At 42.3% G+C, this 72,089-nt stretch overlaps 1 protein-coding gene across 7 annotated transcripts; it reads right to left on the bottom strand.

Annotated features, from left to right (window-relative positions):
• Window positions 1-40,981: 40,981 nt before the first annotated feature.
• Window positions 40,982-71,107, bottom strand: LOC124967595 (monocarboxylate transporter 1-like). 7 transcript variants are annotated; one of them, XM_047530046.1, is made up of 5 exons: window positions 70,563-71,105; window positions 49,106-49,348; window positions 47,634-47,777; window positions 44,887-45,750; window positions 40,982-42,644 (listed from the first exon to the last, which is right to left on the bottom strand). In XM_047530046.1, exons 2-5 carry the CDS (start codon window positions 49,320-49,322, stop codon window positions 42,454-42,456), a joined length of 1,416 nt encoding a protein of 471 aa, XP_047386002.1. In that variant the 5' UTR covers window positions 49,323-49,348; window positions 70,563-71,105; the 3' UTR covers window positions 40,982-42,453. The 7 variants fall into 7 exon arrangements, with proteins under 7 accessions (XP_047386002.1, XP_047386031.1, XP_047386022.1 ...); XM_047530075.1 differs by lacking the exon at window positions 70,563-71,105 and adding an exon at window positions 63,986-64,004; XM_047530066.1 differs by lacking the exon at window positions 70,563-71,105 and adding an exon at window positions 63,826-63,955.
• Window positions 71,108-72,089: the final 982 nt, after the last annotated feature.

Raw genomic sequence — 72,089 nt, 5'->3', positions numbered from 1 at the left:
ACACTCTCCATAGGAAGTAGATAATTAGGTGATACTATCTCCACTTTTTGATATAATTTTGGGTTTTTTGTTTGTTTGTTTGTTTGTTTTTGACCAGGGATTGAAACCAGGGGCACAAGACAAGAAAATTGAACATCAAAAAGTCATATCTGGCTGGGGATGATGGGTCACTCCTGTAATCACAGCAACTCAGGAGATTGAAGCAGGAGGATCACAGGTTTAAAGCCAGCCTCAGCAAATTAGCAAGGCCCTAAGCCACTTAGTGAGATACTGACTCAAAATTTAAAAATAAAATGGCCTGGGGATATTGCTCAGTGGTTAAGTGCCCCTGGGTTCAATCACTGGTACCAAAAAATAAAAGTCATTCTTGGAGGTCATGCTGGGTCTGGCTCCTGACAGTGGGTCAGTCTGCTTCTGTGTTAGTCACTTTTCTATTACTATAACAAAATGCCTGAGATAATTAACTTAAAGAAAGAAGGTTTATTTGGGGATTTAAGTCTATGGTGGCTATCTATTGTTTTGTGGCTGTGGTGAGGAAGCATATCATGGCAGAAGTACATGGCAGAACAAAACTGTTCACCTCATGGTTGGGAAGCAAAAGAGGAAGGGGCCAAGGTCCCACTATCCCCTTTGAGGGTATGTTCCCAAAGTCCTAAAGACCTCCTACTAGGGGGTGGGGGGAAAGGGAAAAAATGGCAGAATGAATCAAACAACATTACCCTATGTAAATTTATGATTACACAAATGATATGCCTTTACGCCATGTACAAACAGAGAAACAACATGTATCCCATTTGTTTACAATAAAAAAAAAAAAACAAAATTTAAGATAAAAAAAAAAAAAGACCTCCTACTAGGCTCACCTCCTAAAGACTCCACTGCTTCCCCAGAGCATCTTACTGAAGACCAATCCTTTAACAGAAACACACGGGTCTCTGAGGCACACTTAGTCAAATTACAGCAACTTCTATCTTTTGGGTCTTGAAAGTTTGGTTTGTTGCTATTGAATTTTTCAATCTTCATTCCCCCCACCCCACCCCACCCTGTTACCATGTAAAGCATGCTTACTGAAAGGCATTTTTAAAATACGGAAAGGAACAAAGAAGTACATAAAAATCATTTGTAATCTTTAGTAATTTCTATTTTCTTCTTTATACCATAATAGTTATTATGGATAGATGGTGTTAGGAATGCTTTCAACTGAAATAAATAAGTAACTTGACTACCAACACAAAGATAAAAGTTTTATTTATTTATTTATTTATTTATTTTTTTTTTTTTTTTTTAATTTATTGGTACTGGAGTTTGAACCAACGGGCACTTAACCACTGAGCCACATCCCCAACCCTTTTTATCTTTTACTTAGAGACAGGGTCTTGCTAAGTTGCTTAGAGCCTTGCTAAATTGCTTGGGCTGACTTTGAAGCAATCGTCCTAGCTCTGTCTCCCGAGCTGCTGGGATTACAGGTGTGGGCCACCATGCCCAGCAAAAGGTATTTTTAAAATAGAGATTTATTTTTCTTATGTAATATGAAGCCTGGAGGTAGGCAGTTGCTGCTGCTGATTTAGTGGTTTGGGAACAAATCAACTGGTTGAAAATGCTTTTGGTTACTAAATAACTGCTGCAGCAGCTCCAAAAATCATTGCCAGGTTCAAGGGTTGTAAGAAGAGAAGAGGAAGCATTGACATCAATTCTCTTTTTTTCCTTTTTCTTTTTCTTTTTTTGTGGTGATGGTACTTTCCAGACAGACTTTTATTTATAACCTACTGACCATAGTGGATCACAAAGCTACTCATACCTTAAAGTGGATTAGGGATAAGGGGTTAGGAAGGGGAATTGTTAGCCTATCAATGTTGTCTCCCATAGATTGACAGGTCTGGTTCACACCCACCTCTGAAACTGAGTCACATGGAATGAAAATGGTGGAGGAAACTTTGGTACTGTAAGCATAAAAGGAAAACGGATGCAAGGGATGCAAAGATGAAAGATAATGGACATTACGTTTTATATCACATTTACTGCACAACAAATCACTCCCAAGCTCAGTGCTTAAAACAAGCATTTATGATTTCTCACACCTTCGTGGATCCATTAAGCAGTTACTCTGCTCTTGAAAGTGAACTAATAATAGCTACTATTGACTATTGTATTTGTCAGCTTTGTGTTACTAGGATAAATACCTGAGGCAATTAAGTTTATGAAGAGAAAAGGTTTATTTGGCCCACAGTTTCAGAGATTCAGGGTCCAAAGAGCCTAGCACAGTCTTGGTCAGGGATGCTTTTCAGCTTCATCCATCTTATGGCAAGGATGGCAATAGTGGTGAGCGAGTGCTGGAGAAAAACACTCACATTTCCAATAGAAGCAGAGAGAGAGAGAGAAGGGACATGTGGGGTCCCACAGTCCCTTTCCAAGGCACACCCTCAATGACCTAAGAACCTTCGATAAGGGTCCACCTTCCAACAGTGCCACCCTGGGGAACAAGCTTTTAAATATGGACCTTTGGGGGGACAGTCAACCTCCACAGTATAGCAACGGAATACCTGCTAGTTATTAGATAGTAATGTTAGTCCACTTAAATTCTTCCTCATACTTTCCTCCTTTTCCCACTCCCAGAATCTGAGCATGTTTGGAAGGATTTGTATTCTGGGGCATATTTCATTCAGAGGTAAGTAACAATTCTTAGGAGTTCAGCATTAGGTGCTGTACATAGAGGATTTTATAAATTTCACCCCAACCCTGGAAAGTTTGAGGCACATCTGTTTGAAGCCCATTTTTCTCATGACATGATTGCCACCTGTATAACAAGTTAACAAATGATGCATTGTGCAGATATCATATTCTAGATGGTTAACATTTATTGTGAGTGGAGCTTACCTTGTATTAAAATAAAGAATGTGAGCTGTTGTTGGATATTGTTATTCTGTTTCAGAGGAAAATCTCCACTATTATTTGAAATTCCTGGAATTAAGATAGATAATTAAAGAGCATCTTCCATTTGCAAGGTTTATAATACTTCTATGATTTATAATTATTTGTGGAATCAGGATTTTTGTTCTGGGTAACCAAAATAAAATTAATAAATAGGATACATGGGATCACAACTAGTAATCAACATCTCAATTTCAAAGCTTTGTATTTATGAAAGCAACCTCGATTATTATAGTAATTGACTTCAAGATCATATTAGAAATCTTAACTTATAAAATTATTTTTTCATATATACACCATTTTAATCTCTTTTAGACATTGGGGTTCTGCATAAAATTAGATTTTGGAAAAAGTTGTTCTGCCCTCCCATTATCTCACGTGATCTCACAATAATCCTGGGTAGTCAAGATATCATTATTACTCTCATTTTACAAATAAGGATCAGACAGGTTAACTGATTTGTTCAAGATAAAACAAACACAAGCAGGTGGCAATTCTGGAACTTGAAACCAGTTCTTCCAACTGCAAATTCAAACATCTTTCCATCACACCAGGCTGCTCTCATTCTTCTTATTCCCAAGCTCGTGGGATCATGTATACCAACACTGGTCCTCGCCCAAAGAGCTCTCAAGTCAAGTCCACCACTGACGAAATGGTTCCTTTGAGTGGAGGGTGGAAGGATGCAAAGCAGCAGCAGAAGAATAAGCTTCCTGGGCCCTGAGAAACCTCCCTGGGCCCAGCAAGGCTATTTAGGGAGTGTTAACAGGTTTTCTCCCCAACTTACTAAACCCAATACTCCATCCAGGACTCTGGCGGGGCTAACTCAGAAGCATTTCCACTCTGCCAGGAGCAGCCAGGGAGGGAGGGGAACTCGGACCACTCTGCAGTAATTCCGCAAACGCCGCTCATCCTCGCTTTGGCTAAGTGTCTTGAGGCTGCTGGAGAGGAACTAAAGCAGAAACCTCTTTTTCAGGGTGGGGCATTAATACTTCCTTTGGTTTCAGAGGTTTGCGTTGAGGCAGGAAGACAGAACTTCAGTCCTATGAGCTCTTCGAAGTTTGCACACTACTCATCTTGCAGGGTGAAAACCATTAGGTGCGCGACCAGCTTCTCCCACGCACTTTATTTCGTCTAGTCATTGCCAGGGAACCATTTATGGTATTTATTAATGGTTACGTGCTACCCCTGATGATTTCTCTTCCAGAGCCTTGGGCCTCTTGGTAGGAGGAGCGAATGAAGGAGCAGCACCCATAACCCCAGGTCTCCTCTCCCTGGTGATCGCCCAGGTTAGCACTCGTTAAACCTTCGGCTTCACTTCAGCCCCTTCCACTAGGCACCGTGTGTCTGCATCACTCTGCATTTTAATGCCACCTCTTTCCTGGCCCTAAAACACACTGGAGAAGTCGCACTTCTTCTCTAAACCGACTAACTGTCCATTATTACTTTCCTTTCCTTAGACTACCTTCCTCGGAGCATCGCTCCACTGTCCCTCTGAGCGCAGGCTTTCAGCGAAAGCCCAACCGTTTTTGCATAACCACACCCCCTGCCACATGCGATTGGTCCAGAGGGCAGCAGTCCCTGGATGGTTTCCCCCACTGATTGCTACAAAATAGAATACACGCTTGCGCTAGGAAGCGCTGGTATTTACTGACTGTTCTGACACTTCACTGTTATTAATTCGTTATCACAATCATGAATTAGACGCCGTTATTAGCCTAATTTGCAGATTAAAGAAACTGAGGCACACAGAGTTTAAGTAACTTGCACAAGTTATTTAGAGAGTGATAGAGCCAGTATTTAAACCCAGGTTGTCTGTCGTGTACCTTTCTCTCTTCTTTCTCTTCCTTCCCCTAGCCCTTCTCCTCGTCCTCCTCCTCCCTTTTTTTTCCTTCTCCGCTTTCATAAAGTTTTAAACAGCGTAGTATAATGAATTCCCACACACATCACCTCAAGTTAACAACTGTTACTATTTTGCCATATTTTCTTCATCTATTTTTTAAAGTCTCTGATAAACAAGGATTAAAAAAAAACAGCATTGCCACAATATCACAATCACAGTCAACTACATAAACAATTTCTTCATATTGCCAACTATTCAGTCCATGTTCTGTTCTTCCTAGTTATATATACAATTCTTATATTTAAGTCGATATGCAAAGTTTACACATTGCCCTTCATTGATGTGTCTCTTAAATCTTTTTTAATCTGTAACACTCCCCTCTCCTCTTTTTTCCCCCCTAAAGCAACTAATTTATGGAAGAAACTTGTTTATCTACATAATAAATGGACACTAATTAGTTTGTTTATTTTTTATGTGGTGCTGAGAACTGAACCCAGTGCCTCACATGGACTAGGCAAGCACTCTACCACTGAGCCACAACTCCAGACCCAAAACTTGGTCTTTTATTCTATAGTATTTCTCACATTCTGAATTTTCCTAATTGTAGTCTTGAGATATTGTTTAATGTTTAATGTAAACTAGCAGTTAGACCTAGAGTGCTGATTTATGTAGCACACACTGCTACATAATATTTAGGTATTCTTCTGGGCATTCATTTTTACAGGCCAAAAGTTGGCATCATGCTGCCAAAGGTTCTTTTTCTCAATGTGAAGCCCACTTACCTGTACTCTGGATAAGTCAGGAAGGCAGGGAAATGAATGTCATCAGAAAGAACAGGTTAAATACTCTATTGATTTTTTCTATTTATTTATCATTTAGAAAAGTGAGTTGGTAACCCAGGAACCTCCAAAAGTAACAAATCATAGTGTTTTTTTTTTTTTTTTTTTAAATAAAATCATTATGCTTTCTTAGAGTTTATACTTTTGACATATTTACTCCATTGCTGTCATTGTTTTTGATGCTGCTTTGTCCCTAGCTTTGGTTAGTGGGAGCCCCATCAAGTTGACTACTGTGTTTTTGTTTTTGTTTTTGTTTGTTTGTTTTTTTTGGTACCAGGGATTGAATCCAGGGGTACTTAATCACTGAGCAACATCCCCAGACCTTTTTGTTTTATTTAGAGACAGGGTCTTGCTGAGTTGCTTACGGCCCTGCTAAGTTGCTAAGACTGGTGTTGAACTCACAATCTCCTGCTTCAGCGCCCTGGTAAACCAGCCACTGGGATTACAGGTATGTGGCACAGTGCCCATCTTGCCGTGTCCTTTTGACGTTACCTCCAAAGGCTTCAAGAGGGAAGGGAAAAAATGGCAGAATGAATCAAACAACATTACCCTATGTAAATTTATGATTACACAAATGGTATGCCTTTACGCCATGTACAGACAGATAAACAACATGTATCCCATTTGTTTACAATAAAAAAAAAAAAAAAAGAACTTGATTTCAGACAAGAAGACCCAGATCTTCTTGAGCATTTCCAGCCCCAGCCTGGAATGAACCATTGCTCATAACAACCCGGGATGTTTGAGAACACAACGTTAACAGTAGCAGTGCTTTCGCTACCAACTCATCACTGCTTCTGGATCTTTTTAGTAATCAGAACTGAGAAATACATATTTCCTAGAAAGAAAAACATATTCTGAGTTCATACTGTTATTTCCAACTCAAAATAAATGGGACAGAATTTGCACTTGGGGATTGGAGCGTAGCTCAGTGATAGAGTGCTTGCCTAGCACAAGTGAGCTCCTGGATTTTTTTCTCCCAGAAATACCAAAAAGGAAAAAAAAAAAAAAGGATTTTTAATTCTTTGGTTTTAATATTTGTATCTTATTTGATTCATATGTCTTATCTCTTATCCTGAAAATTTTAGACGTTAGAAACATGATTATAGTAACTCATGTGCTTTATTCTATTACATATATGTGTGTGCATACATGTGTATATGTATGTATATGTGTGCACATACACACATATGCATAGATACATGTATTAGTGAGGGAGACTGGCTTTAATTATTCACTCTTCTTCAACTATACTCTTTTGCATATATGTTTTTCAGTCTCTCACTTAAAAAGTTCATTTTTTGAGCCTGGGCTGGCCTTGTGCTAAGCTTTGCTCAACAGAATGAAGCAGAATTGATAATGTGCCGGCTCTAAGCCCTGGCTACTTCTATACATACTTCTATATATTCACTTGTACCTCTGTCAAGATCCTGAGACCACACCTGGGTGAACCTATTCTTCAACAGATTCATGTGGAACAGAGCTGAGTAAACTCCCCCCCCCCACCAGTCATTTCAGCATAACTAACCTAGACTACCCATCATCTAGTTGGTTCTTTCATTGTTTAGTATTTAAAACATAAGCAATTATATGTTATGTATTCCTATTTCCCTATTATTTTCCTAGGGTAGACGTAATGAAGTACCACAAACAGGTTGGCTTGAAACAATAGAAATTTATTCTTTCACAATTCTGGAGGCTAAATATCCAAAATATAGGTGTTGGTAGACCATGTTCTCTCAGAAGACTCTCGGGGAAGAATGCCGGCTTGCCTCTTCCTAGCTTCCTAGCTTCTGGTGGCTGCTGGCAATCATCCTGGTTTATAACTGAATTACTCCAATCTCTACCTCCATCATTTCATGGCCTTTGGTATTGCCTCTGTGTCTAAATTTCCCTCTTCTTATAAGGACACAAGTCATTGGATTTAAGGCCCACTCTAATCCAGCTTGACCTCTGTTTCCAAATATGGACTTGAACATATCTTTTTTGGGGACCCAGTTCAGTTCACAACATACACTGCCATTTTTACACAAAATATAGCACATTCTTCTTGCTCTTCAGTGCCTTGCAGAGTCCACATGAATCTGGCATAATCTGGTTTCTGTTTTTCGAGATCTGTTTGGCAGCAATATAGAGGCTGAATTGGAGGGAGCAAGTCAAAGAGGCTATTAGGAAGAAATTTTGCAGTTCCAGGTAAGACATGAGTGTCTGACTTTAAAAAGTTCAGCATCCAGGGGTGGATTGGGAAGAATGAAGGAACTTTGGATTATGCAGAGGGAAGTGAAGGGAGAGGTGGGACGATGGGGATGGGAAATATAGTAGAATGAGACAGACATTATTACCCGGCATACATGTATGATTACATTACTGGTGTGACTCAGCACCATGTACAGCCAGAGGAATGAGAAGTTGTGCTCCATTTGTGTACAGTGTGTCAAAATGCATTCTACTGTCATGTGTAACCAATTAGAACAAATTAAAAAATTTTTTAAAGAAAGTTCAGCATCCAGTCAGGTGTGGTGACGCCCGCCTTTAATCCCAGTGACCAGGAGCCTGATGCAGAAGGATCACAAGTTTGAGACCAGCCTCAATCATTTAGCAATACCCTAAACAACTTAGTGAGACCCTGTCTCAAAATAAAAAAATAAACATGGCTGGGGACTGTTGCTTAGTGGTAAAGTACCCCTGAATTCAACCTGCAGTACAAAAAAAAAAAAAAAAAAATTTCATTCAACATCCATATGGACAACTTTTTCAACACTTCAAAGCTGTCTTCTCAGTCACCTCAGTCACCCACTCACTCCTACAGTCATTCCGTGGACTCTCTCATCCAGTGATGCTCTTCCTTATCTCTGTTTAAAACAAAGCTGCTGATCTTGCCCCCTCAAATGTGCCCTCTTCCCTCCACACCTATGGTCTTGGTGAACAGTACCACAGTTCCTCAGTCAGCCAAAGGCAGAGCCTGAGGTCCTCCTCAGTTCTTCCCCTTCCTCAACCTTACCCATCTAGCGTTCAGTCACAGGAACAGCATTGAGCACATATGTGCTGCACGCACAGTGTTGGGTGCTGGCAATTCAAAGAATAGTCAGGCCCAGCACCTGCCATCAAGGACCTCATAGTCAAGCGGAACGTGATGGCGGAGTGTTACACAGTCCAGCGGCATCACCTCTTCTATTGTTTTCTCCAGTCTATAGCTGGGGAGACCACAAAAGGATCATTTGTCCAAGCTCGGTAAGTGACATGGCGAGGGCTCAAATTCAGGTCTGTGTGATACTATAAAACATATTTTTTCTCCTTCAGCTGGCCAGAAATTCCAGCCCATTTTATTTTCTGCTGTTGAAGACTTCTCCATTGCTGATGTCACTGTCTTAATCATAATCTCATTATCCCTCCCCAGGACCATTACAATTTTCTTCTAACTGACCTCCTTGCCTTGCTGCCTCCAATGCCACCTCTATATCATGGCCAAAATGACCTTGGGAAGCAGAAATCAGGCGATGCCTTTCCCTGTCAAGCAGGATGGACTCCGCACTGCTCAGCTCAGCCTTTCATGGCCTGCCCCCTGCCCACCTTTCAGGCCTTGCCATTTAAAGCACATCCCCACTCTAAACTCCAGTGCCTGTCAATCACCTCAGTTCCCCAAATTGACCTTGGGCATGTTCTTCACTATACTGAGCTCCAAGTTCCTCATCTGTAAAGTGGAGAGAACAATAAAACCTACCACATAGGGCCCTTGTGAGCAATAAATGAAAGAATACGTATATAAAACTCTTAGAACCATATCTGGCATGTTCACAAATTCAATAATGAGGTATGTATCATTTTATTTCTTTCTGTTTTGCTTGTTTTTTTAAAGTTTTTAAAATATATTTTTAGATGTTGACGGACCTTTGTTTTATTTATTTATTTATATGTGGTGCTGAGAATCGAATCCAGTGCCTCACATATGCTCGGCAAGTGCATTACCACTGAGCCACAACCCCAGCCCTATTTGTTTGTTTTTGAGACTGGGTCTCTCTATGTTGCCCAAGCTGGTCTCAAACTCCTGGGCTCAAGGGATCCTCCTGCCTCAGCCTCCCAAGTAACTGGGAGTATAGGTTAGGTCATCGCACCTAGCTTGTATCACTGTTAATTGACTTTGGGATGTCTTTCCTCCTTCTTTGCCTAGCAAATCCTAGCCATCTTTCAAGACTCACCCTCTTACTATAGTCTTTTCAGACATCCCAAAATAAAATCGGCCCTTACCTCTCTATGCCCTCTCTACTCCCTCCCTAATTAACCTATCTCTTCCAGCACTGTAAGTCCTTGGGTTTCAAAAGCTGCATTGACTTTGTTTCCTTGCACTGAATACACTTTTTGATTCCTTGTTGGTTCTTAGAACATGAATGGCCAGTGGATGGATGAATAAGAGGGTCGTTGAGCTTCTCTAAGGGAGTCTGGACAGGGGATTCCCATACCCCTGACCCTGGCCTGGGCTCTTCCCATTGCCTAGAAACTTGTGCTTCCCACTCCTGGAAAAGAGGTTGCTAATCTCCTGTCATTCTTGCTCCCCTTCATCCCCCCTCCCCACAGTCCCAACATCTGGCTCTGCCTGATGAAATGCTGGATTATTGACTCCCATTCAGCATGTCCAGTTAAAACCACTTCTCACAGCTGTTTGAATTTCATCAGAGCCTTTGGCAACCTTTCTCCCCAGCCCCCAAGAACACATTTAGAGGGGAGATTTCAGTCGACGACGTTCGGATCAGCAGCAACTATCTGCATCTTCTTTTCATCCCCCTCTGTCTCCTTATTTCAGGCATGGAGAAAACAGATGGGAGCCATGGTAGGGAGCCAGATGACAAAGGGAACTCAAGGATGCATTATAATCTTTTGGGACAAATTAATTCATGTCTGAGGAAACCTGAGTCAAACTTTGATGGAAGGACTGGAGGCAGTGGAAGGAATTTAATGTGAAAAATGAAGGCCCTCTAAGAAGAAGGTCTACAGTCTTCCAAACTCAGTTATCTTCCTACCTCTGCTGCTTGGGGGCTATTTCCAGGGTGCTCAGAGGACCACCTCTTTCCTTTCCCCTAACATCTTCTGAGTCCCTGCTGGCTTCCTTTCTTCTAATGCCAGTCAGCCCAAGGATTGGTGCAACATTTTTCTCTGTAGAGAGACAATGACTGGGAGTCAGGGTGAGACCTTAGTGTGGACCCTGGCACCACCATGATCTAGTTGTGAGTCTAGACAAATGACTTCTCTTCCCTGAGTCTCAGTTTCCTAATTAATGAAACAGGAAGTGGAATCTCAGTCTGGTCTCCTTCCCATGGCTGTTGTGAGGGTAAAACGTGATGGTGGAGATGATTTCTTTCCTTATCCAACCCTCCCAGACTTGTCGTTCCTGTTCATCATGTGTCCCCAGCTCATAGTAGAGCTTCATAAAAATGCTGGATAAATCACTGTAAAAGTGTCCCATTACCTAGGATTATGTTTTTTTTTTTTTTTTTTTTTTTTTTTCTGTTCAGTCTGATAGGATCCCTCCAACCATGTTGGCTACTTCAGACAAGCTGGAGACCAAGGAAACCCCGCCCTGGACATCCCCATTGCCACTACCATCTTCTTTCCCAACCACAGGGGTAGGGTATGTTCTGTCATGCTCACTCCTCAATCTTTTATATTTCTAAAGAACTTTATATTTTCTTAAGGCTTTCATATTATCATATTTAATCTTAACCAGCTATTGAAGGAATCAGCACAAATGCAGAAGCCAGGGTCCAACATGGTACAAGTGACCTGTTCAGAGACACCTGGGAGAAGCATCTGCAGGGTCCCATCTCTCTGCAGTCTCTCTGCCCTTTTGATCTGTTTGTGCACTATTCACCCTGCTGCAAATTCTGTTCCCTTTACTAACAGTCACTTCAAGACTCATCTCATGTGGCAGCTCTCCAGGGACCCTTTCCTGGCTTTCTTAGCCTGGGTCATGGGCCTCTCCAAGTACTCCATTCCACATATCTTGAGTTGACCTCTCTCCTAGCATGAATCCAGTCTGTGCCTGCCCTCTAGACTGGGAACTTCTAGAAGGCAGGGACTGCGGTTCATGTTTATATCTATGCACCTAGCCCTATACTTGGTACATGGCTATAAAAATCTCTGATAAGGGCTGGGGTGTAACTCAGTGGCAGAGCACTTGCCTAGCATGTTCGAGACCCTGGATTCAATCCCCAGGGAAAAAAAAGTCTGATAAATAAATAGATGGATGGAAATATCAGAACAGTTGAGTAGTTTGCCTAAGGTCACGCAACTAGGAGTGTCAACAGTAAAAACAGATGTTTTTAAAAAGTTGAATAAGGGACTGGAGTTGTGGCTCAGTGGTATAGTGCTTACCCGGCATATATGAGGCCCTGGGTTTGATGCTCAGCACCACATATAAATAAATGGAATAAAAGATGCATTGACAACTAAAAAGTATTTTTTTAAAACAGTTGAATAAATCAACTATGAACTGAGGTTTCCTCTAAGTGTTTTCCAGTGTCTCATGTCAAGTGTTCTGAATTCTATTACTATCTGCTCCCCATTGTCCTCTCTTGAGTGCCTGTCACAGAATGGAAGTTCTGGGAAGTAAGACCCTGGACCTGTCATCTCCAGTCTGATAAGAAAATACCAGTATTTGAGAACTTACCCAGGTAAGCGAATGGTTTCCCTCAGCCCTTTTGCTGAAGTAGACTGATCCAAGGGTCACTTCCTCTTGCATTTCAGATTCCCACACCTAAAAAGGCAAGTAACAGGCATTCCAACTGTAGCCTGTGACCTGTAGCCTCTATGGCTCCTGGAACTTCTCAAGTCCCTCAGCAAGGCAGGGGAAAGGGTGCTGATGGTCTGGGGTCTTGCCCCTAGCCCAGGACTAGCTCTGTACCTCCTGATGAGGGCAGGTCATTCTATCTTGAGTCTACTGTGTAGACACCAGCTGTACCCACCCTACTGAGAGCTCCAGGAAGGCCCGTGTTATTGCTGTCACTGCTGCCACTGTAGGGCAGAAGTTAGGATGCCAGACATTAAAGGGTCTTACCCTGGTTCGGGTTCCTCTGAAACAGACCCTAGATGACAGTGTGAGCGCAGTCTTTGAGAGGTGGTCCCAGTGGGAAAGAGAAAGGTAAGGAAGCAAGCCAATAAAGGGACGTAATTGAGCCAGGTACTAGTGTGGACAACTGGAGCCCCACCCTACTGGGTGACATTAGGAGATGGTGTGAGACATGCTGTGGAATCAGCTGAGGGCAGGATGAGTGCTTATTCCCTTTTGTCATTGGCTGTGGGCTGCTTCTGGGGCTTCCAACTCTTTAGCACATCTGGTTTTCCAGTAGCCTGGGCTATGCCAGAGGTGAATGCCAAAATGATGTGGGTAGGACCTGGGAAGAGCTCGCTGAGGTCTTGTCAGGGTTCCAGCCTGGCTCAGTGTCGTTTGCACTTCCTCTTCCTCTTCCATAAAAGGGAGGTAACAGCCCACCTCTCTGGCTGGGGTGGTGGTGAGGTTAGAGGAGATGAAGGTATGTGACACCACTTGGTAAGGCAAAGGGGAATGACGAAGATTGACAATTAGGACGGATGGCAGCTCCCCATCTCCAGACACATTAGAAAAAGATTCAGAAAACAAATGCCAAAGAGAAAGCTGAGCAGGTCGACTCCAAGGGGAAGTGGCTTTTAGCTTTAGATCTTGATTAAATTGGAGTTGGGTAATGACAGAGGCAAAACCTCCCAAGTCTGCACCCAATTACTGGTCAATTCACACCCAACTCATGCCCAGGTCTCAGAGAGGAAACATTACTTTCAGCTCCAAATTTAGGTTCAATTATTACTCCCCAGGGGACAGAAACTGCTGGGGAAGTGAGACAAAGTTGCTGAGGTAATGAAGGACTGTTTACTGTTCTGCAGGAGGAAGCACTGGGCAATGCGGTCAGTAACAGGCAGAATTTCATCCCATCAGACACAGATCATTGAGTGGATGGCATGTGTGATTTCAGGCTTTCTCCCTTTCAAGAAGTTTCTGAGTAGGAGGGGAAGGGCCTAAGAAAGGGGCAAAGGCCTCTTTTTGTTCTGCTCTTTCCCCATTATCAGCCGCAGTTACTAGCAATAAATTCAGTACATCTATGTGATGCCAATCTTGCTGGAAGAATTGACTGTAATTCAGTTCACTGTGGGAATAATCAGATTTGTGTAAACTTTCACAGTAGCCTGTAGAGGCTTCATATACCTGATGGATATAATCTTCAAAATGACTAGCTCTGAGTTAGGATGGGAGGGGAGAGAAGACAGGGGGCTGGTGGGGGAGTGGTTTCAGGCCTCAAGAGGTGCGCAGACCCCCTGTGTTCTCTGGATCCCCCTGCTCCAGATCGTCACTCCAACCGCCATTCATGACCTGACTCCAAATGTGATTGGGTCCCCTTCATCAAAGGGAAATTGGTCAAGGTTAGCAAGTAGGTATATCTAGGTATATACTCTCCATTCTCCCTAATCTAATTGTCCCATAATCTCTGATCCAATTGAGAGTGTGCCTGGCACATAATCATCAATAAGGGAGGCGTTTTTGTAATTATTATTCAAGATGATGATATATGTAAAGTTGTTAAAGGAGACATTCGTGCATGTTAAAACTGTAAGGGGTGTATTTGAGCAGAGACTCATGAATCAGGAGACACCAAACCACTAGCAGTTTGGTCTCCACCAAGGGGATATCAGGGGAAAACTTTTATAAGGTGTTTGAGAAGCAAGACAAAGAAAATATTTGATTGGTTAAGGCAGAAATTCCCTAGTTAGTGGTCAATTGGTGGTTTCTGTTTGGTAAAGTCTCTAATCAGAAGTTAGTTGGCAGTAATTGGCTAAAGTTTCAGTTTACCATTTACACTGAGTAGATTTCCATTTGCCTGTGCAAGAACCCAAGATGCTGGAGCCATCTTAGTCTAATGGCCTATTATTATTATTATTGCTATCATTATTACTGTGGTACCGGAAATTGAACCAAGGGTCACTCTGCCATTGAGCTACATTCCCAGCCCTTTTCATCTTTTATTTTGAGATAGGGTCTCATTAAGATGCCCAGGCTGACCTTGAACTTGAGATTCTCCCCCATTGTGGGACGCCATCCATGTTTAGCAGAATCAAGCTTGACAGAGCCATGGGATGCAGAGGTCTGATTCCCAGGAACTGGCAGTCATGAGAGACTGTTTCAGATAGCAGGGGTAGGTGACTCTGTACACAGGTGGCTCATGATCTGAGGAAATGTTAGTTCTCTAAGCAAATGGCTTCCCTAACTCCACCCCATCCTGTTCCTCACAGAAGAAGCCCCTCCTGGTCTCCCATTTACCTGTGCGACTATAAATAAAGGAAAGGTGGACTTCTCCGTCTTGTTGAAAGGCCAGATCTTGGCATGGCTCAATCTGTCACACCTCCTCCCATTTGAAAATATCATTGCCTCTTGTGTTTATTTAATTAAATAAGTTTCTTAGTGATTAATCAATAGCCAGCACCATCCTCCAATCAAAACCCTTTCCCTCATCCATGCCAGACGTGGCAGGAATTCCCTTCTTACAATTCCCTTCTTGCTAGGATTACAGGTGGGTGCCACCACACCCAGCTCAATTAGCTTTTTTTTTTTTTTTTTAATAACAAAGTACATAATACTTGTTTTTCATACAGAAAATGCTTTTTAAAAGTGTTAACTGTTACTACAAGGAAAAAGTCCTTTGACCTTAAAAACATCCTAATCTAATGAACATAAAAATAAAAGAATGTGTCAGGAGCTCAGGTGAGCGGGAGGGGACAGGAGAACCTGGGTGGAGCTTGCAGGTGTTGGAGTTGCCATGGAAACAAACAAGGGTGGAAGAGTTAAGTCTTTCCTTAGCAAGGTACAAGCAAGAGGCTAACAGACCCTCATGGAATGGGGCATTAGTCGAGAGTTGGGTGGATCAGCACAACCCTGAGGGGCCTCTCACTGTCGAGAAGACCCTAATAAAAGGTGTCGGTTGTTTTATGGACCTTGGGGCTGGGGCTGGGGCTGGGGAACAAACTAGAAGTGGAAAAGACTTGGGTACTTAGAGTGGAGAGAAGTGTCTTAAAGTTTTCAGCCCTCTCCCCCCACTAAGGAGTCAGGCAGAAGCACCTGAAGAGAACGGTGACTTTATAGAACACACAAGAGCACGAACCAAGGGGCCTGCTCCATCGCCACTCACTTCAGAGACTGGGGTGTATCCCCTGTGCTGGGTCTAATGTGCAAAGAGTGGCTTTCCCATAAAAACTAGGGAGAAGACTTGGTAGTTGCCATGAAACACATTCACTGTACACTGGTCACCCACTTGTCTGAATTCACTGGGAGGGAATACATGCCCCCAACAAGTCACCTGGACAGGTTTATTACTCACAGATGGGCAGCAAGTGACAACAGAAGCCCAGGACTCATTGTGAGCCAGAACCCAAGGCTCAGAAGGTTCCTCTGCACAGGCCCTCACTCATCTACTTGTGCTGTAGATAATAATGGGAACCTTGAGCCAGGCGCAGTGGCACACGCCTGTAATCTCAGTGACTGGGGAGGCTGAGGCAGGAGGATCACAAGTTCGAGGTCAGCCTCAGCAACTTATCGAGACCCTAAGTAACTTAGTGAGACGCTATCTCAAAATACAACATAAATAAAAAGAACTGGGAGTGTGGCTCAGTGGTTAAGTGCCTTGGGTTTGATCCCCAGTACCAAAATAAAAAATAAGATAAAACAAAATAAAATAGAAATGAGGACCTTGAAGAATGGGATCCCACCATCCCAGATTAAAACCCTAGTCTAAAGCTTGTGGGTTTTTGTTTGTTGGCTATTGGCTGCCTGACTGGAAGGCCCCACTCAAGCTTGGACGCCTATACATTCTGTTATTGCCCAGGTTTCCTTGACTACCCTAACACTAGTCAGCCCCAAAGAGTTGTTTTTAACACAAGCAATTATTTTATTTTAAGGAACAAGTACAGGACAAAGTCAGGTTAACAAGCACATTCAACCATCCCATGAGGGAATAAGAAATTAAAATTATACACTTTCAACTGAGTCAGAAAAAGAACAATCAAGAGTGACTTTACCATGAAAGGTTAGTTCATCATCAAAAGAGTGTGAAACTCCTAGACAGAGCTTTAGTACACTCTTTGGGACCCCTCCCATGCTGTGGGAGCTTTCCGTGCTTGCTTCTGATAAATCTGCTATTGAATTCTCACCCTCCATTTTCTGCATACTTTATTCTTTGGGTGTGGGAGACACCAACCCACCAGTGCTCACTTGATCCTATGCTATATGAGTAACTCCAAAAGGCAACCCAGCTACTTTACCCTTGAGGGTAAAGCAACGAAGTGTTCCTGTTCTGGGGGTTCTGACAGAGCAGGCTGCTCTGGTCAGCTCCTTCCTGACCTTACGATGCTTCATTCCCTGAAAATCATGAAGTCATTTTTGAGAGCGACAAGCAAGAAAAGTGGAGAACTAATAGCCTATAGTCAGGACTGAAAAATCTTTTGTAGGGTTATTTTTACGGTGGGGGGGGCAGGGGGAGTACCAGGGATTTCTGAACTCAGGGTCACTTGACCACTGAGCCACATCCCCAGTCCTATTTTGGATTTGATTTAGAAACAGGATTTCACCGAGTTGCTTAGCACCTCACTTTTGCTGAGGCTGGCTTTGAACTTGCGATCCTCCTGCCTCAGCCATTACAGGTGTGCGCCTCTGCACCCAGCATATGTAGGTTTTTAACCAGGAGCCAGACTTCTCAGAAGGTATGTTATAAAGGGTCTTTGGACCTAAATGGTAGGCCAGGCTAGTGAATAAGAGGTTAGGAACAGAAACAGTAAGACATGAATGAGTTAGCCTGTGTTCTGAATTAGGAGCTCTAATCAACTTTGTAGATGAGGATGGTTCAATAACCTTTTTTTTTTTTTTTTTAATTCACCTTGATCCCTTCTCTTTTGGGATCCCAGTTAGTGTTGTAGGGAGGAAAATAAAACTGAAATAATACAACTGTGTTTTCATTCTGAGTGATCACACATGTCCCCAGGCTGGTAGTTATCTGCAAAGCACTGACTGTGAAAAGAATATGCTCACTTTAGTGTGGAGAGGACTCTAGGGCTTCGCACTTTGTAGTGGAACTGGGACAGCTCTGGGGAGTGGGAAAAGGTTTCTCTGCTATGAAAGAGCTGGCACATGAGTTTGCAAGTAAATTTCTCCCCGCCTCTGTCCTTTAACCTAAGGAGATTAGAGAGATGCTTTACTGACAGTTCTTGTAATTTGCATTTCAAAGTAATGTATGCAAAAATAATAGATTAAGGCACACTCCATTAGCATAGTAAAACAAATTGGCTTTGGGTACCCCTGCCATTTAGAGCACTCTCATTCTGACTCCAAGTCAGAGTGCATCTAGGGAGGAAGAGGAGGAAGGATTTGGAGGTAAGGAAGACAGAAGAGACAGTAGAGTAGGGACCTGTAGAGCTGGGGGTATGTTTGAGAGAGAGGGAGAGAGAGACACACAGATAGACACATTGTGTGTTGGGTACAGAGAGATTCCTCTGGAGGACTCTGCCCGATGGAAAACTGCCCCTTAGGATTGGAAATTGGGTGGGTGAACTGATTGATCTGATGAAGTGTTTTTCTCTCTCATCTCTCCCTCTACCCTCTGACCATTGAGGAAGGATGAGAAAAACAGAAGCTAGAGTAAGCAACCTAATGATAATTCCACTTGCCAGTAAAGCAGGGACCACCCAAGGAAGGCTGAAGAGCTCAGGCTGGAGAGTGCTCCAGACCCAACCCAGCGGGACTTAAGACTCCAGACTGGAATGGTTGCTGAGAGATAAATGTGGGAAGATGTTCTGTCCCCCAGGAGAGAGAGACCTTGGGAGATCCTGCCTGCTCACCCCACCATTGCCATTGCCATCCCGTGGTCTTTCCCTGGTTATAATTAGATGATGTGGTTGTCTCTGATGAGGTCTAAAGGAAATGGAGACTGCAGATGAGGGGAAGTTGCAGTATACTTTAAAAAATTTTTTTTCAGATGTTGAAGTGGGTTTCTCCAAGGCTGGGCCTGGGCTTGGGCTAACAGGACAGCAGGGCTGCGTAGGGTCAGGGTGGTACTGGTTGTAGGAACCTCCAGAGCATGGGATGTGTCCAGCCGCAAATGCTTTCTCCCCTTCATAGCAAGTTAGAAAGGGATGTCCTCAGAGACCCCAGTCAGTCTGCCACCAGGACCCAGAGTCCATTACCTCTCTGGTCAAGCCAAGGACATAGATCTGCAGTTGGCAGGTGGCTGACTTTGAATGATTTCTGAACACGTATAGTCTGTCACCTCATCACCTCTTCTTCACAGATTATTCCTTACTCAATAACTGAATACTCAGTAATCAGAGTTAGTAGGTTTCCCACTTTATATCTTTCTCTTTTAAATATTTTCAGGCTCATTTGTGATTTTTTCTTTAGATGAGGGTCTCACATGTTGCTCAGGCTGCACTTAAATCTCCTGGGCTCAAGTGATCCTCCTGCCTCATCCTCCCCGGTAGCTGAGATTATAGGCATTCATGTTATACCACACCAGGTTCTCATTTGAGATTTATTTTCTTTTCTTTGGTGGTTCTGGGGATTGAAGCCAGGGGTACTCTACCACTGAGCTACATCCCAGCTCTTTGTAGTTTTTATCTTGACATAGGGTCTCACTAAGTTGCTGAGGCTGGCCTTGAACTTCTTTTTTTTTTTTTTTAATTGTAAACAAATGGGATACATGTTGTTTCTCTGTTTGTACATGGAGTAAAGGCATACCATTTGTGTAATCATAAATTTACATAGGGTAATGTTGTTTGATTCATTCTGTTATTTTTCCCTTCCCCCCATCCTTCCCACTCCTCTTTTTCCTCTATATAGTCCTTCCTTCCTCCATTCTTGCCCCCCTCCCTAACCCTAACTCTAACCCTAAAACTAACCCCTCCCACCCCCCATTATGTGTCATCATCCACTTATCAGCAAGATCATTCATCCTTTGGTTTTTTGAGATTGGCTTATCTCACTTAGCATGATATTCTCCAATTTCATCCATTTGCCTGCAAATGCCATAATTTTATCATTCTTTATGGCTGAGTAATATTCCATTGTGTGTGTGTGTGTGTGTGTGTGTGTGTGTGTATATATATATATATCTATATCTATATATATATATATATATATCTATATATATATATATATATATCTATATATATATATCTCACAGTTTCTTTATCCATTCATCAACTGAAGGGCTCTAGGTTGGTTCCACAGTCTGGCTATTGTGAATTGAGCAGCTATGAACATTGATGTGGCTGTATCTCTGTAGTATGCTGATTTTAAGTCCTTTGGGTACAGGCCAAGGAGTGGGATAGCTGGGTCAAATGGTGGTTCCATTCCAAGTTTTCTGAGGAATCTCCACACTGCTTTCCAGAGTGGCTGCATTAATTTGCAGCCCCACCAGCAATGTATGAGTGTACCTTTCTCCCCACATCCTCACCCACACCTATTGCTTGCATTCTTGATAATCGCCATTCTAATTGGGGTGAGATGGAATCTTAGGGTGGTTTTGATTTGCATTTCTCTTATTACTAGAGATGTTGAACATTTTTTCATATGTTTGTTGATTGCTTGTAGATCTTCTTCTGTGAAGTGTCTGTTCATTTCCTTAGCCCATTTGTCGATTGGGTTATTTGCATTCTTAGTGTAGAGTTTTTTGAGTTCTTTATAGATTCTGGAGATTAGTGCTCTATCTGAAGTATGAGTGGCAAAGATTTTCTCCCACTCTGTAGGCTCTTTCTTCGCATTGCTGATAGCTTCCTTTGCTGAGAGAAAACTTTTTAGTTTGAATCTATCCCAGTTATTGATTCTTGCTTTTATTTCTTGTGCTATGGGAGTCCTGTTGAGGAACTCTGGTCCTAAGCTGACATGTTGAAGATCTGGACCTACTTTTTCTTCTATAATCTGCAGGGTCTCTGGTCTGATTCCGAGGTCCTTAATCCATTTTGAGTTTAGTTTCGTGCACAGTGAGAGACATAGGTTTAGTTTCATTCTGTTGCATATAGATTTCCAATTCTCCCAGCACCATTTGTTGAAGAGGCTATCTTTTCTCCATTGCATATTTTTGGCACCTTTGTCTAGTATTAGAAAATTGTATGTATTTGGGTTTGTGTCCGTGTCCTCTATTCTGTACCATTGATCTACCTGTCTATTTTGGTACCAATACCATGCCGTTTTTGTTACTATTGCTTTGTAGTAGAGTTGAAGATCTGGTATTGCGATACCCCCTGCTTCGCTCTTTCTGCTAAGGATTGCTTTAGCTATTCTGGGTTTTTTATTCTTCCAGATGAATTTCATGATTGCTTGCTCTATTTCTGTAAGGTACGTCATTGGGATTTTAATTGGAATTGCATTGAATCTGTATAGCACTTTTGGTAGTATAGCCATTTTGACAATATTCATTCTGCCTATCCAAGAACATGGGAGATCTTTCCATCTTCTAAGGTTTTCTTTAATTTCTTTCTTTAGTGTTCTGTAGTTCTCATTGTAGAGGTCTTTCACCTCTTTTGTGAGATTGGTTCCCAAGTATTTTATTTTTTTCGAGGCTATTGTGAATGGGGTAGTTTTCCTAATTATTCTTTCCAAAGATTCATCACTTATGTATAAAAATGCATTAGATTTATGTGCATTGATCTTATATCCCACTACTTTACTGAATTCACTTATGAGTTCTAAAAGTTTTCTGGTGGAATTTCCAGGTTCCTCTAAGTATATAATCATATCATCAGCAAATAGGGATAGTTTGAGTTCTTTTCCTATCCCTTTAATTTCTTTGGTCTGTCTAATTGCTCTGGCCTTGAACTTCTGACCCTCCTGCCTCAGCCTTCTGTGGTTTGCATCACCATGCCCAACTGGAAAATGTTAATCTTTGAGGATAAAAAATTAATGAAAATGAAATAGCATTCAATGCCTCCTAAAGAAAAATACACTTAGGAAGCACTGTCAGACTGATGACGTTGGTTCTGGTGAAACTGGGATAGAGCAGGCACACTCTTAGGGCCATAGCAGCACAAAGGGGTGTAGCTCTTTTGAAAACCAACATGTCCATGTGTATCAAGAGTCACGAACCACTTTGTTCTTTTTCTCTTTGCAGTTTATTCTTTCACCCACTCGATGTAATGCTCTTATTTCTTACTGTCTTTTCCTGTTTATGGCTAGACATAAGTTGTTCTATAAAATAAAAAGACAAATAAAGAGTGCTCCTCTGATGGGACTTCACATTCTAGTATGGGAGTCAAGGTTTTAGACACTGCCCAGAAAAAATCAAAAGCAGTGAAGGATCAGTGGTGTGACCTGGATGATGATCCTGGTAGAGGGGTCAAAAGAAAGCAGAGGGAAAACATTTCTCTAAACGACTAGAGCAGAGCTGCGTAGCCAGGCAGGATGCAACGTACAAGCGAAATTGTCCTTAGAGTAAAGGAGCCCACAGAAAACTCCTAGGAAATTTTGTTCCACTTAAATCCCCCTCATCCATAGGCTTGCAAAGCCATACATTCTTGACAAAAATTTAAAAGATACTATTAAAATGTTTTACATTGTTTTAGTATCAAAATATAGTTGGCCCTCCATATCTCTGGGTTTGGTCCCCATGGATTTTGCCAATGGCAGATCAAAAACATTCAAGGGGGAAAAGTGTGCCTGTACTGAACGTGTATAGATTTTTTTATTATACCCTAAACAGCACAGTGAGAGCAACTATTTACATAGCATTTATATTGTGTTTTGTATTGTATGTAATCTAGAAGTGATTTAAAGCATTTGAGAGGGTGTGTGTAGATTGTATGCAAGTTATACCATTTTGTATGAGGGATTTGAGCTTCCACAGATTTTCTACAGATTGATCCTGTAACCAATCCCCCATTGTTATGATTTGGACATGAAATGTTCCCCAAAAGCTCCTGTGTTAATGCAGGAATATTCTGAGGTGAAATGATTAGATTGTGAGAGCTGTGACCTAATCAGTCCATCATAGTTTGAATGGACTGACTGGGTGGTAACTGTAGGTAGGTGGGTGGCTGGAGGAGGTGGGTTACAGGGGCGTGGCCTGGAAGGCTCCTCTGCCCTCTGTGAAAGGGGCCCTTCCTAATCACCATGGAGTGAACGGCTTTCCTCCACCACATCCTTTGGTCCCGATGTGCTGCCTCACCTTGGGCCCAGAGCCATGCAGCCAGCCATCAATGGACTGAGACCTCTGAAACTGAGAACCCCAAATAAACTTTTCCTCCTCTAAGTTTCTCTTGTCAGGTATTTTGGTTACAGTGATGCAGAGCTGACTAACACACCCATGGATATCAAGGGATGGCTGCAGGTTTCTTTATAGTTTCTTCATTTCCTTAACAGCACATTAATATCAGCAGGACCCTGCAATAAAGATTAGATGAATAGTTCAGGTGAGTCAGTTCTGCATAGTTCCATGAATTAGCCTAGAGTGCACTGTTTCAACTCTTCAAACAATTTTGTAAGCGCTAGATTCTCTGCCTTAAATTTCCTGAAGTTTGAAATAGCTAGAGTGGCTTATTTCCTGCACAGACCTTGACTGATGAATGGATTGGAGGGCACATGCCACAGGGAGCAGCAGCAGAGATTCCACAGGACAAATACATCATGCCAGCAAGGGAGACTAGTGCTGTCAATTGCTATGAACTTCCCTCTCCTATAACCAGACCCTTCCCGTATCAATTAAGCCAACTTATTCCTTTACTACCCTCTGAAGAGAAGAGCTAGATATCAGAGAAGTTAATGTCTGCTAGAAACCTGCCTGGCCCAGCTGCTTTGGGCCTTGGGTATGATAGTGGGACCCCTTCTCACTATAGAAGCTGTTAGATAACACTGGTCCACATCTTCCATCTACTCAAGATTTGCTTTCAAGGGGAAAGTATCTAGGAAGCCAAAAGTCTCCCACTTGTCCCTTGAAGCTATTTCCCTTTGGCTGACACTGTGCAGCAAAATGTATTAATAATACCCATGATGGGCGATCAGCCTTCAATAAATAATGCCGCTGTTCTAATGTACCTGGCATGAAATATTCAGAGGTATTAATGCATTTCTGTTTAAATAGTCACCAGAGCTTTTGTCCAAATTGGTGGTGAGCTTAGGTTCTATTGCCCTTTCTGTGTGTGAGTATACATATTAGATGTGGAGTGCGGCGGAAGTTCCAGGAAGAGGCACCAGGAGATTGATCCTACGCAGAAGGTGGACAGCTATGCTGTGCATGAATATATGATGTGGGGAGTGTCCAGAGCCCTCTCCTGGGGCTAAGGGTTCCTGGGTCCTGTCTCAAGTCTGGTACAAGCTACCCTGAAGGACTCCATGCTCATCTGGTCATGGGAAGCCAGATTGGGACATTGCAGGATGTCTCTCCCAGTCCTCGACTGTAAGCACTTAAAATGCTTCCAGTCTTTGGAGGCCACATAAAGAAACTTAGGATAGTGATCATATAGGGTGGGAGGAAGATTCAAATTACCAAGCACTGGGGCCTCTGCAGGAAACTTCAGACAGCTACAGAGCTGAGAGGGCTGAACTCAGATATGCTGCTGATAGTGAGATGGTTAACATGCCTATAAATCTTGTCTGGGGAGCTGTGGTCCTGATTGGCAGGTGGTGAGTATGGAAAGCATCTGCAGGGTGAGCTGGCAGGAGTGGGTGAATCTGTGCCTAGTGGGGCAGGAGTACTTCCCATTGTCCTTTCCCATCTTCTGTTAATTTTTAGGGCATTGACTCAGAGGAGACTTGCTGGTGTGGGGAACTCTCTTGACAAAAGAATTGCCTAGAATCCCTTATCCCCCAAGTCTCCACACCCTTTTCATATCTCTGATGCTTCCTATCCTGCTCTGCCCCAGATGGAGTCCATTAACAACCTAACCCAAGGGAATTTGCAAAGGAAGGTCATAGTTATTTAGTTCCACTAAGGCCTCAAAGCCTCCTCCCCACTCCTGAGCAGAGACTGGTTGGAAACAGGAAGTATCAGAAGTGGACTCAGTTCTCTGAGTCCCAGCTGAGAACCTAAATATTTTCTCTTCTTTCTTCATAGGGAATGCTGACCTCCCCTCGTTCTTGAGTCTCCTCCCACCCTTCCATCAGCTTACGTCATTCAGTTGCTTCACTATGGGTTTCTTTCACTGCCGGTTCACAGCAGCTCCATCTTAATCTCAGAGCTAATGATCCATCTGCTTTACCCAGCATGGCAGCTCTGCTTCCCCTAATGTTCACTGTACTCAGTCACTTTTTAGCTCTCAGAGGCAGGGAGGTAAATGTGGGAGAAAGTGCCAGCACTTAGACTGGCCTTAGGCGGTATGCAAATACCTCGATAGGTGTGTCAGTTATTCAACTATTGTCTCAGCCTGGAGCCCATCTTTCAGTGCTTGGCCTAGTGATGCTGAGGCAAGAACTTGGAAAGTCACATTTCTGCTTGGGTAGCTGGAGTCCTGTTAGGTTCTGCCAGCAGGGGTCACCAGAGGGCGGCTGGAGGCTGGAGGAGGAAGGGATCCCCTTTTCCTCCTGTTCCTACAGCATTATCCAGACATCCTCCTCCCCTTCGCCCTTCTCCCCCTTCCCCTTCTCCCTCTCCTCCTAGGGACTGGACCCAGGGCCTCACACATTCTAGCCAAGTGAGCTTTTGTTGTACTGGAGGGATGCCCTCTACCAATGAGCCGCACCAGCAGCCCCTCAACCTTTTTTTTTTTTTTTTTTTAAATTCTGAGACAGGGTCTTGCTAAGTTTCCCATACTGGCCTCAAGCTTGCAGTCCTCTTGCCTCCTGAGTCGCTAGGCTCATGGGTGGGCACCCCAGCTGCTCAGCATCACTTCTTCACAGGACAGAGTACTAGCAACAGTTGATTTTAATTTCTAATGACTCCTCCTCTGTTCAATTTCTTCCTCTTTTTCCCCCTTTTTCTTTGAGGTACCAGGGATTGAACCAGGGTCCCTTGCATGCTAGACAAGTGCTCCACCACTGAGTTACAACTCCTGTCCCCTTCTGTTCAACTTCTGGATGTTGATGTGTACCTGGGCCAACACGTAGTCCTGCATGCCTGTCTCTTCCCCATGTACATTCTCCCTGAATTATTTCAATCAGTTTATGAATTTATGTGTCCTATAGTCCCACGGTTCTCAAATCTAACCCTCTAGTGCTGACCCCTCCCTGTACTTCATATTGAAAGTGTTAGACATTTGGGCCCCGCATGATGGCACACACCTGTAATCCCAGCAACTCAGGAGGCTGAGGCATGAGGATCACAAGTTCAAGGCCAGACTCAGCAACTTAACAAGGCCATAAGCAATTTAGCAAAACCCTGTCTCAAAATAAAAAAGCAAAAAGGCCTAGGGAGCAGCTCAGTGGTAAAGTGCTCTTGGGTTAAATTTCTAGTACCAAAAAAATAAAAAAGAAAAAAAGAAAGAAAGAAAGTGTTAGACATTTGGGTCTGCAATAGGCATCTTCAATTTTACAGGGCCAAACACAATTTTATATTTCTCCTCTTTCAAACAGGCTTCTCCTTTTGTTATCTTCATCTTAATAAAGCCACCCTCCATCCAGATGTTCAAGCCAAAAATCCCTGGGTCAGCCTAGATTCATTTTCTCCTCATGATACCCCTCCCCCATCCAATTCATCAGCAAGTCTAACCTGACTTTCCACGGTTTTCTCTGCTTCAGTCACTGGTCGTTGCAACCATCAGCTCATTGAGGTGGGTGAAGAATTAGGGAAGCTCTTTAAGTAAGCCTTCTGGAATACTCAGTTACAAAATCTCAGACACAATGACTTTTCTCCCTCAACAAAAGTAAACTTGGGATAATAAATCTGGTGGGGAAGGAAGCAGAATGAAAGAGAGCTAAAGATAGAAACCAAAAATAGAAAGTTGCCTTTCTCGATGACCCCTGTGTCTTGGAGAAGATGTGTCCTCCCCCATCACTTCTTTACCTGGATGAGACTGTGCTAGGCTAGGGCAACAGCCTCTAACTACTCATAATGACTTCACTGGGTTCAGGCAGGAGCCCAGGCAATTCAAGATAACAGCTTTTCTTCCCCTTTCTTCCTGAGTGTGTTAGCTCCCTGCGTGAACTGAAAAACACTTATTAACACAAGTGCATTTGATAATTAGGTTTGTCTTGGCTTCATTAAACACTGGTAAGGTTCCTGTTTCTGCATCCATATAAGAGAAGGAGCTAGAAAACTGGGTTCTCTTCCAAATGAGTCTCTGGGATGCAGAGAGGGCAAGGGGACCCTTTCCCCTCGTGTCCCTGGGTTGAGCTGAGTGAATGGGGAGGCAGGAGGCAAAGGCAGAAGGCAGGTTCCCACAGGGCACATGAAAGAGGTGTTTTCCATTCATGCCATCTATATGCCATCAATTTTCTTAGCTGATAATTGGGGCTTAGAGCCAGAAAACTATCAGAGCTAAAAGGGAGCTCAGATTTTGATGCTCTTTATTCTGAAATAGAGAAGAGAAGGTGATGGAGGCCCAGAGAGAGGATGGAACTGGCCCAAGATCATGTAGTTTAGTTGTGCCAAATTTACACTCGAAACCCAGGTCTTTTTTAGTTATTCCAGGCTCGATGATCCTTGATGTACCCCACAGATTATCACAGGGACCAAAAGTTGGAAGAGAGAAGAGAAAGTGTGCAAAAAGCGAACAACGCTTCACGAGGCCAGGCAAGGGCTTTCCTGTCTGGCTGTAGCAGTCGTGAGGTCCTGGGCTCCAGGCAGGGGAGCATGGCAGGCTGTTCGGCCCCCTGACTCCATTACCTCCTCTGCTTAACTCACAGGTCCTGGGGAGGTGGGAGGAGGCTTGTGAAGTACCCTGACAAATAAGCTGGTGGAGCTGTGTAAAGGCTGGCTCTGTGCCCACCCCAGGCCCGTCTCCCTCCATCACCACTGCTTTCTCCCGGGAGGCTGGGGTGCAGCTCTGAGGCCAGCCAGGCATGAACCTTGGTCAGCACTGGCAGCAGCTGCCTCTCCATTTGCTTTCTGAATTATTTAGCCCTTCATTCCCCAACCCACCCCCAGATCTTTTACAACAGTAAGTCTTCAGATAGGCCCGGACCTTGGCTTGGGAAACATTCGCTCATCAGCCCTGCCAGAACCTCTTGGAGAAGATACATCTCCAAGGAGATTGATTTCCCCCTTGGCTGTGCCCTGAGGAAATTGACTCTGCCTGAGTCCTAGTTAGGTAATAGCCCAGCCAGGGTGGGGCAGAGGCCCAGCCCTTAGCCCATCCTAGGACTCTGGTCCTAGCTGTGGGTTCTTCCATTTAGCCTTGCTGAGCACTTGCTGAATATTTAATATCTTTTATTTAGCTAGTCAATGGCAGTCTTGGGCTTCCTGGAAGGCTCCCCAGGAGGTCATTTTGTCCCTTCCCCTGTTCCCAGGCTGGAGCACAGTGTGGACAGAAGCAGCCCCTTAACTGCCTGGTAGCTCACCTCCCACCTCAGGGACTTAGGGCCCAGAGGTTTAACACTTGGGTTGTCTTAAGCAGACCTGGAGATCATTTTGTGTGAACCACATAGAAGTTGTTGGTTATTACAGATGCCCCAAGGAACAGTCCAGGGAGAAAGTAGGGAAACTATTATGGGATAGAGGTGGGGGCGTCAGGGGAGGAAAAGTCCTTGGGTGTCGGGACCCAGAGGATGAAATGCTCTGTCATGTGAGGCTCAGGAGGGAGAGTGCAGCTGAGACTAAGGAAATTCTGTCTGCTGCTTTGCAATTCATTTGTACACCTGTTTGGAGGTCCTGTAGTCAGGACAAGCCAATAGTCCTGCCCGTCTTTCTGCTCTCTGCATTGCCTACAGAAAGCTGTAGTCTGGCTCCGTGTAGCTCCTAGAAAGGAGCACTTTCTTCTCTACCCCCTCACCCTCCTCACCCATTTTGCTCCTCTGAACTACTCCAAGTTTTATGAGTTTTATAGTACTTTTCTGTTACTATAATGAAATACCTAAGCCTGGGTACTTTATAAAGAAAAGAGGTTTATTTAGTTCACAGTTTTGGAGGTTGAAAGTCCAAGATTGGGTGGCTCCATCTATTTGGCCTCTGGTGGAAGTTCCTCTTGACTACATTAACATGGTGGTAGCATCATATTGGGAGGGTGAGAGAGAGAGAGATTTCGTGGCAGAAAGTTGAAGAGACTGGGGAGGAGCCAGGCTTTCTCTTTGATAATAACCTTCTTAGAGTCCCATGAGAACTACTTTAATCCCTTCTGAGGGCAGCACCCCTGATGACCCAACAACTTCCTGCTAGGCCTCACCCCTTGAAAGTCCCACCATCTCTTAACACACCACACTGGAGACCAAACTTCCAACATTAAGCCTTTAGAGGCACATCCACACCACAGCACAGCCCTTCTGGCCCCTCAGAATCTCCATCCCCTGCCTGCAGCCCTACACTCTCTCCATAACATAATGGCCAACCTCAACTGGCACCACCAAGCAGGTCCATAGCCACTGCTGCCCACCATGTGCCCCTCCCTCCTTTCCCATCTGAGCTGGAGGTGACACTACAGAGTTGGCCGATGCCTCCAACCTGATTCATTGTCTCCACTCAACCTGGATGTTCTTCCACCTGTCTGACTTGAACCTCTCCTGATACAGCTTAAATTTGCACCTTCCACGAGCTGGATTTTGGAGAAGTGTCTCACATGGAAATGTAATTTCCTTTCTTTTCTCTGAGATTCAGACGGATTAAATGACTTGCTCCAAACTCACCAGGCTGTTCCACAACTGGTGCCCTGGGACCCAGGCCCTCTCACTCCCAGCATAGCCCACCACCCCTCCCAGAAGGAGACCTGGCTCACACACTGCCCAGTGTGTCCTGCTGCCCACGGCACGGGCCTTCATTCATCACTCCATCCTCAGTCAGTCACAAAGTTGGCAAAGCCTCTGATGCAGCAGGAGAGGCGTCCTGGGGCCTGTTCTCCTGCCAGTGGCTCCTGCTGGCCTCCACATGCCCAGCGGCAAGATGGGAGGGTGGCCTCCATCCCTGACGGTTGCAGAAGTTTGGGGTGGGACTCTGAAATTCCACTTGGCCACTTGGCCCAATCCGGGTTGACAAGAACCTGTGCGTCTTGGTCAGAAAGCTGAAGCTCACAGGCTGTGATGCAGTTGGGACTGGACCCCGGGATCGACTTCTTGCCCAGGACTCAGCTCTATAGACAACTGAGCAGTCCCTTGCCCCCCACTCCAAACTCCAGGCCTGATGTGGAGGGACCTTTAGCCTGCAGCTAAAGGGGGGGCATCTTCTTGCTCCCCAACTTCACAGGAGTCCTTCCCATGGCCCCTCCTGGGCCTAGTGAACTCTGGCTGGCCTTCGGACTTCAATGCAGAGGCCACCTTCTCTGGCCTCCTCCTTGCCTCTCTAAGCAGACAGGACAGTCAGTCCAAACCTCTCTCCCTCAGCCTGTATCCTGTGGGGCCCTTTGGGGTACTCCCCAGGGGTGTGAATTTCCATTTACCTTTATCTCCCCTGTTGCCTGCTACCTCCAGGTGGGTAGGAGACAGTGGTGCTCACGGCTGTACCTCAACAAGGCACAGAGGCCTTCAAGTAGGAGTTCAGTATTCGTTTAATGGATGAATAATCCCCCAAGTCCTGGAGGAAGAATGGGTAGTGTCTTCAATGGGCTGTGACCTTTTCCTTGGTAACGGTGTAGGACTGAGGTCCAGGAGTCAATGTGTGGCCTCCGCCTCTGTGTGGTGGGTCCTGCGTGTGCATGGGGTGGGGATTGAGGCGGAAGGTAACCTGACTGGCCAGGCAGGGTCAGGTACCTGGCATGACCGGACAGTGCCATCTAGCTGCAGCTAGAGCCAGAGCAACAACAGGGGCCCAGAGCAGGATTGGTCAACGAGACATCATCCTGGGAGTCCATGGGCTCTGGTTAATTCCTTAGCAAATCCGCAGCTTCTCCTGCTATCCAGGGGGGTGACACAGTCTCAACTTATGGGTCCTCAGCTCAGGGGCCCAGTCCATCATGAGGCACCCAGGGTCAAGCTGGAGAGGCCCTTAGAAAAGCCCCAGGTTGGGAGCCCAATAGTAATTAGGCTGCTTACAGAGGCAGGTTCCATGGCACTGGGTGACTGTCCTACTGTGCACTGATGGCTCCATCCTCCAGGGTGCAGGGCAGAACTTTGACTGTGGGACAAGTGTGTGTCCCCAGGACTGCTGAGGCTGCTGGCAGCCAGGGCCCTGCTCACCTCGTCACTCTGGACCTGGTCTGTCCTGAGGGCAGTGACAGCAACTGCAGCATCCTGCACTCCTCACGGCCTGGCAGTGGCCTGGCGCCTGCACAGAGCCTTGCTCTGCGGCTCTGCCTGGCAGCAGCTGAGCAGTCTGAGAACAGCCTCCAGCTGTCAGAGCCGCCTGGGCTCAAGAAGTCTGCGCCTTGGGAGGACGAGCCCCTCGAGCGTCCAGCTGAGGCCCCGTAGCTGGGTCAGCTGCTGACCTGGGGCTACTGTGCTGGGAGGCCCAGATGCCTTCTGAGGTGCCCTTAACTTTATAACTCTGTGATATATAAACAGCTTGATGTGTATCCCTTCCTTAGCATTTTAACACAGTTCAATTTAAATCTTCATCCCAGGCTGGGCTCCTCAAGAAGTAAACTCTGAGATGGAGATAAGCCTTCAGGACATTTGTTAGGGAGCATCAGTGGGCATCAGCTGGTCACTGCTGGGCAGAGGGAGAAGCTGAGCTGTACTGCAGTTTAAACCACAGCCTCAGACCACCATGCAGGGAGCTCAGGCACTGCAATGACCTTCAGTTTCTTGAACTGGGGTGAGTGAGACTGGCCTTTATACTCCTAAGTTGATTTGTCAGTAGGTACAGGCCAGCCTGGGAAGGGATGTGGCTCAGAGCTGTGCTGGAAGAGTCTGGCAGTACTCTCTGAGGCCAAGGGATGTGTTCTGCATTCCTGGAGGGGTCTGGGTCAGAGTGCATCAGGTCCCCTACCATCCTTCAGGTAGTAACGTTCTAGGCAACAGCGAGCCAGGCAATGAAGATCTTCTTGGGCAGTGGACACTGTCCTGGATTTCCATATCCCTGCACTTGAGTAGCTCCCAAGGGGGTGATGCCAAGAGTCCTAGAGGGGACTTTTCTTCTTCCTCCTCTGAGAGAAGGTTGAGGGGTAGAGCAGGAGACTGCCCAGGGTCCAAACCTCCTCGCTTTAATCACCAAAAATTGGATCTCAGAAAACCCAACTCATTCCTATTCCCACCATACAGGGGCCCTAATTAAACTTAAATTCATGTTTCCTTTTTTCTTTTCAATATTTCCATAGTAGGTAATTAGCTTTTCCTTTCTGTGGGTAAGTCGTTCATTAATGCTCTGTTAATGAAGATGGAGATCAGAGCACAGTGAATTTGCTTGAGAGTTTCTTTCTTTCATTTCCTTCCATTTTTCAAAGACCTGGCCTCACTGGGGAAATAAAGGAAAGATGTGTCAGTGAGCAAATGCTGTGTGCAACAGGCTTCTCTGTTAGGACTCTCTTGAAGTCCTCGCGACATGGAAGCCTTACCATAGGGAAGGCATAAGTGGTTTTTGCTGGACTAACAGAAGCAGCCAGGTTCAAATGTGTACCTCTCCTAGTAGCCTTCCTCAGGAGGGACCAGTGGATGCCTCCCCAGGCACAAATGCTGAGATGGGCTGGGAGCCAGGGACAGGATCCCTCCCACTGCCAGCCTCTGCACCCATCCCTCAGCCTCTGTCCTCTCCCAGGTCCACCCACCAACAACCTTCGCATCACCATACGTACCTCAGGGAGAGGACGCAGATGAACAGGATTTTGTATGGTGGCACTGGAGAGTGTAAGCACTTTAGAAAACAATTTCACATTATCTTGCAAAAGGGAGGTTTGCCTATTCTGGGATCCAGCATCTTATGCTTAGGTAAACATGGAGAAGCTCAGACATGCCTGTACCAGGAGAAACGTACGGAAGGTACTGATCATTGCTGTTCAGTGGAAACCACCCACATGTTCGTGGACAGGAGAGCAATGACTCAAAAAGACTGATGACATCAGATGTAAGAATGGCAGGAAGCAGCTACCCACTCCAGAGTGGGAGAAGCAAAAAGCAAGCATTTAATAGGAGCTTGGGGCTTGAGGAGGGGCCTTTGGGAAGAGACTTGGACCTCTGAGGAGGGGGTCTCTCTCCACTACACAGACACAGCCATTTCTATAAAGATTAAAAAAAAAAAACTAAATAAACATTATTCAGACATATGTAACTATGGGGCAAAACTTCAAAAAGCAAGGGAATTATAAACCACGAGATTGAAGATGGTGATTAACCCTTATGCAGGGAGGCACAGAGAGATAGAAGATACAAGTTGTTAAGTGATGTTTAAATTCTTGTGTAAGTAATAATTCATGGGTTGATCATATTTTATTTTATAACTAACATTTTAAAAATATGCTTTGTGATAGCTCACCTCTAAGGAGGATCCCAATGACCCTGCCTCATGGAATTCATATTCCCTCTCACATCCTACTGGAATTGGCCTGTACAATCAATAGAATATAGTAGAATGATGGTATGTCACGTCCAAGTTTCGGTTTAGAAGACACTGTGACTTCAATTTGGTTTCTCCTGCTCTCTTTCTCTTGACACAATTGCTCTTGGGGAAACTACCTCCCACATCCCTTGTATCTTTATGGGAAGGCCTCAGTATCGAGGAACTCAGAGCTCCTGCCCATAGGTGATGACTTTAGTCCTGGCCAACATCCTGAGACTTCAGGAGACCCTGAGCTGCAGCTGGCCAGGTAAATTGCTTCTGGATTCCTGGTCCATGGAAACCAGGGGAGATGATAGATGTTTGCTAGTTTATGCTGCTAATTTTGTTACATAACTAATATGTAAACTTTGAAACTTTTAAATGTTGAAATACGAGAAAATATTCATGTGTAATAGAAGGAAGGGAATCTTGGTTGGAAGGCAGGCCAGTTAGAAGTAATGGTGTGAAGCTCTGATACATGGTGGGGAGTAGCCCTGGGTGCTGGAGGGGAAGCCAGGGAACTGGGATCCTGGGGGCAAGGCTGCAGGGCTGCTATGGCCCACACGAGGGCGCCCCAAACTGCCACATCCGGGTTCAGAGTAGCAGAATGAAATGGGGAAGAAAGGGCCTTCTGGGGATGGAGGGTGGGAAGGAACAGTCCCCAGTGCCCGCGGACTGGCCGCTCTCCCCAGGCTTCTTGAAGAATGTCAGGGTGGTGTTCCTCTGACCACGGGAAACACCTGGCTTTCAGGTGCCAGAAGTAGGTCAGGGCTGTCTGCCCTGAGAGGTAGTTTGTGTTGTGGTTGATTATGTGCTGTGATCTGTGCTTTTAGGGTGGGAGTGGGGAGCTAGGGACCTGGAAAAGTGTCTTACAGTTGCGCAGTATGGGAGATTGCCCATGGCCTGCAGAGCCTTCCTGCTCAGGGGAGGAGAGAGGACCAGGGTGCAGAGAGACTGTCAACAGCTTTCTTTACCCTTCTTCCCTCCCCACCCTCAACTTCCTACCTATGGAGCTTCTACAGTCTTCCAGTCAGAAAAAATTTCTCATACCATTAGGTATAACTCAGAGAAAACTTCTGGTTTCTGATGCAAAGTTGATGCTTCATAGTTGAGGAATGGAATTGTACAAAGGCCTCAGCACCTTAAGGTGAGGAGCTGGGGGTTTGGCTCAGTGGTAGAGCACTTGCCTAGCATGTGTGAGGCACTGGGTTCGATTCTCAGCACTGCATACAAATAAATAAATAAAGGTTCATCAACACTACTAAAAAAAATATAAAAAAAAAAAAAAAAAAGCCTTAAGATGAGGTGAGGGGACTCAGAACAAAATACCCGCAAGTGTACCTCAGCAGGCTGGGTACTTTACTCTGAAGGACCTTGGAAAGGTCTGTCTCTGACCTTCTTCTCCCCTGAAGCTATTCACAGAAACCAGAATTCCTCTTCCCTAAGGCAGGTCATAAAAACCAGAACCCTGTCCTTCAAAGCAAGCCATCAAATCTTGAAATATATCTCTTCCGTCTCTCTTGAAGACCTCATTCCAGAGTGTCCTGCCCTGTCCCTGGGGAGGAATGCTTCACATATGGACTAAGAAGAATCTGAGCAGACAGGCCTTACTGGGTCCCCCTCAGTCTGTTACCCTCTCCCAACTTTTGCCCACTACATTTCCACATGGCTGTCCACTCCTCATCAAACCTAAGCAAAAAAACATTTCTTCATTTCTGAAGGCACCAGGAGCCACTGTAAAACTGTGATTAAATCTGTTATGCTTTTTCTCTTGCTAACTTAACTTTTCTTAGTACAGGAGTGACAGTCATGGCCCTTGTGATGGTGAAGAAAAGTGTCCCAGCTTTATGCCCCTACAGGAAGCCTGTGGGAGGGTGGGACCTGTCTTGTTGGTTTGCGTCTCCTGGGGCCAGCACAGCGCTGGCATGCAGCAGGCATGGAACAATGACAGCGTATGAACCATAACCACACTTACTCAGCACGTGCTCTTAGTGCCAGGAACCGTTCAGGGCGCCCTCCAGGCATAACATGGGCAACCCTCGCTGGCTGAGGAGCACCCAGGATCCACCCCCACCTGTTTCCTGCCCTTCAGAGGCAGAAAGCTGAACACTGCCTTTCCCGGATCCAGTCCTCCCAGAGGGACGGTGCAGATGGGATCCACCACTTAGACCCCACTTGAGACAGGGAAGGTGAAGGGAGGCAGGGCCGCCTTCCTGCTTGGGCTGGCTCCCCGTGGCAAGCAGGCCTTGCTGTTGCACATTTTTTCCTGCAGCAGCATCTGGTGTCCAGTCAGCACCCTGGGAGCCAGGGTACAGTTGGCAGAGGCAGTGAGGCCCTGCCTGCTCCCTGGCCCACGGCTGTTGGTGCAGCCTGGAACTCAGCAGCCAGCGGCAGCCTCAGGCACCCACCTTCCTTTCCTGCTCACACCCAGCAGCAGACCCTCTAGAGACTCAGCCCTGCCTCCCCCTGTCTCTCCACCGCCACAGTCACCCCACATACACCTAATCCTGTGTCAAATCACTTTCACTTCAACCTCAGGTGGCTGCTTTGTCCTGCATGGAACTCTGCCACACAACTATTATCATCCTCATTTTGCCAGTGAGGAAACTGAGGCACAGAGGCACATGGCCAGCGAGCGGCAGAGCCAGGTTTTGGATCCAGGTCTTTCTGAGTCCCTCATCTACTCTGTCTATTCACTACCTTAGGGAATATGTGACACTGGTACCTGGGGAGGGAGGTGGCTCAGAGAGCTGGGGCACAGTGTCTGGGCTGCCTTCTGTCTGGAGGCAGGTGCCCAAGGAGCTTGTCCTTCTTGAGCAGTTCAGCAGCACAGCTTCCTGAGAAGGTGCAGGGGCTGGGCTGCCCCAGACAGGCTGAGTAGGGCAGGGAGGCTGCCTGGCAGAACCAGGCTGACTGGGCACTACTTCACCTCCCGTGGGGATCAGGATTTGCCAACCCAGATTAGAAGTGTTTGGAGAAACACTTCAGTGATCACTGGAAAAGCCTGAGATATGATGGGGGAGGTGGGGTATCACCAGGCCCAAGGATCAGGAGGCCACCTTGGGTGACACCAGCTTGGTCTCATCAGTATCCCAGGGTTGAATGGAAGCCAGAAGCTTGATAGGCACTGCGTGCCCCCTCCCACATGGCCGCATAGAAGCCCAAGTTGGGGGTTTGCAGGAAGCTTAACAGTCCTCTGGACTGGAGTGCTCGCTCTCCTTCCAGGCAGCCGAATGTAGGTGGGGTAGCAGGGCCATGCTCTGTGGTGAGAAGAGAAAATCAAAGTTGCTGCCTGATGCTTCATATGTCCATGTGCTATCAACCTTGAGCTGACAAGGTCTGAGGATACTGAGCAGGGCAGCCAGGTGGGCCAGTTCCCACCTGCTGGTCAGGTCCCTCTCTGGAGTTTGCAGTCAATCCTTCATTATCTCAAACATTCAACAAGAGTGCCACCACATACCACACCCATGGCTGCCAGCCAGATAGAATATTCAGAGTCTCTGAGGTCCCCGCCTCATGGAACATACTTTCCAGGTTAGAATGCACTTCCCTGTTTCCTTGATGACTAGTTCCCTTCCCACTTCTCAAGCAGATGAATTCCATTTTTTCCCCAATCACTTTAGACACGATCCTCTAGCCTCTGATGGCCCCTTTGATCATCAGTGCCTTAATTCTGGCAGGTTTGGGCTCAGAGAACACAGACATTCATAGCAACTCTAGGAGAGTGTTCTGTTATCATCCCCATCTTGCAGATGTAGAAATTGAGGCTTAGAGAAGTTAAATAACTTGCCCTGGAATCAGGGCTGCACTTCAAGTCAAGATTCATTCTCTGAATAACTACTATACTCTAGTAACAGGAGACAGAAGACTCCAAAGGGGTCACTGAGGGGCAGGGGGTGTAGCTCAGGGGCAGTGAGCATGCTCTGTATGTTTCTATCCCCAGCACCACATTGTTTTTCATTGACTACAGTTTTTTGAATATTCCTTTGAAATTGTACTACTCTGCTGGTTTCATCATGAATGAACTGAATAAATCCTTATCATCTGCCTGCTAGGTATGAGTCATGTTTTTAACTTTTTGATGACTATACTATGATGGTGGACAGATCAGGAAAGAGGATTGAGAAGGAGGGGGGCTGCCATCAGGATCTCTGTGATGTGGTGTGAGGGCCTGGTGAAGGCTGTAGCAGGCGGGGGTGGACAGGAGAAATGTGCAGGAGGAAGGGGTAGGGCAGGTGCCCAGACGGAGGAGCTTCAGGCTCAGAAAACTTACTCTGTAGGACCAAGTCCTCCTTGGCTTGTGCTTATCATTAGCATTTGAGAAAGGAGATGCTAGGATTTTCCCTGTCTTAGGACTGGGGCCACAGTTGTTACAAAATGTCTATATAGCTTCTCATGTGAAAAACATTCAGAATTATACTCAGAAAACAACCAGGCTCTTTGATTAAACAACAAAAAAGCAGAGGTGGGAGGGCACAGAGAACAAAACACAGCAACAGAAAAACACTGAAGGAAACTTCTCCATGGATAGCACACCCAGAGACTTATCTCAGCCCACTTCCTTTCCTGGCTTGCTTTCTCTCTTTCTTTGGATTGAACCCAGCAGCACTTTACCACTGAGCTATATACTCAGCCTTTTTTATTTATTGTTTTGAGACAGAGTCTTGCTAAGCTGCCCAGGCTGGCCTCGAACTTGATATCTTCCTACCTCAGCCTCTCAAATCATTGGGTTTACAGGTGTGTGCCACTGTGCCCAGTTCCCTCCTAGCTTCTTTCCTTTTCGTGTGTGTGGGGTGGGGTCCTGGGGATTGAACTCAGGGGCACTCAACCACTGAGTCACATCCCAGCCCTATTTTGTATTTTATTTAGAGACAGAGTCTCATGGTGTTGCTTAGCGCCTTGCTGTTGCTGAGGCTGGCTTTGGATTTGTGATCCTCCTGCCTCAGCCTCCCGAGAAGCTGGGATTACAGGCATGTGCCACTGCACCTGGAACCTCCTAGTTTCTCAATGACCACTTCCTCTTGGGACCAAAGCTGGAACCAGCTCAGCAAAGGACACTCAGTTCTTGAGACAACAAAACATATTAGGAAAGGAAATCCACAATCCCACTGTGGGAAACCCTAAATCCCTGGGAAAGTCATGTGAATTTATTGGGGATGGGAATCATTAGATGCAGGGCTGGTGATTGGTTTGGCCATTATTCACCTTTGAGGAACTCCCAGAATTCATTCTCTTTGCTTCCAGAGCTTCCATCCAGCACAAACTTCAGCTCCAACCAGTAAACTAGAATGTGCTTGTTTCACACTCTCCTCACTGGAGGGATGCCCTGCTAGGATGGGACCTCCTTGAGGAGTCAGAACTGTGTTTTTTTGTTTGCCCTTTAAAAATTTCTGATTTACAAAAAAGTTGCAAAGACGGTCCAGAGTGTTCCTTAGTACTTTTCACTCAATTTTCTTTCATGTAAATCTTATATGATCATGGCAATTTTATCAAAACTAAGAAATTAACACTGATATAATCCTATTAATTAAACTACAGGTCAGCTTTTCCACTAATGTCCTCTTTCAGTTCCAGGATCCAATCCAGGATACCACATTGCATTTAGAAGGGTCATTGTGTGTGACTGTACCCACCTTCCAGGGTTTGCATGGATTAGATGAAATGGTACCTTAAAGCGTTTTGTAAACTGAAGAATTAAGTAATCAGTTCTAAATTTGTTGTTACTCTGGTTAATAATGAAACTTCTGAATGCTTCCTTCACTGTACTGCCTGATGTGAGCACATTAAAATGTCACTGAAATTACTTGAAAACAAGAGCTGTGAACTTGCACAGTTAATCTTCACAATCATATTGTGCTATTTTATCAATGAAACTCAGAGAAAGAAACTAACTTGCTCAAGATTGTACTAGACCTTTTTAGCTTCCCAAGATTGACTTGACTGACTTTTCACGTGCTGGGGAATCACAGCACTTCTACAGAGTTGCACCTATGAGGCCAGAAGCCATCAGCTCTGAGAACAAATGCTCACTACTACATCCTTCCATCAGATGATGCTCCCCGGGACAGCATCTGGATGAAAGAATGAATAAAGACTAATTCTGTATCTGTTGCTAACCAACCCTTCATTGCTTGTCTTCTTCTACTAGAAGGTGCAGTCCATGCAACACAAACAGGGTTTGCTCGTACTGAATCCTAACTGCCTGGGATTGCACATGGTGTCAATAATATCCATTAATGAATATGTAGAAACATCTGTCAGCCAACACCAGTACATCTTTGTGTGACATTAGTGTATTGTTTTGTTTTGTTTTTGTTTTTATAGTACTAGTGATTGAACTCAGAGGGTCTTAACCACTGAGCCACATTCCCCAGTCCTTCTTATACTTTATTTAAAGACAGGGCCTCACTGAGTTGCTTAGGGCCTCCCTAAATTGCTAAGGCTGGCTTTGAACTCGAGATCCTCCTGCCTCAGCCTCCTGAGCCACTGGGATTAAAGGCATGTGCCATGCCACGGTGCCACGGTACCCTGCTAGTGTATTGTTTTCTGAAGTTGATCTCAGAAAGATAATGCCCCAGAACAACCACAACCAAGTGGGGTGGTGGAATGCTAAACGCCTCTGGCTTCCAAAGTTCAACATTCACTTGCAGTTGAAGCTCAGAAGGGAATGCTGTCTCTAAGACACCTGCCTACAGGAAGGAGCCCTGGCAGGTGGCCCACGTGGCCTGTGACTCTGCATTCCAGTTTTGGTCCAGCCCCCAAAAGACAACTGGAGACCACTGGGCTGGTGACCACGTCACACTAAACCCCTTTGACCAGAGTGCAACCCTTGGGAGAAGCAGAAAGAAATACACAAAACAAAACAAAAAATCCCTGCTTGCGATCATCACCAGCTTCATTTTCTTGGAAGACAACTATCTTTCCAGAATTCTTCTATCTCAAACCTATTCATTTTCCCTCCAATATTAGCGACAAAATAACAGTTATGTTCACATTATGGAAAAAATGGAATATAGGGAAAGAGTCATCATCCCAAAACAAGTATGGGTGGAATTTTGTGTGTATTTCCTTCCCCTTTGCACCCTGAGAATGTATTGTATCTACTGATCTAACTAGTTGGTTTATTTAACATTGTATCATACTTATAAAATAAGGTTCTTTCCTTGCTTTGATGTTTCCTAACCATGTATTTAAATTCATTTCCAAATATGTAAGGATTTTAAAATATATTACTCATTTCACTGTCAGGTATGCCCCCAAAAAGTCACCCAAAGGGTTTGAAAGACAAAAACTCAAGGCACTTAATATCTTAAGGCCCCTTTGAATATTAGCATTAAAAAAAAAAGTCTAACTGAAAATATACAAGTGACAAGCACAATAAAAGTAGTCATCAGGGAGATGTGGCACAGTGGCACAAGCCTTTAACCCCAGCAGCTCTGGAGTGTGAGACAGGAGGATCAAAAGTTCAAAGGCAGCCTCAGGAACTTAGCGAGGCCCTAAGCAACTCAGCAAGACCCTGTATCTAAATAAAATATATAAAAGGGATGGGGATGTGGCTCAGTGGTTAGGTGCCCCTGGGTTCAATAGTGCCAGAAAACAAAAACAAAAACAAACAAACAACAACAACACACACCTACTAGTGTGGTAGAATTAGAAAGACATCTGCTGACAAGAATGTAGAACATTCAGAATTCCATACACTGCCAACTGCTTAGAAAATCATGTTTCTTTACAAGAACATTTTCTCGTAAAGTTAAACATGAATTTGCCATATGACCCAGCAATCCCAATCCCATCATTTACCCAAGAAAATGAAAGTCTGTATCTACACACAGATCTCTTAAATGTTTACAGCAGCTTTAATCACAATGGACAGAAAGTAGAAATAACTCAAATGTTCATAAACTGGTGAATAGATTTACAAATCATGGTATATCCATACAAATGAACACTACTCAGCAATAAAAAGAATGCACTGCTGATACATGGAACCACAAAGATGAATCATACATCCTGATGCTATGGAAAGACACAGTAGGTTACTCTGAATTTTTAGTCACTTCTGACACCATGTTTTAAGTTTGTTCCATAGTGACAGTCACTGCTGCAACTCTGCCGACATCAACTGTGGGTCACAATTCTAATGACAGGAGTTAGTGTCAGACTCCACAGGTTTAAAGGCTCAGTCCCATGAGACTCCCTCACTTAAGATACTATTTGCAAGTCTCAGGCTGTACCTGTAGTTGATCAACTGGTAATAATTTGGGGGTTTCTGTGACCCCCTCTTCAAGCTTGATAATTTTCTGAAACAGTTCACAGGACTCAGAGAAACCCTTTCCTTTTGTTTATTAGTTTATTATAAAGAATATAACTCAGGAAGAGTCAGAAGGAAGAGGTGCATGGGACAAAGTATGGGGAAACTCTCCAGGTGTGCTACCTTCTTGGCACCTCAGTGTGTTCCCCTAGCTGGGACTGTTTAGGGGTTTTTGTGAAGGAGTTGAAAATCCAACCCTCTCATCACTCCTTGGTCTTTCTGAGGACCAGCCCCCATCCTGAAGATTTCCAGAGGTCCCCAGTTACAAATCCTGTCAATAGATGCAAAAGACACTCTTACCACTCCAGGTATATCAAGGGTTTTAGGAGCTGTGTGCCAGGAACTGGAGACAAAGACCAAACATTTATTTTCTGTTATGCCACAGCTACCTATGATGTGATTCCATTAATTCCATTTGGGAAAAGGCAAAACTTAGGGGGCAGAAATCAGGTCAATAGCTGCCAGGGGTTATGGGTAGAGGGAGGGGTAGACAGCAAAAGACAGGAGGGAACTATTTGGGGTCTTTGAAATGTTCTATACTAGGGTCATACTTAGTTGAATAAACATCTTTGACAAAATTCATCAAACTTCATCCTTAAAAAAATTGAACTGTAGGGCTGGGGATGAATGGTGCTTGCCTACCATATGCAAGGCCCTGGATTCAATTCCCAGCACCCCTAAAAATGGTGGGGGTGTTAAATCATATGCAAAGTATACCTTAATCAATCTGACTTCAAATAAAAGCAATTTCCTTCCTTTATCTTTTACAAATCCCTAGATTCTAAAGGATGTGATGTTTATTTTGGGCTGCTGTGAAGGATGAGATAAAGTTTTATCAATAAACACCTGGCAATTTTCACAAAGCTGTCTGTTGTCCACATTCACCATTGCTAGGTGAACATGGTTCAGTAGAATGTTCTCCAGTATCTTTGGTAAAAAGCACCTCTGACTATCCGTGCTTTCAGACTGGATGCTTCCCTTCAGGGCCTTTCTGTTCTATGTAGTAACTTCTCTGGGCTCCTCCTCTTTATCTTCCTTTTTTTGCTTCTCTTCTGCTTTCTCTTCTTTTGCCACAAGTCGATAATTGATGCCCATACCAATGAAGAGAAAAACACCGGCAATAATTAGGATTGCACCACATGACCAGTATGTATATTTGTAGTCTCCATATATGTCATTGAGACGACCTAAGGGTATAAAAAACAAAACACGTGGGTAAAAGTAAGCAGAGATACCCTTTCCAAAGTGTAAGTATTCACTCAGAAAAATGTTGATCCAGCCTTCAACGAGCCCACAAATGACCGATCAGTATAAAAGAGTTGCTAAAAATAACCTGATCTTCTGTTTATGTCATTCTCAATGATTTTAGGTGCCCTTGGTATTCTGTTTCTTCAGCAACATGAAAAATAATCAATTCTTGGCAAATTTGAGTTAGGAAAGACCTGGAAATTACCTACAATCAATTCCGCAATACATAGTGGAAAAAGTGTTGCTCACAAGAGGTCTAGGAGTCTTGTCCAAGGACACACAGCTATTCCAGGTACCCGGGGCCAAGGCTCTTTCCCTATCAGCATTTCCCAGAGTGTCCTGTGCTGGGAACTGAACCAACGGCAATACTTCACCACCAGGCTAAGCACTTAACCTTCATGACAGGCACATTCCGTGGTCATCCGCACCATATAGACACAAAAACTGAAGTACAGAGACAGAAGTAACTTGCCCAAGGTCCCAAAGCTACTAAATGAAACCATTCGTTTGGCTTCAACCCGGGAAATCTGACCCCTGGTCTGTACCTGTAACTACTGCAACAAGGAGTTTAATGTTTCAAAGGTCAAAAGAATTTGGGATGGCATGTCACTTCTTTTTATCTTCTAGGCTTTGTGAAGTCTGGTAGTAAAGAAACCCACTTAACTTTGTGTTTCTAAACGTTTTGTTATGGTTGTAGTTTATTAGTATCTCCAGAAATTAACTCTGGAAAGCCCTACTCTGCACTTAATAGAACCAGGTCAGATGTGGTTCCACGTGGTTTCCTGACTCAGGGCATGGCTCATTCAGCAACTGTCACTGAGAGTCCATCAAAACCCAGGCATTGGCTTCGCTCAGCTCTGCAGATGAGGGTGAGCAAGGGCCTTACCATCCACAGCTGAACGGAGAAGAGATGTTATTCAGATACACAAATGTGACAAGCGCCACAGGGAGGGCTGTGGAAACAGAAAATGGAGGACTGGGACTGGCAGGTGGGGTGAGGAAGTCTTCCTCCCTTGAGACCACTGAGCTGAGACTTGCAGGGGGACAGGGAGCCTCAGAAGTGGGTGAGGAGAGGATCCAGGCAGAAGAGCAAGTGCAAAGGCACAGGGGTAGGAGGAAGCATGGCATGTGAGCGGGGAAGACGGGCTGATACTAAGAAATGAGGCTGGAGAGACAGGTGAGGCCAGGCCAGGCAGAGCCTCGCAAGTCACATTAGGAACTTTTATCCTCACCCTGAGAGCAGTGGGAAGCAACCGAAGAGGTGTAAGACTGCAGGACCACTGGGGCTGGTATAGGAGTACCAGTTATGAGGTTACCATTAGGATCAGCTGGCATAGGAAACAGGAGTTTGGAATAGGGTGTTAGTTGTGATGGAGAAAAATGGGCAGATTAGGAAGATTTGGGAGGTGAAAACTGACAGGACTCATGAAACTCAGAGTAAAGGAAAGAGTAGAAGAGGGGACATTTTGAAGTCAGCCTCTCTGTTGGTGTAGTCTTCCTTACTTTTCAATGCATAATCTCAAAAGCATGAATCAATCCAGAGGAGAGCCAAATTATTCTTGTATTCAATATTAAGTAGTAATTTCTACATGTAAAGAATTTGCCATTCTTATAGAATAATCTATTAAGTTTTATAGTCATTTAGTGAATGTGAGATCTTGAACAGATTATTTCATTTTTAGAAACCTGCATTTCTTCACTTATAAAGTGGGACAGTAACAGTTCTATCTCATAGACTTGTGAAATATGACAGGACATATAAAGTAATGAGGACAGTCTCTGGAACACTGTGAATCCTTGCACATTATTATTATTTTGACTAGTAGTACTGAGATAAATGTCATGATTAAAATGAAAACACTATTAGTATTTTAAGGGTGGAATTGTACATTACACATTTTTCTACAATAAGTGTGTTTGTTTTATGACCAGAAATACTTTGAAAAATACTGAAGCTTGTAATAGTTCTTTATTCTCCTTTCAGCTTGATGGTTCAATCTAGTTTGATTCTGTAAGCATATGAGCAATCACCTGTGCCAAATAATGTGCCAGCACTAAGGGTCCAGAAATGAGAAAGACTTGCTCTTTGCTACCAAACAGTTCACTAATCTCTGCTTTCTATCGCTGTCCCAATCCCGTTTTATGACAGCAGAGCCATAGAGATAGGGAAACATACTGTACCTAACAGTGGTGGCCCCAGGAGGACAGGACAGCATTCCACAATGGTCACCAATCCCATGGCACTGGAGAACCTCTGCGGTCCAACAAGGTCCATCAAAGTTTCAAACAATAAGGAGCTGAGCCACCCAAAGGCAAATCCTAAGAATCCCGCATACACACAGAACCCAATGTAGCTGGTAGAAAAAGGCAGTACCATATGACACACTCCATTTGCAAAAAGAGAAGCAGCAAAGAAATACTGGATTCGAGGTCTTATCCACTTTGTGTTGGCTACCAGTCCCATGGAAGGTCTGGCTATAATATCGACAAAAGACAATATGGAGAGTAGGAAGGCAGCCTTCTCACTAGCGTAATGTTGACTCTTGGCATAACTACTAAGAAAGACTAAAGGTGCAGCCAGTCCAAAGGCCATTATCACATTTCCAGAAAGGTACAGAATGAAGCCTCTGTGGGTAAACAGGGACAAGTCCAGGAACTGGTTAACTATTTGGAAGACTGATCTTTTCTTCTCTTTATCATTCCCATCATTAAATTTTCCTGCATCATCTGCAACTTTTTTTGCATTAGATTTTCCAATTTCCTGAAGGGAATCTTTACCCTTAACTTTCTCTGCCTGTGTTGGTTCGGGTCCTAGAGGTCGCATCAGGGCTCCAGCTACACAGCAGTTTAGTAGGAGGCCTCCAAGAATCAGGAAGCTTCCTTTACAACCAAAGACATCAAAGAGAGTCTGATTGAGGGGGGCCAGGACTGCAAGGAGCACAGGGCTGCCTGCCATAGCCAGTCCATTGGCCAATGGTCGCTTCTTATAGAAATACTTGCTAATCATGGTCAGAGCCGGATTCAAGTTGAAAGCAAGTCCAAGACCTGAGAGGGAGGAAAAAATTACAGTATTATGTACTATAATAAATATCAGAAATATTTGTTATTAATTAACTAGACAAAGAAACTGAATGGAAAGGAGAAAATTGTCATCATTATGAGAGAGGTTATTATAATTAATAGATCATTAGGTCAACTGCTGTCAAATAAATACAGTCCTAAGTGTCTTTAGGTAGCAAATACCAGAGTTAAAACATTAAAATTATTATTTTTACTCTCATGACCAAAAGAATAATAAATGTAGGATCTTGTATTTAGTTTCCATAATATTAGTTTTCTTGAGGAACAGTAGATTGAAAGCAAAAAGGAAAAAAATAAATAATAGAAATTCAGAAAGGAAGACAGTAAATGAAAATATTTTTGGATAGTAAAAATACAACACTGTCAGAGATGCCAGTATTACTGCAATAAATTCATTAACTGAATGCAATTTCTATGAAAATGTCAATGTATTTTATTTTTCAAATGAGGTAAAATGACCATAAAATACACATGGAGAACAAATACATCATAAATATTTGAAAAAGATAAGTAATTTTGGGAACCAATGTAAAAGAATGAATATATTATAGTTATAATAATTAGAACAGTGTAGTATTTATTAAAAAAGAGAGAAACTAATCAATGAAAATAAGCAGAAAGTCCAAGAATGAAACCAAGGGATACTTGTAACCTTTTTTTATTTATTTGTTTTACTATGCAGGGGTTGGGACCCAAATATGCTAAGCCAGTGTTCTACCACTGAGCTACACCCTCAGTCTGATACCAGGTTTTTTAACAATATATCATGCATATGCCCATAGTTCCTCATCTCAGTAAATATAGTTTGACTGATGTTATTTTTCCATTGAATGGATACCACAATTCATTCACCATTCTTTGACTAATGGACATTTAAGTTATTGACACTTTTTTCTATTAATAAACAGTGTATATATATATTCACACACACAAGATATATAGTTAAAATATATATTTATATATAATATATATGATCTTACATATATATATTTTTGGGGGGGTCCCCCAGGTATTGAACCCAGGGGTGCTTAATGACTGAGCCACATACCTAGCCCTTTTTATTTTTTATTTGAAGACAAGTTCTAAGTTCAGACTAGCTTTGAACTTGACATCCTCCTGCTTTGGTATTATATGACAGTTCTCCATGTATCTTCATGAAAATAATTATTAAAAAAGGATGCCTGTAATCCCAGCGACTCAGGAGGCTAAGGCAGGAGGACCTATCTCAAAATAAAAAATAAAAATAAGAAAGGACTGGAGGTGTAGCTCAGTCGTAAGTGCCTCTAGGTTCAATCCAGTACCTAAAAATAAAAATTAAAAAAAAAAGCAGGGGCAAGCAGGTGTGGGGAGGAAGAGTGCCCTTTACTCCTTGAAAATGTACCTGGCTTCTCTACCAGAAAATCTGCTCTTTGTGCCTGGTGTTCTCCCTTAGTCCACTTTGAGCCAATTCCATCTTGGGTAGTCCGGGGTTTGTGGGAATAGCTGATGACTGACTGCTCTTTCAACAATTCAGGGCACCGCACCCTTTACTGCTATCTTCCTTAGATGGAAGAAGGGAAGAGAGGGAGTGAGGGTGGAAAGGAAGAAAGGGAAGGGGGACAGAAATTTTTTAAACTCATTCGTTTAACAAATGATAATGTCAATTAAGTGCTAGACTTTCTTTAAAAGTCTGCTTTCCTGGCACTCTGAAATTAACATATCTAAAGCTCTTAAAAATAACATTCAGTAATTTTTCTAATAAATAAATTTTATTTCTCAAAAGAATTGGCAGATAAATGCTGCCAATAGTCCACCAAAAAAAAAAAAAAAAAAAATGAATGCTTGAAAATGAACCAGTAGCGCCTCACCTCCAATAACTCCAATACATAAGTAAAGTTCCTGTACGGTGTTAGAGAAAGAAGCTGCCATCAAGCCACAGCCAGACAAGCAGCCACCAGCAATCATGATGGGACGACTGCCATATTTATTCACCAGGACACTGCTGATGGGACCTGGGAGAGAACAGGCAACTTAGCAACACGGAGAAGCCCACTCCCGACTTCTGTGTCCACACAAGGCATTACTGACAAGAGAGGGCATCCAGACAAAACCCCCATCCCCACAACAAACAGAGAAAACAGAAGGTCACGTAAAGAACACTGCTTTCTATCATTATTGCAGATTCATTGGTTCGTGTAGTGGAAAAAAAGAGCATTGATTGTACATCTTCTATGCTTCTAGAACATATTAGATGGATTCACCTAAAGTAGAAAAGACCTCACTCAACCTCTCATAAGGTAGAACAGGCGGCACCTTCCCTTATTATAAGTGTCCTGTAGGCTCTTTCATGTATTTAGAACATCATCAACATAACAGTAGCAAGTCTGCTCTGTTCTTAATTTGGAGGTAGACACCTGAAGCACAGATGTATGAAAACAACGTGATGTTGAACAAATCTGATCCAACTTCTGACTTTAGGATATATTTATATACTAGCTAAAGTGTGTTTTGTTTCTCACAGAAAACAACAGTAACAAAACTACAAAACAAGAATGCCTACCATCACTACTTTTCTTCAGCATTATACTGGAAGTCCAAGCCAGCGCAGTAAGACAGGGGAAAAAAGGTATAAGGAAAGGAAGAAACCAAACTATCATTATTTGTGGAAGATACCTTGTATATCCAAATAATTTGACAGACTCTACCAATAAACCAATGGAAACAGCAAAAATTGAGCAAGGTTACAGGATATATGATGCCTTTTTATATATCAGCAAAAGCAGAAAACACTTTTTTCCCTCCCTGTGGTACTGGGGATTGAACCCAGGGTCTCATGCATGCTATGCAAGCACTCTACCACTGAGCTGCCCCCCAACCCAGAAAATGCATATGATTATTATTAATATTACTATTTTGTACTGGGGATTGAACCCAGGGGCACTTTACCACTGAGCTATATTCCTAGACCTTTTTATTTTTTAAATTTTTGGGGGCCTAACTTTCTAAGGCCAACTTAAACTTGCAATGCTCCTGCCTCAGTTTTCTGAGTTGCTGGAATTACAGGCTTATACCACCATGCCCTGCCAGAAAACACATTTAAAAAAAAAAAGTTATCCTTTATAATGACACCAGTTTGGGTCATAAGTAACCTAAGAGAACATATGGTTGCTATATATCCTTTATTGATAAAAAGAAGGAAAAATAATATTCTAATAACATAACTTCAAGAATTAACCTTTCAAATACCTCACTGATAAGGGCATCCAGAGCAGAAAGCACTTACTACAGAGCTTTTACCTGCCTATTGGTAGTTAAAAGAGCAGGTCTCAGTGGTACTCACCGCCCCCATACATGACAGCAAACATGATGGAGGATATCCACGACACTTCACTGGTGCTGGCATCAAATATACCTTCAATTTCTTTGTAAAATACAGAAATAGCTTTGCCAAATGCACAAGAGAAGCCGATAGAAATGAAAGCACCAACAACCACTGCCCACCCCCAGCCTCCATCTGGGGGGGTATATCCAACGGGACCTTCATTTGACGATGACATTGTATATAAAGATGAATTCCAAATACCTGAAGGATATGAAAGGAAAACAGTACATAACAAATAGGTCAATAACAAAGTACCCCCACAAAGCCCCTAAGACTTAGGTTACCAGTAATTAAATTGCTTCTGATATTACTTGTCCCTTGTGAATATAGTAGAGAAACCATCTAAGAGGCATGGTATTGCCCATAAATTTCACAGGCTTTAAGTTAAAAACTTACCCCCATTTGAACTAAACATCAAAATCTTTTTCAATAAATGTAGTACTTTTTCTTCAAGCTTATAATCATAACAGCTTCAATTACTAATTTCAGTACTCTTCTATACTACCACAGAAAACCAAATTACTCCTTTAACTTATCTGTTTGCAAAACTTAACACACATACTATAAAATTACAAAAAGTTAATATTTCCCTTGCAATGTTTTCTCCTTTCCCAGAATTTATCCTCTAATATCTACCTAGCTTTTATTTTCTCTAGGATTAACAGGCTCACCTAAAAATATCAGGAAGGATAGAGTGTTATCTATAACAAGCTAGACATACAGCAATTTACAATATGTGGAGTGGAAAGTTATTCCAGTAAAGTTTGCCTTTCATCCAGCTGTTAAGACTTAAGGTATTTTTTTTTTTCTATTGTGTGAAAGGAAGGATTCTTAAATGATAGCTTAACCTATACAGTTTGAATGGATCAATTTCAGAAGCTGGCAGTTTTAAATCAAAAACTTTTCCTTTTCTTGTTAAGTCACCCAGTTACTAATGAAGAGCAAAGTTAGTAAAGGAAATATACTGTAAGATTTGATTTAGTAGCAGGTGGGAGAGGCTGGGAACAGGTTTACTGGTCTACTTTAAAGAAATTACCCTTTTATTGGTTGTGGTGGTCTACACCTGTTATCCCAGTGACTCTGGAGGCTGAGGCAGGGGAATCCCAAGTTCAAGGTCAGCCTGGGCAAGTTAATGAGATCTGTCTGAACATTTAAAAGATTAAAAAAAAAAAATAGTTCTGTTGAAGAAACTAATAAGAACCTTTATGAGTTTCTGAATATATTTTTTATAGAATTAAAGTTTCCAAAATGTTTTATAAAATTGTGAAATGTTTAGGGTTTATACAACTTTTGTTAGATTTCATTTCAAGTTATTTTTGTTGTTACTCTTGTAAATAGTAACTTTAAAAAATATTTTCTGGTGTGTAAACACAATTGATCTGTTTAAATAACAGCTTTATTGATAGATACAATTTGCATATTTTAAAATTCATTCTTTCAAAATGTACAACTCAGTGGTTTTTAATGCAATCACAGAATTATGTTAACTATCACCATCTAATTTCAGTTGAAGTTTTCAACTATTATTGTCATGGTTTGGATCTCGGAGTATCCGCTGTAAAGCTCATGTGGTAGGTAATGCAAAGGACATTCAGAGGTGAAATGATCAGATTCTGAGAGCTATAATCTCAGTGGATCCGTTCGATGAATTAATAACTTGAATGGATTACTAGATGGTACTGTAGGCAGGTGGGCATGGCAGGAGGAAGTAGGTCACTGGGAGCATGCCTTTGGGGACTATATCTTGTCCCTGGCTCCTTAGTCTCTCTACATCTCTCTACTTCCTGGCTGCGACAAGTTAAGCAGTTCTCCTCTGTCATGCCCTTGTGCCATGACGTTCTGCCTCGTCTCAGGCCCAAGAGCAATGGAGTTGGATAAGCATGGAATGAATCGTTGAAATGGTGAGCCCCAAATAAACTTACCCTCCTCTAAGTTGTTCTTGTCAGGTAATTTGGTCACACTGATGAAAAGTTAACTAATACAATTATTATTGAATTGTCTATTTTCCTTTTAATTCCATCAGTTTTCCATGTATTTTGAAGCTCCATTGTTAATTGTATATTTGTTTGTTATTGCTATATCTTCTTGAATGACTGATCTTTTTATCATCATAATATGTACTTATTTTACATCTAGTAACAATATTTTTTCTTGACATCTATCTTGCCTAATATTCCTATGCCACTCCAGCTCTCTTATTGTTTGCACGGTATCTTTTTCATCTGTTTACTTTAAGCATATGTATCTCTGACTCTAAAAGAGGGTCTACATAAACTATATACTGCTAACCACTGCATTTTGATTATTTAATCCACTTACATTTAATATAAGTAATAAAGTAGGATTCAAGTCTGCCAATTTGCTATTTGTTTTCTGTCTTTTTTGTTTCTCTATTCCTCCACTACTTTTTTAAAAATATTTTTAGACGTTGATAGATCTTTATTATATTCATTTATTTATATGTGGTGCTGAGAATTGAACCCAGTGCCTCACACATGCTAGGAAAGTGCTCTACCACAGAGCCACAACCCAGCCCATCCACTACTGTTTTCTATTGTGAACAGATTTTTTTAACTGTGTCATTTTAGTTCCTTTGCTATTTTTTTACTATAATTTTGGGGTTTTATTTTATTTATTTATTTTTTCAGCCTGGTGACTACAACAAACATCTATCTTGAAACAATCTAGAATGTGTTAATACCAACTTAATTTCAATAGTATACAAAAACTTGACTACTCCCAGGAGCAATGATACATGCTTGTAATCCCAGCAATGCAGGGAGCTAAGGCAGGAGGTTCACAAGTTTAAGGCCAGCATTGTTAATTGAGCAAGACCCTGTCTCAAAATGAAAAATAAAAGGGGATGGGATATAACTCAGTGGTAGAAAAGAGTCACTATATAACCCACTTTTATGTAATTACTATCATACAAATTACATTTTTATACATTATAAGCCTACCAACATTTTTATAATTATTAACTTATATAGTCATCCTTTAGATCAGAGGAAGGAAAAAGAGTTCAAGCAAGAAATATATTTATACTGACTTTTTAAATATATATATATATATATATACTAGTTGTAGATGGACACAATACCTTTATTTTATTTTTATGTGGTGTTGGGATCCGAACCCAGTGCCCCAAACATGCTAGGCAAGAGCTCTACCACTGAGCCATCCCCTGCGATTAATTTTACTTATGCTGTTGCTTTTACATGTGTCCTTTATTTTTTGTCCTTTATTTTTTCATGTGAATTCAAGTTACTGTCTAGTGTTCTTTCATTTCAGTCTCAGACACTCTGGTATTTCTTATAGTACGGGCTTGTTGGCAACAAAACCTCTCAATTTTTGTGTATCTGAGAATGCCTTGATTTTGCCTTCATTTTGTTAAAACACCACAGGTCTTGCTGTTCTTCTAGAATACTCTCTTTAGATTGTTGTAAACCTTTGGTTTATTCTGAGTTCTGAAAAAGTTGATTTTGATCATTTTTGCCAGTGTTCTCATTGTTTTTTTGAAGGAGCATATTTTCAGAGGGCCTAATTCTACCACTCTAGAAGTGCTTGCCATAACTGATTTTTTTATATAAACCTTTAATTTGGCAAATCTGAAAATTAAATTTGCCTATATTTTGTTCGGATTGTTGAAAATGTTCATAAGCTATTTGGAAATACACATTTCCCTTCTCAACTCTCTTTCTGATTTCAATATCAACATTATGTTAGAGTCATAAAGTGAGTTAGATGTTCTTTTCCTGATCTCAGGAAGAGTTTGTGTAAGACTGGAATAATTTGTTCCTTCAAAGTACAGATAGTACTTTCTTGATAGAATTACCTAGCAGAATGTACCTATAAAACCACCTGGGGATGTGTTTTCCTTATGAGGATAGTTTAAGTCATCTACTTCAATTAAAGAAATGCCAAGTCTACTCATTCCTTCTCTTACCTTTTCTTTTTCTTTCAGTGTTGGGGATAAAACTCAGGGTCTTATGCTGAACTCCATTCCCTAGTTCTTCATTTTGCATTTTGAGACTTTATAGGGTATTTTCCTATAATTTCTTCCACTTTGACTAAGTTTTCAAATTTACTGGCCTAGCATTTTTAGTCTCTGGATCTGTGGTAATGTCTTCTTTATCACTGATACTTGTGCCCTCTTCTCATCTTCCCTTACTCCCAGAGGTTTACCTCCTTTATTAGTTTTCTTCAAAGAATATTGTTTCATCAAAAAAAAAATTTTTTTTTTACTGTAACTTTCCTCCATTTCACGTATTTCTACTATTTTTATCATCATTTTACTATTACATTTTTGGAATTTATTCTGCTCTTTTTCAGATTAAGGTGGACACTTAGACAATTATTTTCTAATACAAGCATTTAAGACCACAAGTTTCCCATTATCAGTTTAACTGCATATCACTATGTAATTACATATGGTTGTTTATTTCATATAGGACTTTCTGTACAAAATATTCCACGATGATTTCTTTTCTCTTTTTTGCCCCTGTTGTATTGGGGATTGAACCCAGGGACACTGAGCTATCGCCAAAGCCCTTTCTAATTTTTATTTTGAGATAGGGTCTCACTGAGCTTCCCAGGATGCCTCAAATTGTGATCTTCCTGAGACACTGGGATGTAATTTCTTTGACTTACAGTATTCAGAGGCTTTTAAATTTTCAAAGGAAGTCTTTGGTTCAGACTTCCTCTCCACCTCACCCCCAGCTACTAAAGACTGAATCCAGGTCCTCATACATACTCCTAGTTAAGTGCTCTATCACTGAGCTACATCCCCAGCCCTTTTTAATTTTGAGGCAGGGTCTTGTTAAATTTCACAGGCTGGCTTTGAACTTGCAATCCTCCTGGCTCAGCCTCCCAAGTAGCTAGGATTACAGGTCAGTAGCTGGGATTACAGGAATTTGCCACCACCTCACCCAACTTTTATTTCATTTTACTGACTTAAAATTAGTCGAGTGCCCCTGAGTTCAATCCCCAGTACCACCCCCCAAAGTTAACAATACTATGATAAGAGAATAAGAGAAATCCAAGATGGTGGAACAGAGGAGGTCATATTCCCGGCTGCTCCATGGAGTGAAACCAAGAAAGCAGGAGGTAGCTTCTCTGCAAGGTGGGTGAACAAAAAAAAAAAGGGGGGGGGTACTTTACTGGAACCTAAAACTGGAGATTCAGAGCAGACTAGAGACACGGGAGGTTAGATATAATAAAATAAGAGAAAAATTCCCAGTGGCACAGCTACTGCCACAGCCAGGCCTGATGCTCCAGTCAGAGAGTTCCCTTCATGAGCATAGTAAAGGGATAAGGGAACTAAAGGAAGCTGCATTTTTGGGAGGCCAGAGGCACATCTGGGTACAGCGTGTTTAGAGACCAAGGACATTGCCCAGCAAACCTGAAGCTGTGGCCTGGTGGGGTGGGCAACTGAGGAAGCCAAATCCTGGCAAACCAAGTCTGACCTGAAATACAGGCCCAGTAAACACATGCTGCACGACATAGACTGTGCTTAAGTGAAAATCAAACGCAGTGGGAGGTTGGCATCAGATCTGCTATTTTGCTGCCGCCATTATTCTCCCTCCCGACAGCACTTTACAACCTAGATTGTTAGCCTATGAACTTCCTAACCAGTAATTGGTCCAGATTGTTAGCCCCTGAACCGTCGTTATTAGCCCGTGAAATTCCACTACTTAATAGCTCCCCGCCACCTTCTCTCTCTCTCCTCCTGGCTTTCATTCTCTCTTGTGTGCTCTCTCCCTTTCTCTCTCACCCTACAGGGAGCCAGTGTGCCTGTCCGCTTAATAAAATCTCTCGCGTGAGCTTCTGCATCCAGAGTTGTTTCTGGGTGATTTCAGGAGGTTTACACAGGGACACCCACCCGGTTCTAGCCCTCCCCCTCCAAAAGCCCACTACTTGCAGGACCAGCTGGAAGAGACCCATCTGGCTGGGAACGCAGAAGCTAGGTGGGAGAGATTGTTTGGCGACTGAACTCGAGACCAGGAAAAATAGGGTCTGCAGGTGATGTAGGGGATTAAGAATTGGCTCCTACACCACATGAGTGTAACCCAGGGCAGATCCCTGGAGTAATGTCTTCCAGCAATGAACCAGGAAGTACTGGGCGCTGGAGGTGCCCTGATTTAAGATCTCCAGATCAATTGGCATCCAGCAAAGAGCCTGGAGCCCATTTAAGCCTAAACCCCGCCTGCAGGATCTCTACCTATGGGATTATCTCTCTCACTCCAGCAATCCAGAGGGTGGAACATCACACTCCAGAAGACCCCACGTAAAACTGCTGAGAAGAGAAGCTAAGGATATTTTGAACTCCAACGGGAAGAATTCTTTTAACAAGATTTTTTTCATTTTTTAAAATTCTTTTTTACTGTTTAATTGTGATCTTAATGGTACATGCACATTTATACAGTTTCCTTTTTTTTTTTTTTCTTCTCATCTCTAGCATTTTGGAAGTCAGTTATTTTACATGGATTAGTTTTTTGTGAATGAGGATATTTGATTGCTATATTTTAGTTTTGTATTCTTTTATTTTTAGTTTTTAATTTTAAAAAGATTTTTTCTTTATAAATATATTTTTATCCCATTTCCCTTGATTCTCTTTTCTCCTGCGAACAGCCAATCTCTGTTGCTCTTTCACTCTTCCTTTAATCTTTTACTTCTGTCTTCTCTCCTCCTCCCTCACAGTCACATCCTATATCACTTCTGTTTTCTCTCCGTCCACCATTTGAAAATGTAAACCCTTTCGCGAACTTGCTGTTTTTACTACACTACAGGCAATAACTGATGATATCATTTCTGTTTATTATGATAATTAACATTGTAGACATCATAGTAGGAACTATTTGCTTTAATAATGTAAATTATTTGCATTGGTTATTATTTATCTCCCCTAAACAGTGAGGTACTGGAAACCTTCAGGGACACTGTAAGTCCACAGGGTAGAAACTCTACTGCCTCAGATTCACATTACTAGATGGATAGACACAAAAACAACATGAAAAAGCAAAGGAACAAACTGCCCCAAGCAAACCAAGATACTCCAATAACAGAATCCATCAACAACACAGTGGAAGAAATGTCAGAGAAGGAATTTAGAATGTACATGAACTAATCTGCGAAGTAAAGATAATGTAAGAGAGTAAATACAGGTAGCAAAATATCACTTCAATAACGAGAGAGATTTTGAAAACAAACAAACAGAAATCCTCAAAATAGAGGAAACAATAAATCAAATTGAAAATTCAATGGAAAGTATCACCAACAGACTAGACCATTTGGAAGACAGAACTTCAGACAGTGAAAACAAAATATATATGTAATCTTGAAAATAAAGTTGACCACTGAGAGAAGATGTTAAGAAACCATGAACAGAACTTGCAGGAATTATGGGGGTTTTAGTCACCTTTTTCACTCCTGGAACTAGAGGACCCAACCAGAACAACTGTAGAGGAGAAAAAGTTTATTTAGGGGCATAAAGTTTCAGAAGTCTCCATCCATAGATAGCAGGCTCCATTCTTTGGGGCTTAAGGTGAGGCTGAACATCATGATGGAGGAGCGTGGCAAAGGGAAGTAGCTCGCATGATGATCAGAAAACAGAGAGCTGCTACTCTCCAGATACAAAATATATACCCCAAAGCCACGCTGCCAAGTGCCCCCCTCCACCCTACCACTTCAGTTACCATTCAGTTGATCCCTATCAAGGGATTAATTCACTGATTGGGTTAAGAAAGCAACCTTTCTTGCTTTGTGTCACACTTGAGCTTTTGCAGGACACCTCATGTCCAAACCATAACAATGGAATAACAAGAGAAGACCAAATTTAAGATTTATCAGGATAGATGAAGGCACAGAGATACAAACCAAAGGAATGCACAATCTTTTCAATGAAATAATATAAGAAAAATTTCCCAAATTTAAAGAATGAAATGGAAAAACAAATACAAGAGGGTTACAGGACCCCAAATGTGCAAAATTACAACAGAGCCACATCAAGTCACAATATAATGAAAGGGATACAAATAGGAAAAGAAGAACTCAAACTATTACTATTTGCCAATGATATAATCCTATATTTAGAAGATCCAAAAAATTCCACCAAAGACATTCTAGAATAAATGAATTCAGCAAAGTAGCAGGATATAAAATTAACACCCATAAATCAAATGCATTTCTATACCTCAACAATGAATCCACTGAAAGAGAAATTAATAAAACTACCCCATTCACAATAGCCTAAAAAATATATATTTGGGGAGCAATCTAACAAAAGAAGTGAAAGACCTGTGCAATGAAAACTACAGAACACTAAAGAAAGAAATTGAAGACTTCAAAAGATGGAAAGATCTCTCATGCTCTTGGATAGTCAAAATTAACATTGTCAAAATGGCCATACTACCAAAAGTGTTATACAGATTTAATGCAATTCCTATTAAAATCCACATGCCATTCTTCATAGAAATAGAAAAAGCAATTATGAAATTCATTTGGAAAAATAAGAGACTCAGAATAGCCAAAGCAATCCTTAGCAAAAAAAAAAAAAAAAAAAAAAAAAAAGAAGTAGGAGACATCACAATACCAGACCTTAAATTATACTACAAAGCCATAGTAATAAAAACAGCACAGTATTGGCACCAAAACAGATACATAGACCAATGGTACAGAATAGAAGACACAGAGATAAACCCACATAAATGTAGTTATATCACACTAAACAAAGGTGCCCAAAATATACACTGGAGAAAAGAAATGGTCCTTGGAAAACTGGAAATCCTATGTAGCAAAATGAAATTAAACCCCTCTCTCTCACCCTGCACAAAAATCAACTCAAAGTGGACCAAAGACTTAGGCACTACAATAGAGACCCTGTGCATAATAGAAGAAAAAGTAGACCCAAATCTCCACCATGTAGGCCTACGAACTGACTTCCTTAACTAGACTCCTAAAGTGCAAGAAGTAAAATCAAGAATCAGTAAACAGGGGGCTGGGGCCATAGCCCAGTAGTAGAGTGCTTGCCTAGCATGTGTGAGGCACTGGGTTCAATCCTTAGCACTGCATTAAAAAAAAAAAAAAAAAAAAAAAAAAAAAACATACAAAATAAAGGCATGCTGTCTATCTACAACTAAAAACATTTTTTTAAAAAAAGAATCAACAAATGGGATGGAATCAAACTAAAAATCTTCTTCACAACAAAGGAAACAATCATGTGAAGAGAGAGCCTACAGAAAAAATTTTTACCACAAGCACCTCAGATAGAGCATTGATCTCCAGGATGTATTGAGAACTAAAAAAACAACACCAAAAATAATAATAATAACCCCATCAATAAATAGACAAAGGAACTGAACACGCACTTCCCAGATGAAGAAATACAATCCATCAACAAATATGTGAAAAAATGTTCAACATCTCTATCAATTACAGAAATGCAAACCAAACTACACTGAGATTCCATCTTGCTCCAGTCTGAATGGCAATCATTAAGAATACAAGCAACAATAAATGTTGGCAAGGATGTGGGGGAAAAGGCACACTCATACATTGCTGGTGGAACTGCAAAGTGATGCAATCACTCTGGAAAGCAGTATGGTGATTCCTCAGAAAACTTGGAATGGAACCACCATTTGACCCAATCATTTCACTCCTAGGTTTATACCCAAAGGACTTAAAATCAGCATACTATAGTGATGCAGCCACATCCATGTTATAGCAGCTCAATTCACATTAGCTAAACTATGGAACCAACCTAGGTGCCCTTCAACGGATGAATGAATAAAGAAACTGTGGTACATACACATGATGGAATATTACTCAGCCTTAATGAAGAATGAAATTATGGCATTTGCAGGTAAATGGATAGAAATGGAGAATATTATGCTAAGCAAAATAAGCCAATCCAAAAGAAACAAAGGCCAAATATTTTCTCTGATATGTGAATGCTAATTCACAATGAGGGCGGGGAGAATGGAGGTAATTTGAACCAAAGGGGAGTGAAGGAAGGGGAGGGGGCTTGCGGGTAGGAAAGATAGTAGAATTAACATCATTACCCTATGTGCATATATAACTACATAACCTGTATAATGCTACATCATGTACAACCAGACAAATGAGAAATTATACTCCATTTATGTGTCAAAATGCAGTCTACTGTCACGTATAACTAATTAGAACAAATAAAATATATGTAATACTATAAGATGACATGATTTTTGAAAATATTTCATGTATTCTCTAAAAGAATGCAGCTTTCTAGCTGTTGAGTATGACTTATTTGTTGAATTAGCTTTAAATTGTTTTATTCAAATCTCCTAAATCTTCATCAGTTTTCTTTTTTCTACTTCATCTATCATAATTGAAATTAAGTATATAAAATCTCCTAGTGATGATGTGTTTGTCATTTTTTTCACTTGAGTTTTGTGAATGGGGTAATTTTTATGAGCTTAGGTGATGAATCTTAATCATTAAGAAACCTGGAGCCTAGCTGGGTATGGTGGTGCATGCCACTTCCAGCAATACAGGAGGCTGAAGCAGGAGGATTGCAAGTTTGAGGCCAAACTCAGCAAATTAGGCAGGACCAAAGAAACTTAGCAAGACCCTTTCTCAAAATAAAAATTAAAATGGGCTGGAGATGTGGCTCAGTGGTAAAGCATCCCTGGGTTCAATCCCTAGAACAACAACAAAATTATTAAAAAATTAATAAAAAATTTCTGACACTTGTTTTAATTGACAAATAATGTATATTTATAATATACATATTGAGTAATGGCTGAATGGAGCTAATTAACATGCACTACTCATACAACTTATTTTTTGGTGAGAAAATTTATAATCCACTCAATTTTTAAATATATTTTATTATTATCTATAGTTACCAAATTGTTCAAAAGATCTCTCAAACATTTTCCTCCTAACTGAAATTATGTGTCCTTTGGCCAACATTCCACCCATTCTTGCCTCCCATCCCCAGCTCCTGGCAACCACCATTCTACTGTTTTATGAGTTGGACATTTTTAGATTTCACATATAAGTGAAATCACGCAGTGTCTTCCCCTTTTTTGGGGCGGGGGGTGGGTGGGTACCAGGGATTGAACTCAGGGGCACTTAACCAATGAAGCATATCCCCAGTCCTTTTTTGTATTTTATTTAGAGACAAGGGCCTCACTGAGTTGCTGAGGCTGGCTTTGAACTCAAGATCCTCCTGCCTCAGCCTCCTGAGCAGCTGGGATTGTGTGCCATTGTGCCTTGCAGTATTTGTCTCCCTTTGCTTGGCTTATTGCATTTAATATAATGTTTTCCAACTTTGTTCATGTAGTCGCAAATGACAGAATTTCCTTCTATTTAAAGTCTAATAGTATTCTATTGTGTATGCATACCACTAGACCCTGTTTCTTAATTTTCTATTTTGTGCTGGACACTTATAAGTTCATGTCCTTCTTTCTGTTTTGAGAATGTCAAACATGCCCTTTAGGGGTTCTAAACATGCAAAATTCCCTGGAATTTTGTTGACCCAGATATCACTTCAATTCAAATGTTCACATATCAGTGAGTTTTTCTCTGGGCCATTCTAGATTAAATAGCAACCTCTGGCTTTCACTTACCTTGCTTTATCTAAATCTATCTTGCTTCCCCTACCTTGTACTATCTAAAAGACTAAATAAGACTAATGACTCATTTAGTGTTTTCCCGAAGTAAGCTTATATCACTTTACTTGATAAATTTAATACTCTCAACATTGTGAAGTAAACACTATTAATACTCCCAAGTTAGAGTTAGGTGAACTGAGGAACAAAAGGATTAAGTAACTTGCTCAAGGACATGGCAGAGCTGGGATTCAAACCCAATCAGAATGGCTTCCAAATCTCTGCTCTCAAGCACTAGGCCATGCTGCCTTCTATTATTGTCAGTTTCTCTCTACATCAAACATCACACCAAAAGTAACCGCATGAAAACAGGGACTTTTTGTTTGTTTGTTTACAATGCAATATCCCTAGCCCCTTGGTATTTAGTCAAGGTCAACAAGGATCTGATGAATGAATAAAGGGGAAAGGCGATCTGGGCAGAAGGGAACATGGATGCTGGGCAGACCTTAAATATGCATGTCACACACACCCTCGTATGTTAATACCCTGCACACCAGTGCCACGTCAGTATCTTTATTACATGCTTAGAATGATGCATGCAATCACATATTTCAAGTTCAAATCACTGGTCAAACCAGAAACCTGGGAGCCGTGCTTCTCTCATTTGCTCTTGTGCCCCACATCTGCCCAATCTGAATAGCTCCTGAATCTGTCATCCTTGCCACTCTCAACAACCACTACACCTTTGTCACCATCTCCCACGAGCTAATGCAACAACTTCCTAATTAGTCTCCTGCCTTCCTCCACCTTTCCTTCACCCCATTTCATTTTCCACATTGCAGCCCAAAGGATCTTCTCAAAGTAAAACCTGGTCATTTCGCTCCTGTTCATAAACCTGTTTTATGGATCCAGATATACCACCCTCAGAACAACATCTTAATAAGGTTGTTCCAAACCTACTGTGTTCCATACCGAGTGTAATCCCACCCTTGCTTACCTCTCCAACTTCATCTCTCCTGATTTCCATGCTACACCATGCTCCAGCCATAACAGCACTAGAAGTTCTGAGGGCCATGCTCTCTCATCTTCTGCCTTTTGTACATTTCTGTTCCTTGTGCCCCAAGCTGGCTCTCCCATCACTTGACTGACTGCTTGCTGTCTTCAAATGTCATTTTCACTTAGCTGGCAAGGGCAAGCTAGGTGTCTCTACTGTGTGCACCCACAGGACCCTAGCCTTACTCCTGTCATAACACCTATGTTGTGGTATCATTTCCTGTTTGTCTCTCTCCCACTAAATTTCCTATGGCCTTGTGAGTACAGACTGTATCCAGTGTGTTTAATGACATGCTCCCACTGACCAGAAGTTTCCAGCAGATAGGAGGTAATTATATTCATAAAGTTAAATGAAGACCATTTTATAAATGAAGAGGTACCCCAAGTTGTTAAGTGGTAGAGTGCATATCCAAATCCAAATCCATCTGGTTCCAAAACACATGTACAGAGCCTTATTTTTAAAAGGGGAGGGACAAAAACTCTTAAGAGACTGCTGGGTAGATTTTGTTGTTGTTATATTTTTGTGGTACTGGGGACTGAACCCAGAGCCTAGTGCATGATAGGCAAGTGCTCTACCACTAAGCCATGTGTACAGCCCATGGGTTGATGATTTTAATGGTAATCCTATTTACATATTAAGTACAGCACTCCTAAACAAAATCACTGAAAATAAACATTAATATATGAGTAAGAGTTTGTTATGACCAGATTCACAATATCAAAACAAATATATCTAGATTACTGTATAGTTTTTTCTATTTAATATGGGACTAGCTCAATGGCAGAGCACTTGCCTAGCATTCATGAGGCTCTGGATTCTATCCCCAGTACTGCAAAAAGAATTTAAAAAAAAAAAAAAAAAAAAGGAAGAACAAATATAAAACTTTTTCTTTCAGTATTGGGGATTGAACTCAGGGCCTCACACATGATAGAAAAGTACTCTGAGACTGAGCAAAGTCCCCAGCCTTTTTAATTTTGAGACAGTCTCTCTAAATTGCCCAGGCTGTCCTTGAATTTGCAATCCTCCTGCCTCAGCCTCCTGAACAGCTGTAATTACAGGCATGTACCACCATGCCCAGCTTTATAAACAGTTTTACAATGTTTGAAGTATACTATAAGATCATCTGGTCCTCACTTGTATAAACCCATGTTTTAAATATTAAGTATGCTTTAATAGTCACTACTAATACATAATTAAATTCAGACCATTTGGTATCAGAATTGACTTTAATCAAATACACAGTACTTTACTTTTTAAAAGGATGGTCATCCCAATATTCAGAAAATGCTTTATCCTAGATTGTTGATAAATACAAAATACGAAAAGTCTTCCTATGGAGTTGGTTATCTCCAATGTCTACACATGTACACAGGTATCTAAGAAGTGTTAACTTATTTTGTAATCTGCCATTGCCACCACAAATAGAAGAACCTGGGCAAATTTTTCAGAATGCTGTTCCTCCAGAAGAATCTGAGATTTCTTCCAAGCATTTCCTTGAGAGGTTTCAGCCTGCCCCATACTTTACCAGGAACTCCTGGCCAGAGAAACAGGACTGAGCTATGACCAGGGCCAGCCAGTTCCACTGGCATATCCCTGTTTGCAGGATCCTAGATACCACCAGATGGCTTCAGGTTCTCTAAAATGATTTGGGACCAATGGCTCAACTTGGAACAGCTCTTACATTTCCTTTAACATTCAGAACTTCCCTAGTAGCTGCTATAGCCCAGAAACTGATAAGAACCAAATCTGAACAAGAGGCAACCACAGTCCTAGGACCTGACAGCAATTATAAACTCATCTCCTTCAGAGATTTCCCCCTAATTATTTTGATTATTCATCAGAATAGGTAAGAATATGCCATGAAATCATTAGAAATACATTCCCTTTCCCATTCACTGATGAAGCAAAGAAAGTTAAAGTCCTTGAGGGAATAGAGAACCTATCCTCCACTTCCCCTGCAAGAGATATGACTGGTAAAGGACTCATTTGTTTCCCCCAAAACCACTGGACCCCAGTATCCCAGAGCATATCACCTTTGGTAAAAGTTGGTTCTGATATAGGAACTTGGTCCCTGGCTTGGTTTCTGCTTTTGCTCTGGAGTTGTGTCCCATCCCAGAATATTCATTGCATAAGATCTTTTTAGAGTTACCAGATTAATTTTCTTTCATAATTATAAGTTTTTATAAGACTTACTTTTAGCGTGGAGCAGTAAAAAAACATCAAGCAAAATACTGGGTGAGCCCAGCCCATTGGCAGGCAGAGGGAGGTGCAGGAAGATAGGTCAGGCTGGGGCTGGGCACTGCCATCGCTGGAGGGCATGAATGTTCTACCTCCTCTCCAGCTGCACGGCAAATCTCTGAATAATGAAGAAAACTTCAAAGTGTTTGGAAATGATTATAAAGTTGTTGTGATAGTACTTGAAGAGACTGATCCTTTTACAGGAACAGTTATGAATTTAACCAACCTCATGAAGTACACAAAGGATGCAATTATGAAGCCCCTTGATCATAAGAATCTGGATCTGGATGTGCCATGCTTTGCAAATGTTACAAGCATGATAGAAAATGCAGTATATTATATATCTGGGAAAACCTTCAGAAATTTCTTCTTGTGAGCATTCTTTATAGCTTAAAAGTATGTGGAACTGACAAATAATATTATAGTTCACAAGGGAGAACAAACTCTTAGGGATTAGTACTATTGAAAGACTAATTTCTTTCAATATTTGAAAAAGTACTTTATCCCCTTGAACTGTTAAGAAATCATTACATAATTGTTATACCTCCACATTGTGTTTTGGAGTCCCTGCTTTATTGAAATAATTTTAAGAGCTGTTATAAATCTAAGTCTGGAGTGGGGGCTGTGGCTCACTGATAACTTAGTATGTGCAAGGTCCTGGGTTTGGATTTAATCCCTTGCACCAAAAATACAAAAACAAAATAACTTAATTTTAAAAACAAACTTCTAATGTGCTAGGGAGATAGCTCGGTTGGTAGAGTGCTTGCCTAGCACATGTGAAGCACTGGGTTCGATCCTCAGCACCACATTAAAAATAAAGTTAAAAAAAATTTTTTTTAAACTTGTAATGCATCCTGAATATCATTTGAGAGTCTTTTATCTAAAGATTAAAAATCACTTCATTTTTAAGGAAAAAAAAAAAAAAAACTGTGGAAGATAAAAAGTTCTTTTATACCATTTTGTCTTCTCTTTAACCTGACATCTGATTTACTTTGAAGAGAACAAGGTAAGCTGGGCATGGTGGTGCATGTCCTGTAGTCTCAGTTGCTCAGGAGGGTAAGGCACAATCCTAAGTATGAGGGCAGCCTACACAACTTAGTGAGACCCTGTTTCAAAAAACAGAACTAGGTATGTATAAATATGCCTCCCAAGTTTGCAGTCTTCCAACTGTTTTGTCCCCAACAGAACTTTAGAAAATATGTACTCCCTCACCCATTCATGACTCAAATTTGTAAGTTTAATAGTAGCAAATATATAATTTCTGGAATACTATAAATTGTGTTATTGTGAAAAGCAGGCTGTGTCCTGCTCTGAGTTACACCATGATGTATAAAACAGCAGTTTTCAGGCTGTGCCTAAAGTTGATTTACTCCATTTTTAAAGCAGTAGTTTGACATGAGCTATTTTGTTTTGAGTCTAAGTGCTGAGGTAGAATGACTCTATACCTTGTTTGTACCAGTAAACAACTACCATCTGCCTGATAAAGTACAAACTGATTAAAAAATTAATCTGCCAATAAGAATGACCACCTGTGGACTTACTGAATTAATCAGAAGCACACAGACACATGGGCATAGCAAACTCATATCAAAATATCCAGGCCCAGGTCAGGCATGGTGTGCACACCTGAAATCCCAGTGACTTGGGAAGCTGAGGCGGAGGATTATAAGTTCAAAGCCAGCCTCAGCAACTTATTGAAGCCCTAAGCAACTTACTGAGATCCTGACTCAAATTAAAAATTTAAAGAAAGGACTAGGGATAGGAGTCAGCAGTTAAGCACCTGAGTTCAATCCCCAGTACCAAAAAAAAAAAAAAAAAAAAAAAAAAAAAAACAAAAAAGAAAGAAAGAAACAGGCCTGTGAGCTCATCTAACACACCAGACAATCGAATGAAGCAACTCCCTTACTCGAGGTTCATAACAGGAGGAGTACCCCAAGACTGAACCCAGCAGCATCCTAACCCCATAACCTGGTCAGTCATCACAACCTTGCCCGGGAAAATTGCCACAGTAACCAAGCTATGATTTCCTGTTTCTACTGGGCTGCAGCAGTGTGGGGTTTCTCCTGCCTGTGATAGATCATGCACAGCCCATTCCAAGCTGACACTCTGAAAATGAAGCTGCCATCTATCCATCCATCTATCCAGACCTTGGCCTAGAATAAGTTCCTCCAATTTGCCAGCTCTGCGTCCAGAACAAGTTCTTCAGTTGGTTTGTAATCTTATTTAACCACCTACAGTGACTCTGCATTAGTATCTGCTCTTTGTCTTGGGTCTGTGTCTGCTCTCTGCCTTTGCTCTCAGATCAACCTCTGAAACCCTGAGGCTGCCTTAACCCTTTCTTAGTCTTTCTGTAACCTCTATATGCAATTGTGTGAAGTGTTATGTGTGGCTTGGGTATTATACCTATTAAAAATTAAGACTGGAATAAAAGAACCTATGATCATCTGGCTTATGACTACTAGGTGACCCACAAGTATTTAGTGAACTGCCATTGACGAAAGTGGTGTAGTCTGTGAATTTATTATTCAAGAAATTCAGACTTTTTGGAAGACACGAACATGTTTGGTCTATGTTAATAACAGCTCACGACAGTTATATGTTCCTTAAATACATCTTTGTCAAAACCATGGCGATCGGTTCATTTCAGTTCATTGTCAATGGCCACTAATTGTCCAGTCCTTTTATTCAAAGCAGTGGGTTGATAAACATTCCTGTTAAAACCACCACTCTTTTCCAAATTCTAAGATGGACAGAAGACAGAAGTTTGTTGTCCGGGTGAAATAAGGTCCTGCCACTTCAGTAATTTTCTCTGGCATTAGCCATTCTGGATCTCCATCCCCTTTTTAAAAAATATTTTTTTAAAAAATTTAATACTCTGGAGAAGTACACCAGAGTAAAAATCTGGATGAGTGAGGAAGTTTTTCTTCTGTAAGGAGGGAAGAGGACTTGTGACATGAGTTGGGAAGAGATCCTGAGGCATCAATTCTCATCTCAGGGAAATCATTTTATTTTATTTTATTTCACTTTATTTTTTGGGGGGGAGGAGATGCTGGGGATGAAACCTTTGGACTCACACATGCTAAGCACACACTCTACCACTTAGCTACATCCCTAGATTCTCAGGAGAGTCAATTTAAAATCACCATACACATAAAACTGAGGATCTACAGAATAATTCTCTAAAATTATACCTCCATTTGAAACTAAAGGTTACTTTCCCTGAGGTATTTCTAAAATTTCCACTGGAATTACAGAAATCATAATCTCTGTTCAAAGGTTAAACAGAAATGCTCCATGGCAGGTATTTTACAAGTTTCCTTCTGAATTAAAATTTTAAAAATGATTAAGATTACTTTATTCCAGAAAATTTACATATAAATTTCCTCTAATCAAGTAGAACTATTTGAAATATTAAGGTTCACTTGGAAAGGCTAACACAATACACTGGATTATAATCAAATTTGAACTTAGTTGCCAGGTATGATTTGTCAGTTTGTTTTTAAAAAGTCATACTTTTTGACCACTAAAAACTGTCTCCAGTCTTAACAGGTAGCATTTTATTGTATTGAAACCTTATTCTACAATGCCAAAATTATATTTAAAATAGCTAGTATCCTAAGAAAGTAAATGAAATAAAAGCATCTAAAAGAAAAGTTATGGGACATGGACCCAACACAATCCTACTAAATTGGCAAATTATTGTCTTCGTTACTTGCAATTTTTTTAATGCTGGTATGAATTTTTAAATACAAACCCTTTTTTAAAAAGGATGCAAGAATCTGAAGAAAAAATGAAAAAAGGAGAATACAAAACTATTAAGACTTTGATACAATACAAGAGAGTTTTGTTTGGCAGAACTCCAGTTTATACTCCAGAATATAATTTGTAAACATCATTTTTTGTAGCAATCCAGAGCATATTCTCCAAATCAAAACCAAGTATACTCTTTTAACCTATTAATTTATGATTGACATTGTCCCAGGGTTTGAAGCAGAAATATATTGGTTCATTTAAAATAACAAACAAGGGGCTATGGTTGTGGTTTAGCGGTAAAGTGCTTGCCTGGCATGTATGAGGCACTGGGTTCGATTCTCAACACCACATATAAATAAATAAATAAAATAAAGGTCCAAAACTTTTTTTTTAAATGTGAAAAAATAAAATAACAAACAAGTATGGTGTTAGAGTTCTGGTCATCTTCTTTACTGCTTTTGATTAGAAACAGGTACCATCACTGCACACAGTGGAGCACACCCATAACCCCAGCAACTCAGCAGTTTAAGGAAGGAGGATCAAAAGTCAGAGGCCAGTCTGGGCAGCTTAGTGAGACTCCGTCTCAACATAAAATAAAAGGGGTTGGAGGCATAGCTCAATGATAGTGTTTATCTAGCATGTGTGAGGCTCTGGATTCAATCTCTAGTACCTGCCCCCACCCCACACACACACACACACAAAATATGCCACCACTAGTTCCCACCTCCTCACATTCAGGTCTCTTGAGGCCTATTGGAAAATAAGTCCTACAAAGAGGAACAAAACAGAGAATGCTGTTTTTCCTTTACTTTGGTGGGGAGGCGGGGGATGAATTTACTCAGAGTAATATTTAACACTATGGTTTTATAGCTAAGTTTCTTAATAGTGTTATATTTCATAAGTTTTTTCTTCTTTTTTGCAGTGCTGGAGATCAAACCCAGGGCTATGCATTCCAGGCAGATGCTCTACCACTTAGTCATATCCCAAACCCTATAATAAGTTTTATGAAAAAATATCTCATGAGTTTTGATGATTAAAACCACATATTAACATTTTATTTGAAAGCTTTATTCACCATTCTGAAAGTTTGCATCCCAAATTTGAGACTCTTAAATTTGTCTCTCCTAGCACTTTCCTGTACATAGTTGTTTACTATTCCATGAATGAATCTGAACAGCATTACTATTGCTCATGTGAGCTCAACCTCAAAGAAGGAACAAAGTTGTTTTGTTTCTGTAGAATACACAACAATTCACAAAAGACTAATATACTGAGTATTGTTTGTCTAGGATAAGGACCAGTTATACTAAGTGCAGCTAAATGGTTATTTGCAAACCTGTTTTGGAGGGTATTTTTCACACTAAAGAAGTATTTAAAAGGACGTTTTGTTGCTTTAAAGTGCATTACAGGTGAAATTTAAGTGTATGAATGCTGCCAACATAAATCCTAGACTATACATCATTAAGATAATAATCACACCGATACTGCTTGTAATCCCAGCAGCTGGGGAAGCTGAGGTAGGAGGCTTATCAGCTCCAGCTCAGCCTGGGCAACTAAGGGAGACCCTACCTCAAACTAAAAAATAAAAAGGACTAATAAAAGACTAAGCAACCCTGTGCTCAATACCCATTGCCCTAAAAAAATAAAAATCACTCACTGTACTTTTATAAAGTATACTTACAGTAAAATTTCAACACTATTTCATTTTCCAAACAAAGTTAGTAAACCATTATATACTCCCCTACTCTCTACTGAATTTTCTTTTTTTTTTTTTTCGCGGTACTGGGGTTGGAACCAGGGCCTTGGTGCTTGCGAGGCAAGCACTCTACCCACTGAGCTATATCCCCAGCCCTCTCTGAATTTTCTAAATGACAAACTACAAACACCAGTATGGTACAATCACGGTAGAGGAAGGTAAACACGAGTAATTTCTAATCTGCAGAGCAGAAATGAGCAGATATTCCAAATCTGAGGTTCATCAATCTCTGACTTAGGTCAATAGCCACCACAAAGGCCTGCATTAAAAGTGAGGCTCAAAACAAAGTTTGGAGCTACTTTAGGAAATGTGACTGATGTGCCCCACAACGTTAGGATCACCAAGTCTCAGAAGTACACCCACTGTTCACTTAACTATGTGTTATGGGAACTACAAAGTTTGTTTACTTCCTTACAGAAACTTACAATCCGTTTAGGGAAAGCACACAAAAATAATACAAGGATGACAACACACAAACACACGGGACAGGGATGGGTAAGATGTGAGGATAAAAGGGAATTTCTTTCTACAGGTAGCACAGAGTTAGGAAGAATCCTGAATGGGGGAGAACTTCTCCTGTCAGGGAGAATTACGGGAAGGGGAACAAGTAGTGCTCAAAGACTGGAAGGTGACGGGTGGCATGCTTCGAAGTCCAAAACAATCCGCACCCCATCACCACACGCCCCAAAACAACCTGCCTGAGAGAGCCTGGAAGGCAGGAGGCTAATGGACCCTATTTGTTTTTACAGCCCATTCATTATTCTTCCAGATCAAAGCATTTCCAGTGGGGACGAGGTCATCATCCCGGGTCACCATGGTCACATTCCTCTCCCAAGCCAACGTCCAGACACCTGACTGCACTTCCTCCACCAACGCCGCGCTTCGGGGCCACGCGGCTGCTCGCGGCCACGAAGCCCTCGCCGAGCCGCCTCTCTCCCCCGGAGACAAAGGTCTCCGCTCTCTCGAGGGTCCACGCGACCCCACCGGGGCGGTGAGGGCGCCGTGGGCCGCGATCCAACTAACCGTTCTGCGCGCGGATCGCGGCGCCGACGCGAGACGCGGCGAGCGGCAGCGCTCTGGGTGCCCGGCGCTGGGGCGCTGGGGCTCGGGGCTCGGGGCTCGGGGCTCGGTTCCAGCGGCAGCGCGGCAGCCTCAGAGCCCGCGGGGCCGGCGCATGCGCACAGGCGCGGCGCGAAACCTGCTAGGTGGTCCACTGCGACGACTCCTCCCGCCGCGACTCTCCCCGCCGCCTCTGAGCGTCCGGGACCCCAGCCCCGGACTCCCGGCTGGGTTTCTAACCAAAAAAAGGGAAAAGCCGCCGCGGGGCGGGACCCTGAGTGTGGGGGGCGATGGGCGCGCGGAGTAGCCTGGAAGCGACTGGAAGAGGCTGCGCAGCGTTTGAATGGACGCGGCGCAGCGCGGACCCGGGAAAACGCCCGGGCTGCGCACCCGCGTGCACCTGGCTCCCGTGCGGGCCTGGCACTGGAGTGCAGTGACCTCGGGGAAGTGAAACCCCCGGGGCCTGTTTCCTCTCTAAAATGGCAACAGAGAACCGACTTAGGCTCGTAGGAAGTTTTGATGAGAGAATCTATGAATCTTTCTCACCACGCTGCCTGGGCTGTGGCATTTGATGAATGGTATACAGTCAAGTCGGTCAGGAGAGCAGGTAAGAGGGTAGGGAGACTGGCCTGATGGGGTAGGGCGTGTCCAAAGGAAAAGGAGTCATGAGCATGCAAAGAGGCCACATTTTTATGGACACTGCATGTCTGGGTCAAAAGAGAATTACAGCTAAAGATGTTGGGAGAACAGATAATGCCAGGTGCATCCCCTGAATCATTTGAGTAATCTTAACCCTATGAAGTAAATGCTACAGCAAACTTTTTATAAATAAAGGCTCAGAGGCTCAAAGAGGTCAAGTAACTTTCCAGAAGTCAGGGAGCTAGGAGGTGGCTAACATTTGGAGTCACAAGAGCCATTATAGAATTTTTTAATTTGTTCTAATTAGCTATACATGACAATAGAATGCATTTTGACACATTACACATAAATGGAGTATAACTTCTCATGAGTCTGGTTGTACATGATGTAGAGTTACACATGTCATGTAATCACATATGCACCTAAAGTAATAATGTCTGATTCATTCTACCATCATTTCAACCACCATGCCCCCTCCCCTCCCTTCCATCATAGATTCTTGACCAAATCTAAAAACCAAAGTGTGTCTGTTGAAATGGTGGAGTTAAATAATCATGGAATGTCTCTGAGACTTTTGAGAAATAACAAATAAGTATGAGTCAAAGGCTCTACCTTGACAAAGCTTAAATTGCTTGAGGAGACTGAGTCAGGCTAAATCAACCAGCATTTGTTGAGCACTTGCTACATACCAGGACCCTGCCCCATCCCTCATGTCTTGGTCCCTCCCACTTTTCCTTCTGACCCCCACTAATTTTCACAATTTCACAACAACCCTACTAGGTAGGCCTTACAGTTTTTGTTTGCAAATGAAGAACCTGAGATTAAAGAGGAGTAGGGATTGAGGGGTCAGGT

Source organism: Sciurus carolinensis, chromosome 1, assembly GCF_902686445.1.
Source record: "Sciurus carolinensis chromosome 1, mSciCar1.2, whole genome shotgun sequence".
Lineage (NCBI taxonomy): Eukaryota > Metazoa > Chordata > Mammalia > Rodentia > Sciuridae > Sciurus > Sciurus carolinensis.
The sequence above is the reverse complement of the archived record's forward strand: the minus strand, read 5'-3'. Positions and strand labels throughout refer to the sequence as shown.

Coding starts and splice junctions, on each gene's coding strand:
- LOC124967595 (XM_047530046.1), bottom strand. CDS start 49,322: ATGTCATCGTCAAATGAAGGTCCCGTTGGATATACCCCCCCAGATGGA. Junction 45,751..47,633: donor ATGTATTGGAGTTATTGGAG/GTGAGGCGCTAC, acceptor CCTCCCTCTCAG/GTCTTGGACTTGCTTTCAAC. Junction 42,645..44,886: donor CCTGGGGCCACCACTGTTAG/GTACAGTATGTT, acceptor TTATACCCTTAG/GTCGTCTCAATGACATATAT.